The 72,089-nt window shown below is 47.0% G+C and overlaps 2 pseudogenes; both read right to left on the reverse strand.

Moving 5' to 3' along the window:
- Positions 1-4,814: 4,814 nt before the first annotated feature.
- On the reverse strand, positions 4,815-18,221 carry LOC144805793 (uncharacterized; annotated as a pseudogene).
- A 16,547-nt stretch (positions 18,222-34,768) lies between these two features.
- LOC144805794 (uncharacterized) lies at positions 34,769-35,802 on the reverse strand (annotated as a pseudogene).
- Positions 35,803-72,089: the final 36,287 nt, after the last annotated feature.

The following is a 72,089-nucleotide window of genomic DNA, read 5'->3' on the forward strand; positions in this document are numbered from 1 at the left end:
GTCTGAAGGATGTTCCCGAAGGTGCTCAACCACCCCGTTGATATAAAGGGAAAAAAGGGTGGGAGCTAGGACACATCCCTGGCGGACCCCTCTCTCAACCGGGATACTGCTAGTTTTTTCCCCTCCTGAACCCCACCTTATCTGAGCAAAACTGTTTTCATGAAGCCTGACAAGTAATGAAAGTATATAATGTGGCAACCCCATGTCGGCCAAAACTCTCCACAGGGTCTCCCTTGGTACAAGGTCAAAGGCAGTCTTTAAATCGATAAACGCGAGATAAAGACTGCCCTTGCCTATAACCACGACCTTCCAATACACCATCATCAGCCTAAAAGCTTGTTCAATTGTGCCAGTACCCACTCTAAAACCTGCCTGGTAGTCCGAAAGGATCTTGTTTTCGTCTATCCAGTCCAGTATTCTGACCAGTAGAACCTTGCCGACTACTTTTTGACTAATGTCTAGCAGACTAATAGGTCTATAGTTGGACGGGTCTTCTCTGGCACCTTTTTTAAAAATAGGGACCACCTCCGCCCCTTTCCAAGATGAGGGGATCGGAGCACCCCTGCAGATGGCAACAAGTAAGCAGTGAATGAATTTCCCCCACTTCGGGATGTCTGATCTCAACAGGTCACCAGGAATGCCGTCCGGGCCGGCAGCTTTTTGAGGCATGATGGTACTTATAGCATACTCCACTTCTTTTAATGTGAAGTCAACTTCTTCGGGGCACCTGGCAAAAAGTGGGGGTACATATGCAGTCAGATCCTACCTTCCTACACATACCAACCTGCAACCTTTTTTCAAACTCCTTACAGCTGCTGAAGTTCTCTACCCAATCCTTCACCTGACGATCCATTCCGGGCCACCACAATATTTCTTTCACTCTCCTTCCCAATAAAGTTTGACCTAGATGCCCCTCATGGTCTAAACCAATCACTCTATTTCTTAAAGATTCAGGTGGTATAAACCTTTCACCCCTCAAGACAACAAAATCACCCTGCGTGGATAGCTCATCCTGCCACTGAAAAAGTAGTCTTGGACCTGCCGACACCATGCTTTCCCTTGAAACACCTTCCCTGACCATTCTCATAACATCAGCGAGGGTATTATCTTTGTGCATTGCTTCCACCCAATCCTCTCTGGGGATGGCCTTGCCCAAATCCTCAGTGACATTGTCAAGGCTAGCCACCACCTCTTCAGTAATTAAGTCAAAAGAAGGTGCTTTGGTGTCTGGTAGCCGAGGTAGGCAATCAGCGACATTGTTAGGCCATCCAGGTACATGTTCCACCTCACACATGAAATTCTGTGTCTTAACAGCCAAGCGTACTAGTCTACCAGAACAGTTTTTTGTGCCATCAGGATCCAAACGTTTTAGAAGAGGTTTATGGTCTGTTCGTAAAGTAAAAACAATACCCGATAAAAATGTTTAGTGGCTGAAGCAGACGCCAATGCCTCACATTCAATAACTGAGTAATTCTTCTCAGTCTCAGTCAATAAACGTGAAGCAAAGGCTACAGTTTTCTCTTGCCCAGCATGTTCCTGTGCTAAAACTGCACCAAGGCCCACAGCGCAGGTAAATTGACATATTGCCTCCAGCATGGGTAAAATATTTAATTAATAAACAACCCCTGCAGCATAGCACTTTTAGGCATCTGGGCAACTGTTCCTTGGATAGGATAAACATTTCATGTAGCCCGCCCCTGTAAAGAATTCATTAAAGAATCATTTGAGTACGGTTCATGTAGAGCCATCACTATTCACCTGCTGGCGTTCAGGGGATGCAGCGCCAAACAGGAGCCTAAACACTTCTTTCAAGGTAGAACCTTCAATTAGCTGGAGTGAAACGTTTCATTAGTCAGGTTAAACCATACATAAGGCTAAGAGTAGAACATTTCCCTACGCAGGGATAAAACATTTCCTTATATCACTGTAGGCATTCAGGAACCCCTACCCTAGGCAAGAGGAAGACATTTCCCTGGAGGTGTACTGTAAGCATTTCCTCATCACTGCAGCACCTTGCAATCATTTTAACAAGACTTCAAAGTCATTGCCTAAGGCAGTAAGGAACAGTGCCTGCAGTAACATGACCACTTCTTAACATTAGAAACCAGCATAGCCTTAAACATATAAAACTTGGCTCATGCATATGAAACTTTTCCTTGGCAGAAGCAAAACATTTCTTTAGGTAAGATAAACAGGCCAATGCAAATCAGGCCGGCATCAACATTTCATTAGGCCAGAATAAAACACTCCACTGGGCATCAGGCAGGAAGAATAACATTCCCTTAACCAGGAGTCCACAGGGCATTAAGCTGACTCATTCAGCAAAGGCAGGCATTCCATTCTGTAAGTAACCCCTTTAGTAAGCAAATCATATCATTAGGCATAGATAAGGCATTGACCCTGCAGGGTATTTCCCTGGTGGAACTCATCTTTGGTTAAGAGGCAAACTGGCCAAAACAATCTCACAGTCAGGGATTACTTCCTCCGCAGACCAGTCACTCAAGGAGGAATTCAGGGCTCTTACCCAGTCCCTAGGGGCTACTGCAAATAATTAGGGCCAAAGGGGCCCAGTTACCAGTTTTCCACAGAGAGGGCGATCTCAGGGCCAGCAGGGCCCAACTTCAACTTTCCCCCGGGGAGGGGCGAACTCGGGGCCTTCTCCGGCCTTCCGCCCACCTCCCCGGAGTTTACCTCATTCTCTTCGGCCTCTCGGGGCCCTTGCGTAGGCTCAGGGCGATGCGGGAGGGCTTGTGCCTCTTCCGGAGCCCTCCGGCGCGTCTGGCAGGTGGGGGGGGGGGGTGCTCTGACCCTCTCAGAGCCCTCCCTGATGTCGCAGGAACGGTGATGAAGGCGGGGAGGGGCTCGGGACTCCTCTGAGCCCACCCTGCGTGCTGAGGCAGCCCCCTCCGTAGGGCCGGTAATAGCAGGGGCTGACACGGGGCCTCCGGTGTAGCAGTGGAGGCCCTGCTCTAGCGAGGGACGGTCCACGGGCCTCCTGAAGGCTCCAGGGGCCGGGGACAAATCAGCAGGCTTCTTTGTGGGGGCGCGCCGCGGCCGCCAATGGTAGTCACGTGAGGCACCATTCTCTCAGAAGCACCTATGTTCGCGCTGGGCAGTCGGTCTGATGGAATTGCTCGCTCCCGGACCCGCTACTCTCTGCAAGCAGATCTGGCACTGCCACCTACCCAAGTCCTGATGAAGATCCTGAATTAAAAGGGGATTGAAACGCCGTCGACCGCCCAGCGTGAACATAGGCGCTTCTGAGAGAATGGTTCCTGAAATAACACCTGTATAATTGTATCAAAGTCATCAATTCAAATAAGATCGGAACGACATTTTGTCTTCAAGTCACTGTATATATTATTCACCTTTCACCTTACGCCGCCGCGGCTGATTATTGTCACTTGTTGCTACCGTGCCTTCACTCACCTGCACTGAGCACCAAGTACAATTTGGGTTCCTCCAATTTGATTTCAAGTTTGTACCTCGCAGTGCTGTAATAAATGCAGAATTATCCTACCCTTTTTCCTTTTTGTATTCCTTCTTATATGTCTATAATAAATATGATGCCACAAACACATATGAAAAAACTGAATTGAGTCTCCTTCTCTCCCCTTGATCATGTTTTATACATATCTTGACCAATTGTCTTTTTAAATTACACCAGTTGGGATACCATATGTTTCTTTCTTAACTGTAACATCTAGGCTGGACTACGCTAATGGACTCTATCTTGGTTTGCCTAAGTATGTGACTCAGCGATTACAGATAGTGCAGAATGCGGTGGCAAGGCTGATTAAACATATTCCTTTTAGACATCATATCTCCCCGCATCTGCGCAGTCTTCACTGATTGCCGGTGGCATCCACGATTGATTTTAAAGCCCTGACATTGTCCTATCGGGCTCTGCAGGGCAAGTGCCCAAACTATCTTAAATCTAGATTGCCCAGCTATAGGCAGGTAGGGTCTCTATGTTCAAATACCCTGAACTTGATCTCTGTCCCCCGTTTCACTAAGGCTCGCCTCGGAGGTAGAACTTTTTCAGCGACAACTGCTAAATTGTGGAACGACCTTCCACTTTTTATTCGTAATGCAATTTCTGAGCCCCTTTTCGGGAAGCAGCTAAAGACACGGCTTTTTAATCAGTAATCGGCTTTTAAGCGGCCCTGTTACTACTCAGTTTATCGTGATGCTTACAAAGCGCCGGGACACCTCCTTGTGAGGTAGCTGTTCGCGCTATATAAACTTTAGTATTATTATTATTATGAAGCTGTTCTAATGCAGTGCACAAGGGACTGTTTTATAGCAAAAAGCAGACCCAACAATCACACTTTATGTCAAATTTAATTTTTTGTACTCTGCATGCACTGTGTACAAAAAGCAATCATTTTGTCACAGCTAGACATTTTGTTTCAATAATGGGAAAAATAAAATACATTTCAAAGCATAGCCAAGGAGACATTCCTTGTGTTGTTTCCATTTAAAGAACCAACCTTTGATGTCTAGCAACCGAGATACAACATATCTGGCTTCTCTCCTGCGGGTGGGTCTCTGCTAAATACAAATTCAGTGCAATTGAAGACTTTTGAAATTCCCAGTATTTCTGGCTAATAAAATGCATCCCAGACATATTAGCTTTGGCAGTGCGTGTTTATATAGCATTTTATACTGCAGTTTTTCTCTGTGTAGAACTATTAATACAAGTAATATTAGTGCACCATTTATACATCAGATGGATGCAGGGCTAAGGCTATCCTGCCAGATTACGACACTGATCTGCAGCTCACATACGGATCTTGGTAATTTGACATAGTTCATTTCCTGTGTGTCACCTGGTGTATATGCAATGACGCTGGCCTACTAAAACTCTTGTCACACTCTGTACAATTATATGGTTTTTCACCAGTATGCCTCCATCGGTGTAACTGCAATGATTCTTTCAATCTGAAAGCCTTCCCACATTCTGAACATGTTTGCGGTTTCTCCCCTGTGTGAATGTGTTGGTGTTTCCCTCCCCGCTCCCGCCTCCCAGCTGCTCCGCCCACCCGCGCACTTCGCCATATATGGCGACCGTGCGAACGCGCAGCGGTCTCGCGCAGCGGGCGCGCCGATTGTGCGCCGAAGGCGCGCCAAAGGTAAGCCCGTCTGCGCCCGTCCGCGCCTGGACCGCGCCCAGTGCCAGGACCCCTGGCCCTCGACGACCCCGACCGACCCGCCTGACCTACACCGCCGCCAACCTCAGCGCACTCAACGCCGGTCGACCCCCAGGATGCTACCAAGCCTCACCACGACGCACCCACGGACCCTTCAGCTGCCACGCCTGCAAGTTCACATGCATCCGGACCTGCCTCGCACCAGCACCCGCCAAGACGAACACCAGCAGCACCCACCTCAAGTGCATCCTGCTCAACACCCGCTCCGTCCACAGACACGCCATCGAACTCTGGAACCTCCTAGACGCCACAGCCCCCGACGTTGCCTTCATCACGGAGACCTGGATGAACGCCTCCTCAGCGCCCGACATCGCCATCGCCATCCCAGACGGCTACAAGATCACCCGGAAGGACCGCAACGCCAACCAGGTGGGAGGAGGCATCGCCATCATCCAGAAGAACACCATCCGCATCTCGACCAGCACCGACAACACCCCACCCTCCGCCGAACACCTGCATTTCCAGATCCACACCGACCCGAAGACCACCCTCAGGGGCACCCTGATCTACAGACCTCCGGGACCACGCACCCATTTCAGCGAGGACATCGCCGACTTCGTCAGCCCGCACGCCCTCCCCTCCGCTGACTACATCCTCCTGGGGGACTTTAACTTCCACCTGGAGAACAACAACGACTGCAACACCAGCACCCTGCTCGACAACCTCGCCAACCTTGGACTCAAGCAGCTGGTGTCCACCCCCACCCACCTCGCCGGACACACACTCGACGCCATCTTCTCATCCAGCAAAGACATCGCTTTCAGCCACGCCACGGAACTCCACTGGACGGACCACAGATGCATCCACTTCACCTTCACAAGAACGACGATCCACCACCACCAGCAACAGGCTGCCCGGAGAAGCTGGAACAAGATCACAGCCGACCAGCTCGCCGCTTCCCTGAGCCAGCACCCTCCGGCCAGATCAGCGGACCCCAGCCAGGCCGCCGACAACCTCTCGAAGTGGATCAGCAACTGCGCGGACGAACTCGCCCCTCTGAGGATCCCGCCCAGCAGACCCGGCAGCAAGAAGGCCCCATGGTTCACCGACGAACTCAAGAGCTCCAAGAAGAACTGCCGTGCCCTCGAGAAAGCCTGGAGAAAGGAACCCACGCCGAACAACAGGACCACCCTCAAGCTCGCCACCCGGAAACACAACCAACTGATCCGCACAGCCAAGAAAACGGCTTTCAAGAACCGACTGGACAACAACGCACACAACTGCAAGGAACTCTTCAACATCGTGAAAGAGCTCTCCAACCCCAACGCCGGAAAAAACGACAGCACCCCTTCGCAAGACCTCTGCAACTCCCTCGCCTCCTACTTCCACAACAAGATCGCGGACATACACAACAGCTTCAGCACTCAACCGACGCACGCCACGACCGCAGCAACGCCACCCACCTCCACCCTCCGCGCCTGGACCCCGGTCAACACCGAAGACACCGTCCACATGATGAACTCCGTCCACTCCAGATCTCCGACCGACCCCTGCCCTCACCACGTCTTCAACAAAGCCGACGCTGTCATCGCACCCCACCTGCGGGACATCATCAACTCCTCATTCAACACCGCCACCTTCCCCGAGAGCTGGAAGCACGCCGAACTCAGCGCTCTACTCAAGAAACCTACAGCAGACCCCACCGAACTCAAGAATTACCGCCCCATCTCTCTACTCCCGTTCCCAGCCAAAGTCATAGAGAAGACCGTCAACAAACAGCTGGCCGCCTTCCTCGAGACGAATGGATCCCTCGACCCATCGCAGTCCGGATTCCGTGCCAACCACAGCACCGAGACCGCCCTCATCGCCGCCACCGACGACATCCGAGCTCTGATGGACAACGGAGAAACAGCGGCCCTCATCCTCCTAGACCTCTCCGCGGCCTTCGACACGGTCTGCCACCGCACCCTTGTGCAGCGCCTCAGCAACGTCGGAATCCAGGAGAAGGCACTGGAATGGATCGTCTCCTTCCTCGACAGAAGAACACAGAGAGTCCGCCTACCACCGTACAAGTCAGAGGCCACCGAAGTCATCTGCGGCGTCCCTCAAGGATCCTCGCTGAGCCCTACTCTCTTCAACGTCTACATGAGCCCCCTCGCGGCCATCGCACGCCAACACAACCTCAACATAATCTCCTACGCCGACGACACCCAGCTGATCCTCTCCCTGACCAACGACCCCGCCACCGCCAGAGCCAACCTGCACGAAGGGATGAAAGAGGTAGCCGAGTGGATGACGACGAGCCGCCTGAAGCTGAACTCAGATAAGACGGAGGTCCTCATCCTGCGCTCCTCGCCCTCCGCCTGGGACGACTCCTGGTGGCCCCCCGCCCTGGGCACCGCACCCAAACCGACGAACCACGCACGCAACCTGGGCTTCATCCTGGACTCCTCCCTCTCCATGACCAGGCAAGTCAACGCCGTCTCCTCGTCGTGCTTCAACATCTTGCGCATGCTTCGGAAGATCTTCTGGTGGATCCCCACGGAGACCAGGAAGACCGTCACCCAGGCCCTCGTCACCAGCCGACTGGACTACGGCAACGCACTCTACGCCGGAACCACCGCCAAGATCCAGAAGAGACTCCAGCGCATCCAGAATGCCTCAGCCAGACTCATCCTCGACGTCCCACGACACAGCCACATCTCCGGACACCTAAGAGACCTGCACTGGCTCCCGGTCAACAAGAGAATCACCTTCCGCCTCCTTACCCACGCTCACAAAGCTCTCCACGATCAAGGCCCGAGCTACCTCAACAACCGCATCAACTTCTACGCTCCCAAACGCCACCTCCGATCTGCCAGCCGCGCCCTCGCCGCCGTCCCACGCATCCGTAGAGCCACTACGGGAGGAAGGTCCTTCTCCTACCTGGCTGCCAAGACCTGGAACTCCCTCCCGGCCGACCTACGCCTGACCCAAGACCACCTCTCCTTCAGAAAGAAGCTCAAGACCTGGCTGTTCCGAGCAGTAGCGGCACCCCCCCCCCCCAAGCGCCTTGAGACCCTACGGGTAAGTAGTGCGCTCTATAAATGTCTTTGATTGATTGATTGATTGTTTCTAAAAAGAGTCTTTTAATCTGAATGTTTTCCCACATTCAGAACATTTGTACAGTTTCTCGCTTTTGTGCATTTGTTGGTGTTTCTGGAAAGAGTTCTTTAACTTGAAAGACTTCCCACAGTCTCAACATGCAAACAGTTTTACACCTTTGTGAATTTTCAAGTGTTGCTGGAATGATCTTTGAAATCTGAACATGTTTCCACACTCAATACATATATATGCAGTTTCACCAGTGTGTCTCCACTGGTGATGCTGCAATTATACTTTCACTCTGACCTTATTTAACGGATTATATGGATTTGCCACATCATTTGTCTGGCAGAAAGGCTGTCTCGATGGTCCATTACCCTTTCCATTAGTTTTAGAGCTTTGAGTTTTAGACCTACATCTACCACGGCCTGCTTGCTCCCAACTGATGTCTTAGTTTGCTTCAGTGCTCCATTTTTAGATTGATCTTCCCCAAAAGCAGATCCAGGGACCCCTAGGTTGTCTACAGGAGCTAATTGTCGACTTATACTGAAGTGGTTCCCCCTCCTAATATTGAAACTTTCAGGACCATATGTTCCACCCAGGGCGGGGCAATCCGGGTGTGATGCTCTGTCTTTTCATACCCCATCCAAAAGACATGCAACAGATTTCATTACATTTCCCACATTGTCCTTGAGCTTGTCAAGACTATGCAATATAGGTGAAAGGTTATTAGATAATAATTTTTCAAACCGAACAGATAAAGAGTCTAGGTCTTGCAGAGATGGAGCTAAGATAGCTGCTGAAGCAGATTGAGATTCTTGCACCATGGCTAGTACTTGATGAGTACTATTATTCCCCTGTGGGGGTTCCTGCAGCTTTTTCTTTGACCTAGTCTTTGCACCCGCTAAGGGCTCCAAGTGTTTCGACAAAGAGACTTGATGTGGCGGGAAAAGAGTTCACAGTGGGTAGTGGTGGTTCAGCTGGTATTTGTGTGCTTTCAGAGTTAACGGGATCAGTGTCCACAAACACCCCACTGTGTACTAAATCTTGATTCATAGTGAGGGAGCTACCCCCAAGGGATAGCCGTCTTTTGACTGCCAGAATTTCCTTGTCTATAGCTGTAGCAGCCTTTATCAGGAAGGAATCAAGTGTGGAGTTTTAGAGGGCCTTGGGTGCCCCCTCCCCATTCCACTGTTGCTTCCCTTTAGCCATTTTACAGGGTTCAGTTATTTGACAATTAAAGAGTCACAGTCACAAGTAGGAAATAAAACTTACTATACAGAGGAGACTCAGTTAATCTTCTTAGGATCAGATCACATTACCAGGAGGATCGCACATAGACCATAAGACTGAGAGGGTAGGCCTAGCCCAGCCTCTTCCTGGCTCTGATGGGCGCAGATGGGCCCACCCTTGGAACGGGCTCGCCCGCCCCGCCAGCCCGAGCACTCTTTATGCACCTCTTGGCACGGTCAGGGATCCTTGGCGACAGTTCCAGCTGCAAGGCAGGCTGGGGCTTGAAGTCCCCTGGGCAGCGAGGCTTTTAGTGGCGCGTCGCAGGAGCCCCGAGCACACTCTATGCTCCACTGGGCGCATTCAGGGGGCATTGGCGGAGGTTCCAACCGCAAGGTAGGCTGGGGCTTGAAGTCCCATGGGCAGCCAAGCTTTCTGTGGCGCGATGATGAGCCTGCTTTTTTTTTTAAATCTCTCACTTTCTTGAGGTAAAATGTCGGCATGTATGTGATGCACCTATTGGGGAGGCCGCTGAGGTGTCTGAGAGAAGTGACGGAGAGGCCGCTGAACCCAAGGAATCTGAGATACCTCAAGGAGAGAAGGTCGTTTACCCGTGCCTCTGTGGCACTCTTGAGTAATGAGAGGAGCAAGCATCACCGGAGCGGGGAAGCACTCACTGTCTGTCCAACTAGTTTCCCTTCGCTGCTGGAGATTCCCAAGGATTCACATCTCCCCCTTCGACATATACCTCAGACCACTAAAGGTGCTGATCACCTCTTTCAAACTCAACTTCTACAACTAGGTGAATGACAGAGGGATTACACTAAAGGTGAAACCCATCCAACTTATAGTCATGTGCCATTGGCCAAGGCCTTGCAGCCAGAGCTGTGGATGCGAAGAATTTACCTCAAAACAAAATATCAAAAACGGAGATAGTAGCTTGCATAAACAGCCTCCTGGCCACTGCCCAAACAGCCTTACCCACTATCTGGTCAAAAGAGCCCAATTCCTAACCCGACACTCCAAGTAAGGTTTTTAGGTGCGACACTGAATATCAGCCTCCTGCTGGCACTTCGATTGAACCAGGTTACAAAGACATCAATTTACAGGATGAGATGTCCATGTTGAATAGTCTCGTATTTAAAATTCCATCAAAAGTGCCAACCACCACCAGCCTGGGGCTCTCCCTATTAGATGACATGAAAGATATAAAGCTTGGAGCAGCTGACCCAGTAATTACGAAGATACAGAACCCAGAACGCAGCTGCAAAACTATTCCAGGTCTTACTTCTCTTCCACCCTCTAAGCTCTATCATGGTTACCAAAGGCCTAAAGCTTCACCTTCCAGTGAAGGCTACAGCTTTTCCTGCTGTTCAAGGCTCAGGGCCGACCTCCTTTAACAAAAACTCTGTTTAACAATCCACCTACAGCACGTCACTCCAGGCGAGCTTTACTTGTTTGTGCAACAAATCTCAAACCAGTGATTGAACTCACTTTCTGCAGGAAATAAGAGTCGGTACACAGCTCTTAACTCATGCTATGGCTGCTTTGTTCATCAATCCACCTCCTATGAAGCTGCTCTAATGCAGTGCACAAGGGACTGTTTTATAGCAAAAAGCAGACCCAACAATCACACTTTATGTCAAATTCAGTTGTTTGTACTCTGCATGCACTGTGTACAAAAAGCAATAATTTTTTCACAGCTAGACATTTTGTTTCAATAATGGGGAAAATAAAATACATTTCAAAGCATAGCAAAGGAGACATTCCTTGTGTTGTTTCCATTTAAAGAACCAACCTTTCATGTCTAGCAACCGAGATACAACACATCTGGCTTTTCTCCTGCAGGTGGGTCTTTGCTAAATACTAATTCAGTGCAATCGAAGAATTTTGAAATTTCCAGTATTTCTGGCTTATAAAATGCATCCCAGACATATTAGCTTTGGCAATGATTGTTTATATATAGCATTTTATTCTGCAGTTTTTCTCTGTGTAGAACTATTAATGCAAGTAATATTAGTGCACAATTTATACATCAGATGGATGCAGGGCTAAGGCTATCCTGCCAGAGTACGCCACTGTGATCTGCAGCTCACATACGGATCTTGGTAATTTGACATAGTTCATTTCCTGTGTGTCACCTGGTGTATATGCAATAACGCTGGCCTACTAAAACTCTTGTCACACTCTGTACAATTATATGGTTTTTCACCAGTATGCCTCCATCGGTGTAACTGCAATGATTCTTTCAATCTGAAAGGCTTCCCACATTCTGAACAGGTGTGTGGTTTCTCCCCTGTGTGAATGTGTTGGTGTTTCTGAAAAGAGCCTTCTAATCTGAATGTTTTCCCACATTCTGAACATTTATACAGTTTTTCGCTTGTGTGCATTTGTTGGTGTTTCCGGAAAGAGTCCTTTAACCTGAAAGACTTCCCACAGTCTCAACATGCAAACAATTTTACACCTTTGTGAATTTTCAATTGTTGCTGGAATGATCTTTGAAATCTGAACTTGTTTCCACACTCAATACATATATATGCAGTTTCACCAGTGTGCCTCCACTGGTGATGCTGCAATGATACTTTCACTCTGACCTTATTTAACGGATTATATGGATAAGCCTCATCATTTGTTTGGCAGAAAGGCTGTCTCGATGATCCATTACCCTTTCCATTAGTTTTAGAGCTCTGAGTTTTAGACCTACATCTACCACGGCCTGCTTGCTCCCAACTGATGTCTTAGTTTGCTTCAGTGCTCCATTTTTAGATTGATCTTCCCCAAAAGCAGATCCAGGGACCCCTAGGTTGTCTACAGGAGCTAATTGTCGGCTTTTATTTTTGTGGTTCCCCCTCCTATTATTGAAACTTTCAGAACCATATGTTCCACCCAGGGCGGGGCAATCCGGGTGTGATGCTCTGTCTTTTCCTACCCCATCCAAAAGACATGCAACAGATTTCATTACATTTCCCACATTGTCCTTGAGCTTGTCAAGACTATGCAATATAGGTGAAAGGTTATTAGATAATAATTTTTCAAACCGAACAGATAAAGAGTCTAGGTCTTGCAGAGATGGAGCTAAGATAGCTGCTGAAGCAGATTGAGGTTATTGCACGATGGCTAGTACTGGATGAGTACTATTAGTCTCCTGTGGGGGTTCCTGCAGCTTTTTCTTTGACCTAGTCTTTGCACCGCTAAGGGCTCCAAGTGTTTCAACAAAGAGACTTGATGTGGCGGGAAAAGAGTTCACAGTGGGTAGTGGTGGTTCAGCTGGTATTTGTGTGCTTTCAGAGTTAACGGGATCAGTGTCCACAAACACCCCACTGTGTACTAAATCTTGATTCAGAGTAGTGAGGGAGCTACCCCCAAGGGATAGCCGTCTTTTGACTGCCAGAATTTCCTTGTCTATAGCTGTAGCAGCCTTTATCAGGAAGGAATCAAGTGTGGAGTTTTAGAGGGCCTTGGGTGCCCCCTCCCAATTCCACTGTTGCTTCCCTTTAGCCATTTTACAGGGTTCAGTTATTTGACAATTAAAGAGTCACAGTCACAAGTAGGAAATAAAACTTACTATACAGAGGAGACTCAGTTAATCTTCTTAGGATCAGATCACATTACCAGGAGGATCGCACATAGACCATAAGACTGAGAGGGTAGGCCTAGCCCAGCCTCTTCCTGGCTCTGATGAGCGCAGATGGGCCCACCCTTGGAACGGGCTCGCCCGCCCCGCCAGCCCGAGCACTCTTTATGCACCTCTTGGCACGGTCAGGGATCCTTGGCGACAGTTCCAGCTGCAAGGCAGGCTGGGGCTTGAAGTCCCCTGGGCAGCGAGGCTTTTAGTGGCGCATCGCAGGAGCCCCGAGCACACTCTATGCTCCACTGGGCGCATTCAGGGGGCATTGGCGGAGGTTCCAACCGCAAGGTAGGCTGGGGCTTGAAGTCCCATGGGCAGCGAAGCTTTCTGTGGCGCGATGATGAGCCTGCTTTTTTTTTTAAATCTCTCACTTTCTTGAGGTAAAATGTCGGCATGTATGTGATGCACCTATTGGGGAGGCCGCTGAGGTGTCTGAGAGAAGTGACGGAGAGGCCGCTGAACCCAAGGAATCTGAGATACCTCAAGGAGAGAAGGCCGTTTACCCGTGCCTCTGTGGCACTCTTGAGTAATGAGAGGAGCAAGCATCACCGGAGCGGGGAAGCACTCACTGTCTGTCCAACTAGTTTCCCTTCGCTGCTGGAGATTCCCAAGGATTCACCATCTCCCCCTTCGACATATACCTCAGACCACTAAAGGAGCTGATCACCTCTTTCAAACTCAACTTCTACAACTAGGTGAATGACAGAGGGATTACACTAAAGGTGAAACCCATCCAACTTATAGTCATGTGCCATTGGCCAAGGCCTTGCAGCCAGAGCTGTGGATGCGAAGAAATTACCTCAAACCAAAACATCAAGAACTGAGATACTAGCTTGCATTAACACCCTCCTGGACACTGCCCAAACAGCCTTACCCTCTATCTGGTCAAATGAGCCACATTCCGAACCCGACACTCCAAGTAAGGATTTTAGGTGCAACACTGAGTATCAGCCTCCTGCTGGCACTTCGATTGAACCAGGTTACAAAGGGATCAATTTACAGGATGGGATGTCTATGTTGAATAGTCTAGTATTTAAAATTCCATCAAAAGTGCCAATCACCATTAGCCCAGGGCTCTCCCTACTAGATGACATGAAAGATATAAAGCTTGAAGCAGCTGACCCAGTAATTACGAAGATACAGAACCCAGAACACAGCTGCAAAACTATTCCAGGTCATACTTCTCTTCCGCCCTCTAAGCTCTATCATGGTTACCAGAGGCCTAAAGCTTCCCCCTCTGGCGAAGGCTACAGCTTTTCTTGCTGTTCTTGCTGTTTCTTGCTAAAGGCCCACCTCCTTTAACAAAAACTCCATATTACAATCCACCTACAGCACGTCATTCCAGGCGAGCTTTACTTGTTTGTGCAACAAATCTCAAACCAGAGGACACGTCCGGCAGCCCAAACGGCTCAGTGATTGAACTCACTTTCTGCAGGAAATAAGAGCAGGTACACAGCTCTCAACTCATGCTATGGCTGCTTGGTTCATCAATCCACCTCCTACCAGTCAAGCAAAGAAGTTTTTAAGGTAGTTCAGTCTTTTTTTAAACCAAGAGCAATTGAGTCGGAAGTGACTTCGACTCCAGCTCTGTGTGAAGAGATCTCAAACTTTTTTAATAATAAAATAAAAAAGGCGTATGATACATTCTCTGTCTCTGTCATGACAGAGAAGTCAGATTTCTCTTTGAGCACTGCATGGGCTCAGTCGCTTCCCTGCTTTCGACCAATCGTGCAGCAGGAGGCACTAGCCGAAATAGATAAATGTAAATCAGGAGCACCCGATGACCCATGCCCTCCCAAACTGTGGAAAATGATTTCTCCTTTTGTGTTAGACACTCTCACTCATATCTGGAACACCTCTCTGGAGACCGGAATATTCCCTGACTGTTGGAGACATGCTACAGTGCTTCCGCTGAAAAAGAAACCAAATGGAGCCACAGATGATCTTAGCAACCTCAGGTCAATTTCTTTCTTACCCGCGCCGGGGAAAATACTAGAGAAGCTAGTACAACGCCAACTGAATTGCTTTATTGAAAGCAATGCGATATTGCATGAAACACAGTCAGGCTTTCGGCCTGGCTTCAGCACCGAGACCGCCCTTATAGAGGTGGCGGAATCAATTAGGTGGGCACTAGATTCAGGGGCATCAGCAATGCTGGTGCTCCTGGATTTATCTGCGCCTTTCAACACGGTCGATCATGTTAGATTGCTTCAAAGACTTTAAAATGTTAGTCTGGGCGAGAATGTGTGTGCCTGCGTGCAGTCCTATCTGAGCGCCTGATCGCAGAAAGTCTCCCTACGCCCGTTTTCATCCAAACCTATACCTCTTTGATGTGGGGTTCCCCAGGCCTCTGCTTTAAGCCCCCTGCTTTTTAATGTGTATTTAGACCCTCTTTTTACTTTAATAGCCAACTGGGGTATCAAAGCAATTTCATACGTGAAATGGGGCCCGCCCCTCCTAGCACAAGTGCCAAAAACCTGGGGGTGAGATGGGATGCTGACCTCTCCTTCTCTGCTCATATCCAACAGGTAGCGGCGGGTTGCTTTACAAAACTTAGAAACCTTGGAAAGTTCTTGGATCTTTTGCCGCAAGATTGTCGTAAATTAGTAGTCCATGCCACTGTAACATCTAGGCTGGACTACGCTAATGGACTCCATCTAGGTTTGCCTAAGTATGTGACTCAGTGATTACAGATAATGCAGAATGCGGCGGCAAGGCCGATTAAACATATTCCTTTTAGACATATCTCCCCGCATCTGCGCAATCTTCATTGATTGCCTGTGGCATCCAGGATTGATTTTAAAGCACTGACATAGGCCTATCGGGCTCTGCAGGGAAAGTGCCCAAACTATCTTAAATCTAGATTCCCCAGCTATATGCAAGTACGGTCTCTACGTTCGAATGCCCTGAACTTGATCTCTGTCCCCCGTTTCGCTAAGGCTCGCCTCGTAGGTAGAGCTTTTTTGGCGAGAACTGCTAAATTGTGGAACGCCCTTCCACTTTTTATTCGCAATGCAATTTCTGAGCCCCTTTTCAGGAAACAGCTAAAGACATGGCTTTTTAATCAGTAATCAGCGTTTAAGCTGCCCTGCTACTACTCAGTTTATCGTGATGCTTACAAAGTGCCGGGACACCTCCTTGTGAGGTAGCTGTTCGCGCTATATAAACTTTAATATTATTATTATTATTATTATTATGATGAAGCTGCTCTAATGCAGTGCACAAGGGACTGTTTTATAGCAAAAAGCAGACCCAACAATCACACTTTATGTCAAATTTAATTTTTTGGTACTCTGCATGCACTGTGTACAAAAAGCAATCATTTTGTCACAGCTAGACATTTTGTTTCAATAATGGGAAAAATAAAATACATTTCAAAGCATAGCCAAGGAGACTTTCCTTGTGTTGTTTCCATTTAAAGAACCAACCTTTGATGTCTAGCAACCGAGATACAACATATCTGGCTTCTCTCCTGCGGGTGGGTCTCTGCTAAATACAAATTCAGTGCAATTGAAGTCTTTTGAAATTCCCAGTATTTCTGGCTAATAAAATGCATCCCAGACATATTAGCTTTGGCAATGCGTGTTTATATAGCATTTTATACTGCAGTTGTTCTCTGTGTAGAACTAATAATACAAGTAATATTAGTGCACCATTTATACATCAGATGGATGCAGGGCTAAGGCTATCCTGCCAGAGTACTACACTGATCTGCAGCTCACATACGGATCTTGGTAATTTGACATAGTTCATTTCCTGTGTGTCACCTGGTGTATATGCAATGACGCTGGCCTACTAAAACTCTTGTCACACTCTGTACAATTATATGGTTTTTCACCAGTATGCCTCCATCGGTGTAACTGCAATTATTCTTTCAATCTGAAAGCCTTCCCACATTCTGAACATGTTTGCGGTTTCTCCCCTGTGTGAATGTGTTGGTGTTTCTAAAAAGAGTCTTTTAATCTGAATGTTTTCCCACATTCAGAACATTTGTACAGTTTCTCGCTTGTGTGCATTTGTTGGTGTTTCTGGAAAGAGTTCTTTAACTTGAAAGACTTCCCACAGTCTCAACATGCAAACAGTTTTACACCTTTGTGAATTTTCAAGTGTTGCTGGAATGATCTTTGAAATCTGAACATGTTTCCACACTCAATACATATATATGCAGTTTCACCAGTGTGTCTCCACTGGTGATGCTGCAATTATACTTTCACTCTGACCTTATTTAACGGATTATATGGATATGCCACATCATTTGTCTGGCAGAAAGGCTGTCTCGATGGTCCATTACCCTTTCCATTAGTTTTAGAGCTCTGAGTTTTAGACCTACATCTACCACGGCCTGCTTGCTCCCAACTGATGTCTTAGTTTGCTTCAGTGCTCCATTTTTAGATTGATCTTCCCCAAAAGCAGATCCAGGGACCCCTAGGTTGTCTACAGGAGCTAATTGTCGACTTTTACTGAAGTGGTTCCCCCTCCTATTATTGAAACTTTCAGGACCATATGTTCCACCCGGGGCGGGGCAATCCGGGTGTGATGCTCTGTCTTTTCATACCCCATCCAAAAGACATGCAACAGATTTCATTACATTTCCCACATTGTCCTTGAGCTTGTCAAGACTATGCAATATAGGTGAAAGGTTATTAGATAATAATTTTTCAAACCGAACAGATAAAGAGTCTAGGTCTTGCAGAGATGGAGCTAAGATAGCTGCTGAAGCAGATTGAGGTTATTGCACGATGGCTAGTACTGGATGAGTACTATTAGTCTCCTGTGGGGGTTCCTGCAGCTTTTTCTTTGACCTAGTCTTTGCACCCGCTAAGGGCTCCAAGTGTTTCGACAAAGAGACTTGATGTGGCGGGAAAAGAGTTCACAGTGGGTAGTGGTGGTTCAGCTGGTATTTGTGTGCTTTCAGAGTTAACGGGATCAGTGTCCACAAACACCCCACTGTGTACTAAATCTTGATTCATAGTGAGGGAGCTACCCCCAAGGGATAGCTGGCTTTTGACTGCCAGAATTTCCTTGTCTATAGCTGTAGCAGCCTTTATCAGGAAGGAATCAAGTGTGGAGTTTTGGAGGGCTTTGGGTGTCCCCTCCCTATTCCCCTCTTGCTTCCCTTTAGCCATTTTACAGGGTTCATTTATTTAGCAATTAAAGAGTCACAGCCATATCTATTATATATTGTTTATGCGTGGAGGGGGGATTGAATTATATCGACTGAATGGAGAAATTACGAATAGGCTCCTGGAATATATGTGGTTTAAATAATAAGAAAAAGAGGGGGGTTGCTGCACAAATTATACAGACTATGAAACTAGATATTTTATGTATTCAAGAATCACATATTATGTGGAATGATAGACAATTGTATGAAGACTTGGGGATGAAATTGTTAGTCTGCACTTCACAAGGTACAACGACAAAAGGGGTGGCAATCCTAATTAAAAAAGGTTTGGGGACGTTGATCCGTAATAAGGCAGATCAAAATGGGAGATGGGCAATAGTGGAATTAAAAATTGATAGTAAAATTTGGACCATTTGCTGGATCTATGCCCCAAATACAGATGATCCAAATATACTGAACTCCTTAAACTTAGAATTAGCCAATTGGGCTCCATCATTAATATTGTGTGGAGATTTCAATCTTCATATAGATCTTAATAGAAATCTAGGTAATATCATAGATTATCAAGGGGTAAAAAAAAAATCATTCAAATCTCTTCATTCTCTGATAACGGATCATGGCTTATTTGATGTTGCCCATGAAAAAAATCTGACAATACTCCGGTTTACTTTTTTCTCTTTTCCCATAAAAAGTTTGTACGCCTTGATTACTTTTTCATTAAGAAGACACTACTGTGTGATACTAAATTTGATTCATATCCACGAATAATATCGGATCATAATCCAATCGTAATTGAAATAAAAACCAGCCTATCAATCCTCAATGTAAGTTCCTGGACATTCGACCGAAAATTATTAGCTGACTCTGAATATGTAGACAGGATGGCAAAGTGGATAAAAGAATATTTAGAAATTAATAGAGGAACAGCCTCGGTTCAGAATACATGGGACGCTTTTAAAGCGGGGATTAGAGGCGAGTTGTCATGATGATAAGCCGCGACCCCCTTAGGAGTAGCAAGTCCGCAACATGCACTTTAAAAAAAAGGAATTTATACTCCAATTAGGAAACCCACCCCTGTCCCGTGCATCCTGCACTCCGTGATAAGGTGTTTATATAATGATCTTTGTAACGCATGATTGTGTGTACTTAATTCTGTTTTAACACTGACTTCCTTTTTGTGACTCTTGGCGGTGGAAGCAGGGGTTAATCCGTTTTGGCAAATGTTAACTCGAGACCATAAGTAATGTTTGTTTCTGCCACGTTCTAGCTGACAGGCGGAAACACGCGTTAGATGCTTTCAGATAAACGCGTGTGTTCCGCTCCTGTCAGAAACCAAAAGACGCGTTTGTTTGACATTTCTCTCTGCACGCTAAGAGGGAAATACAGCGTCTGAAGGCACGCATGCGTCTCTACGTTTGGGTGTGGTTCCTCTATAAAAACCACACCCAGGCTTCTGGAAGACGCTTAGCCTTCCAGCCTGGCAAGAAGAAACATCGCGCGTCCTCAGAAGAGCTCCGGTATTCTTCCTGGGCATCCTGTTTGGAGAACATCGTTTGGAACACTGACTCTGGACAATGCTACAAGGAGATTTCAAAAGCTAAGTGCACCCTCGATTCTTCTTTGGCGCCCATCGCTAGCTACCTTTTTTTTTAAAAAGAACTATTTTTGGAACTATTCTCTCTGAACACAAGAGGAGAATTCATGCAACTAAAAAGACATTGTTTTATCATGGTCAATGCGAACTTGGTTTGAGAAGCATTTCATGTGAATAGTGAATTCCGTTTAGGTGTTAAGAACCTTTCTGGTTTATGTATATTTCTTGTTTGCAATATATACCTTTGTTTGTTGTGTATATCTTTTAAGATTCTTTAAACAGGGAATCAACCCATCAGAAAATGTGGAAGTGGTGAAAGACTTCACAGTTAGTAAAGAAGTAAGTTGGAGTGTGATAGAAGAGAAAGCTAAAGAACTTGGTTTAGGATTTCATGTTGTAGAATAGGTATAATTTTGCCTTTGTATCTTTGTAGTGAAACTACTTCACCCAGCACTAAACTTCAAGAACTGAATATTCTTCATCAACACATCTCTGCTAAGCTGTATTGACACATTACACCACTTCCAGGACGCGAAGCCATTCTTGGTAGATCGCAGGTAGGATATTTAACAGAAAAGCATCTCAGTTGTACAGTATAGGGTTTAATTAGAGACAGAGTTAATCTTTTGGAGAATAAGACACTAAGGAGAGCTTGTTGCTTTGCAGGTCGACTACAAGAACTCGCATTAGCGTCAGATCCGGCCACTCTCCCTTTTAGCTATCCAGCATCTTGGCGTGTAGATCTACGAATCACCAGAGGTAGGATAGGTTTCAGGGAGTTTGGCTCATAGCGTCTCTGCAAAACCCGTCAAGCACCTTACAGGTAAGATTGCACAGCCTTGAAGGTAAGAGTGACTTGAATCACCTGACAGAAGGCTAAGCCCACGGAACAAGTTTTGCCCAGACGCTATGGACCAAACAGATGAAGTGTCTCTTCAAGATATAGCAGCTATGTTAGCTCAAATTAGATACGAAAATGCGGAATTACGTAGAGATGTTTCTGAGTTACAAAGTAATATACAAACTTCTAGACCAACGTGGACTTCTCCAATTAAGCCAGCTACCTTCCAACCTCCACTGCAAACCCTGTACAGTGGTGGCGCATCCAGTTCCCCTTCTGCAACCACCCAAATTCAGGTGGTTACCCCCGTTTCTGTGCCCTTGGCGCCGCCCGAGAGGTTCTATGGGGACTGCAACAAGTTCGCCATATTTTTAAACCAATGCCATCTGCATTTTGCAGCTAAACCCATTGCGTTTCCTGATGATTCGGCGAAGGTGGCTTTTATCCTTTCGTATTTAGGTGGTGAGGCAGCTCTCTGGTCTGTACCTTATGTGGAAAGAGATGATGCAGTTTTATACGATCTGAAGCGATTTAAAAATACCATGAAGAAACTCTTTGCCAAGCATGTCTTTGTACAGTCGGCAGATTACGAGTTATTAAATTTAAAGCAGGGGTCCTCAGATCTTTTACATTACATCTCCACCTTCAACAGGTTGGTGATAGAAGCGGAATGGCCAGAAGACAAAAGAGTGTCTTTGTTCTATAGGGGTTTAAAAGACGATTTGAAAGACATGGTTACTCAAATCCTTGATCCTCCCACTGACTGCGATGAATTTATAGATCTGGTAGTCAAATTAAACCATCGCATAATAGAAAGAAAGGGAGAAAAAGGGAAGACAGATGTTAAATTCTTTTTACCTAAAGACAAGACAAGTCCTAAGCATGATGTCACACCTAGACAAGAGTTTTCCGAACCAATGCAAATAGGGACAGTTAGAGGTCCTCTGTCCAAAGACGAAAGGGAGAAAAGGAGGAAGTTGAATCAGTGTATGTATTGTGGGAAATCAGGACACTTCGTCAAAGAGTGTCCAACTCGTCCCACAAGACCAAAAACTAAATCAGTAGATGTCAATGCTATTTCACAGGCGGAAAACTTGTGAGCTCGGTAGACCAGGAGGTCAGTTTATCGGGTAAACAGCTTAGTTTGGCCTCAAATGCTCCAACCATCTCTCATAGTCATCTTAGTATGAGAGTTCTTCTCCAATCCCAGTTAGATAACACTCGTTCTTGGTCTGTGGATGTTTTGATAGATTCAGGAGCCACAGGCAATTTTATTGACACCCAATTGTTTGAAAAGTTAGGTCTGCAAAGAATCGAGAAAAAATCCCCAGAAATAGTCAGGGCCGTGGATGGAAAGGAACTGACCTCAGGCCCAATACAATATCACACTGAGATCTTAACTATGTTATGTGCCACCAAACACAGTGAAGATATAACCTTTGATGTTATTGATGCCCCTCAGTTTGGCCTGATCCTGGGTATCCCTTGGTTAGTCCTTCACAACCCTTATATAGATTGGGTTAACAGAACCATTCTCTTTAAATCCGAGTATTGTCATGAAAAATGCTCTTACGGAGAAGGAAAATGAACATCTCAGGTCATACTTGGATGAATACCTTGCCAATGGTTTTATCCGACATTCTAAGTCCCCAGTCTCCTCTCCTTTATTTTTTATACCAAAGAAGGGAGGAGAATTGCGTACTTGCATCGACTATCGCGCAATTAACAACATGACAGTCAAGAATAGGTACCCATTGCCATTAATCCCGACTTTGCTTGATCAGGTAAAGGATGCAGCAATCTATACGAAACTAGATTTACGAGGAGCATATCATCTAGTAAGAGTCCGAGAGGGTGATGAATGGAAAACAGCTTTCCGCACCAAGTTTGGACTATATGAGTATCAAGTCATGCCCTTCGGACTCTGCAACGCTCCAGCAGCATTTCAATTCTTCATAAATGAGGTTTTAAGGGAATTTCTTGATGTTTGTTGTATTGTCTATATTGACGATATCCTCATCTACTCCAAAAACACTTCTGAGCATGTGAAGCAGGTACGAGCCATTTTGAAACAGCTTTTGCAGAATTCTCTATTTGTGAAATTAGAGAAAAGTTTATTCCATGTTACCACCGTGGATTTTTTGGGGTATATCCTCACCCCTTCAGGCATAGAGATGGATCAAAAGAAGGTGCAAGCCATAATTGATTGGCCCATTCCCAACAGTGTTAAACAAATTCAGAGCTTTCTGGGATTCGCAAATTTCTATAGGCGATTCATTAAGGATTTTTCACAAATAATCACCCCGATCACTAAATTATTGAGAAAAAACGTGAAATTTGAATGGGATGCTGAAGCTGAAAAGGCTTTTCAGAAATTGAAAACTCAATTTACTACTGCTCCAATTTTAAGACACCCTGATCCTTCCCAACCATTTATCGTTGAGGCCGATGCATCTCAATTCGCGATTGGAGGCATACTCTCCCAAAGAAGTACCAATACTGGCCAAATGCATCCGGTTGCCTTTTTCTCCAGAAAACTCAATCCTACAGAACAGAATTATGCCATCGCAGATAGAGAATTGCTAGCCATTAAAGCTGTCTTCAAAGAATGGCGACACTACTTGCTAGGGGCCAGACATCCGGTGACCATTTACACAGATCACAGAAACCTCCAATCACTTAAATCTGTAAAGGCTTTGTCGGCTCGACAGCTAAGGTGGACTTTGTTTTTTAATGATTTTGACTTTATCATCACCTATCGGCCTGGAAAAGAAAACAATAAAGCGGATGCTTTATCAAGGATCGGAGGTAGTGATGATATGAACATAAGACAAGAACCTGTACTTCCGATAATCCCTGCTGAACGTTTTCTTGTTGGTTTAGTAGATTCAGATGTTGTATTAGATCTTAAAGAGGCATTCCAATCACAATCAAAGGAGACTTGGAGTAAAGCCTATCCTTTGTTACAATGGAAAGAAAATGTTTTGTACATGAATAATCAAGTTTTTGTACCCATTGAATCTCTTCAAAAAAAGGTTTTACAGTTATATCATGATACTTCTCTGTCCATACATCCTGGAGTTACTAAAATGTATCAGTTGATCAAGAGAAAGTTTTGGTGGCCTTCATTGTATAAAGACATACAACAATACGTGGATACTTGCACTGTTTGTAGTCAGAACAAACCTGTACATCATGCTCCTAGTGGGCTCTTATTGCCATTGACTTTACCACCTCAGCCTTGGCATACAGTGTCGCTAGATTTCATTGTTGAGTTACCCCGCTCCAAGTCAGGTTATACTACAATACTTACTGTAGTGGATCATTTCACTCGTTATGCTCATTTCATACCTCTTACTAAGCTTCCTACAGCTTCAGAATTGACTCAAATTTTCATGAAAGAAGTAGTGAAATTACATGGTATACCATCAGTTTTAATTTCAGACAGAGGTCCGCAGTTTATTTCTCATTTCTGGCGTAATGTGGGGAAGGCTTTGAACATGGAGATTCGCACCTCTACGAGTTACCATCCTCAAACTGATGGGTTAACGGAGCGCACGAATCAAACTGTTGAACAACTTTTACGTTGCCTGTTGGTCACTCACGATCAGGACTGGTCAGATGTTCTTTGGGCTGCAGAATTCGCATATAATAATGCTGACCATTCTTCTACAGGTATGTCCCCTTTTTTCTGCACTTTTGGTTATCATCCTAAGGAAATACTAGGATCAGATTTGTGTTCAACCTTAGTTCCAGCAGTTTCAGATTATGTAAAGGATCTAGTTGGTATTCAGCAAGAGGCTCAACTACATTTAGCACAAGCCAAAGAGACCCAAAAAAGGTATGCTGACAAACATCGTTCTGAATCCCCACAGTATTCGGTAGGAGACAAGGTCTGGTTGGCAACTAAGAATCTTAAATTGAAATGTCACAAGACTTTTCGCCCCAGATTCATAGGTCCTTTCCCTATCGAAAAATTGGTTAATCCCGTTTGTGTGAAACTAACATTACCAGCTAGGTTTCGCATTCATCCTGTATTTCACATGTCCTTGATCAAACCCTGTAGTCTCGGAACCAGAAGTCTTAAAAATCCTCCAGCTATAGATATTGACGGTACTCCAGAATTTGAGGTCAAAGCTGTTCTAGACTCGAAAAGGGTAAAAGGAAAATTACATTATCTAGTTGACTGGAAAGGTTACGGTCCTGAGGAAAGAACTTGGGAACCGTTGGTGAACCTACAAAATGCTCCAAAGATTCTGAAAGTCTTTCATGCTAAGTACCCTAACAAGCCCAAGCCAGTTCCTACTGTATTAGGAGGGATTCTACGAGGGGGGTACTGTCATGATGATAAGCCGCGACCCCCTTAGGAGTAGCAAGTCCGCAACATGCACTTTAAAAAAAAGGAATTTATACTCCAATTAGGAAACCCACCCCTGTCCCGTGCATCCTGCACTCCGTGATAAGGTGTTTATATAATGATCTTTGTAACGCATGATTGTGTGTACTTAATTCTGTTTTAACACTGACTTCCTTTTTGTGACTCTTGGCGGTGGAAGCAGGGGTTAATCCGTTTTGGCAAATGTTAACTCGAGACCATAAGTAATGTTTGTTTCTGCCACGTTCTAGCTGACAGGCGGAAACACGCGTTAGATGCTTTCAGATAAACGCGTGTGTTCCGCTCCTGTCAGAAACCAAAAGACGCGTTTGTTTGACATTTCTCTCTGCACGCTAAGAGGGAAATACAGCGTCTGAAGGCACGCATGCGTCTCTACGTTTGGGTGTGGTTCCTCTATAAAAACCACACCCAGGCTTCTGGAAGACGCTTAGCCTTCCAGCCTGGCAAGAAGAAACATCGCGCGTCCTCAGAAGAGCTCCGGTATTCTTCCTGGGCATCCTGTTTGGAGAACATCGTTTGGAACACTGACTCTGGACAATGCTACAAGGAGATTTCAAAAGCTAAGTGCACCCTCGATTCTTCTTTGGCGCCCATCGCTAGCTACCTTTTTTTTAAAAAAGAACTATTTTTGGAACTATTCTCTCTGAACACAAGAGGAGAATTCATGCAACTAAAAAGACATTGTTTTATCATGGTCAATGCGAACTTGGTTTGAGAAGCATTTCATGTGAATAGTGAATTCCGTTTAGGTGTTAAGAACCTTTCTGGTTTATGTATATTTCTTGTTTGCAATATATACCTTTGTTTGTTGTGTATATCTTTTAAGATTCTTTAAACAGGGAATCAACCCATCAGAAAATGTGGAAGTGGTGAAAGACTTCACAGTTAGTAAAGAAGTAAGTTGGAGTGTGATAGAAGAGAAAGCTAAAGAACTTGGTTTAGGATTTCATGTTGTAGAATAGGTATAATTTTGCCTTTGTATCTTTGTAGTGAAACTACTTCACCCAGCACTAAACTTCAAGAACTGAATATTCTTCATCAACACATCTCTGCTAAGCTGTATTGACACATTACACCACTTCCAGGACGCGAAGCCATTCTTGGTAGATCGCAGGTAGGATATTTAACAGAAAAGCATCTCAGTTGTACAGTATAGGGTTTAATTAGAGACAGAGTTAATCTTTTGGAGAATAAGACACTAAGGAGAGCTTGTTGCTTTGCAGGTCGACTACAAGAACTCGCATTAGCGTCAGATCCGGCCACTCTCCCTTTTAGCTATCCAGCATCTTGGCGTGTAGATCTACGAATCACCAGAGGTAGGATAGGTTTCAGGGAGTTTGGCTCATAGCGTCTCTGCAAAACCCGTCAAGCACCTTACAGGTAAGATTGCACAGCCTTGAAGGTAAGAGTGACTTGAATCACCTGACACGAGTCACTATCGTATGTTATTATAAAACAAAAAATTATACGAGAAAAGGTAGATCAAGGCTACAAAAATATCTTACTCTGGGGAAAAAATTAGTAACTGCTATTAGTCAAAATCAATCAATATCAGATATTGAAACAAACCTGGCAATTCATAAAGCTGCTCTATATGAATCATTTGCTTCTAATCTGGCGGAAAAATTAGCAATAGATCTCAATTGTATGAGATGGCTGAAAACGCAGGGAAACTTCTGGCTAAGAGAATTAGACAAAAAGAAGTATTTAATACAATAGATTCAATTCAAGACGCAACAGGACAGATACATAATAACCCGGATTTAATACTTGAAGCTTTTTGCCAATTCTATCAAAAATTATATCAATATAAAGATGATACTTATTCATCACAACAATGTATGAATTTTGCTAGAGCCAATGCTTTACCATCTCTCTCTAATGATCAAAGAATAGATTTAGAAAGGGAAATCACCTGGGAAGAAATTGAAAAGGCACTAACATCGCTAGCAATAGGAAAAGCAACGGTACCCGATGGTATACCATTGGAATTTTATACGCTTTTTAGGAATCTCATAAAACAAGACATACTTCTTACTTTTCATGAAGCACAGAGAGGCTCTCCACCGGACTCCTGGGCCCAATCATTAATAATGACCTTTCTTAAGAAAGATAAGGATCCATTAAACCCAGCGTCATACAGACCAATTTCATTAATAAACACTGATAGCAAAGTATACTCAAAAATATTAGCTACACGATTGTCAAAAATAATCGCAACAATCATATCTCGCTGGCAACATGGGTTTATCCCAAGCAGAGACACTGCAGATCATGTAAGGAGAGTTATTGCTATCATGGACTGGGCTGAGGGAACTAAAACCTCAATAGGGATCACCCTATTGGATGCCGAAAAGGCATTCGATAGGGTGGCATGGCCCTATCTTTGGGATCTATTAAGTGTAAAGGGCTTCGGTCCAAAGATTATAACCGCCTTTAGAGCCTTGTATAAAAACCCAACTTCAACTGTAAAAATTGGGACTGCGAAATCAACTTTATTTCCTATCCAGCGTGGAACACGACAAGGGTGCCCATCCTCCCCTCTTCTTTTTGGTATTTATATCGATATCCTCCTTAACCAAGTAAATCATGATGAGCACATAGTTCCGGTGGAAGTGGGCGGTATCAAATATAGAGCCCTTGCCTACGCAGATGATCTGGTAGTACTCTCCAGGGACATTGAGAGAGCTTTCCCTAGAATCGAAGAATTAACAGCAAATTTTGGCTCTTTTTCAGGATACAAATTAAACTTATCTAAAACACAAATAATTTACGTGGGCCAAAATGTCCCCGCTTCTTAATAATATTGTTTCCGAAGCAACTTATTTAGGGATTAAAATACCACTCCTATCTCGAAGATTCCTAATCTTAACTTTGCTCCGATCCTGAGAAAAGCCAACTCAACTCTGGAAAGAATAGATCATCTGCGTTTATCTTTACATGGCAGGAACAATGTGCTAAAAATGCTTATTCTTCCAAAATGTATATATTTATTCAGAACAGTTCCTTTTGAATTCCCGCTTGAATATTTCAAGCAACTTGAAAGAATGACAGGAAGATTCTTATGGGGATATAAAGGCATCAGGAGAGCTTATAAAAAATGATCTTACCAAGGGATAGAGGTGGATGGGCAGCTCCGTATTTTCTATTTTATTATTTGGCCACAGTGTATCCATTTATATCTCCTTTAATTGTGGGTAATAAAACCCCCATATCATATGCACATTCCCCATCGATATATGAATTAGTTCTAGGTATGGAAGCTAATAACCAATTTTTAAGAATAATAGAACCAAGCTGCTATAAAAAAACGAAATTCAAGATTATATTGGCAGCCTATAAAGTATGGAGAATTATAAGAAAACTGGCGGGATTCCAAAAATGACGAGATATACTCCCTTAAATTCTCCACAGTGTTATCCTCCCATTTTTAGAGATGCGGTAATGAAAAGATGGAATAATAGTGGTATATACTACCAGAGTCATCTATACTCGCCCAGCTCCATCACTATATCTACCTTCTCTGAACTACAACAGAAATTTAGAATCCCTATTCATGATTACTTTAAATATCTACAGATCTTTAGCTTTTTAAAATCTTTTTCCCTTAATGATCGTCAAGGGTTAAAAACGATTCCGATGATAGAGAATCTCTACGTTAAAAGAAAAATAGTTTTTTTTATAACCTTTTTATAATATTCCTTCCAGACGATCTCTCAGCGACCCAACATAGATGGGAGGAGAAATTTGGTGTAAATGACCTAATGATGAAAGAATCAATTAAGACAGCCAATGCTATCCTAATTACAGGGCGATCACGAATTCAACATTATATGGTTATGTTCGATCTCTATCACACACCAGCTAAAATCATGAAATGGGGGGCTACTGTTGGTATAACTTGCAACCGATGTACACAGATTGGAGCAGATGCACTACATATGTTTTTTTCTTGTTTCAAATTACGAAGTATTATCTCAGAGATTCAACTTTTTATTGAAAAAATTACAGGGAGAACAATAACTTTATGACCAGAACTGATTTTATTTGGACTATCAATAGAGACTGTAGAAAGAGAGCACCAACACTTGATTTTTATTATGGTGGCCGAATTCCGGGCATGTATTACTCAGGAATGGATTAATCCGGAATCACCATTGTTTTCTACGTGGAGAGCTCGTTTATTAGCAAAATTTAATTTTGAATCTGCTATATATGCAACAAAAGGAAGAAAGAAGAAACAACTAGGGATGAAAATCTGGGCTCCGATACAACAATGGATTCATGAGGAAACAACCTAAATATTCTCTCGCTTTATGTTTGTTTTGTTGTGCTCATCTTTTTCTTTTTTAATTTGGATCCTGGCATTATGTATTTTATCCATGTAAAATGTAAACAATTTAAGATGGTTTTGTTTGCAACATAAAATCAATTAAAAATTGTTTTTTAAAAAAAAGAGTCACAGCCACAAGTAGGAAAGAAAACTTACTATACAGAAGAGACTCAGTTAATCTTCTTAGGATCAGATCACATTACCAGGAGGCTTGCACATAGACCATAAGACTGAGAGGGTAGGCCTAGCCCAGCCTCTTCCTGGCTCTGATGGGCGCATCCTTGGACCGGGCTCGCCCGCCCCGCCAGTCCGAGCACTCTTTATGCACCTCTGGGCACAGTCAGGGATATTTGGTGACAGTTCCAGCCACAAGGCAGGCTTGGGCTTGAAGTCCCCTGGGCAGCGAGACTTTCTGTGGCACGATGTCTGGCATACAAAAAACACATTTTCAGGGAAAAGGTGTCCTTTTTCTGCAGCTAACTAGATCTGGCGAAAAACAGACCAAGAGAACTCTTCAGCATTGTCAAAATCCAAACTAACGGCACCCCCTCTCAAGATATCGAAGCCTCAAATGAGCGTTGTGAAGAAATTGCCACCTTCTTCACCAATAAAGTCTCGAAAATTGATCAATCCTTCATTCAAACCGCAAACACTCTTTCCCTCATTACCTGCCCCGCTTCTACTTCTGTGTCTATTGAAGCCGACAAAAGTCACACTTGGGGTGCCTCAAGGCTCAATCCTATCCCCGTCCCTCTTCAATCTCTTCATGGAGCCCCTCACAATCATCTTGAAAAAAGCTGGAGTGAGTTACAACCTTTATGCTGACGACACCCAAATCTATTTCAAAATAAAGACCCCCGAAGACATCCAACACCTCAATACCGCTCTAACGGAGATTCAAACTTGGTTCTACGTCAATCACTTAAAGCTCAACCCAGATAAAACGGAACTGATCCTATTCTCTCAAAAAATTAACCATCGTCCTATCCAAGAGTGGCATAAGAATCTGGTTGCCCTAAACTGCCCGCTCGTTCTATCCGACTCAGTCAAGTCTCTAGGCATCACCCTTGACAAGAACCTATCAATGGAGGCCCACATCAAAAACTCTGCACTAAGTGCTCCTTTCTCGCTAAAACACCTCAAGAAATTGAAACCTTTTCTTCCCCATGATGACCTCAAGACAGTAGTTCAATCCCTGGTTCTCTCTAAAATCGACTATGGGAACGCCATCCTTACATCTTTCAAAAGAGACCTCAAACTCCATCTCCTTAACAAATACTTTCCTGAACAACGTCAACTAACCTAGACCTCAATACACCGAGTTGACTCCCATTCTAGGATTGTTGGTGAACGGACTATGCTAATCTCCTTGTTTTTCTTTTTTTCTTCCCCTCCCCCTCCATTGCACAGTTACTTATTGCTCATACTGTATTCTTTATCCGTAGTTTGCGTACTTACTGTCAGCCTTCTATGTAATGTAAGGCTCTTCGGCTTTGCACAATATGTATGTGAAGCGCTCTGATACCTATGGGTCTAGCTAACGCTATACAAAACTTTAAAAATAAAAAATAAATAAAATAGATGACAGGCTTCCATGTCGGAGGAGCCCCGAGCACACTCTATGCACATCTGGGCGCGTTCAGGGGGCGTTGGCGGCGGTTCCAACCGCAAGGTAGGCTGGGGCTTGAAGTCCAATGGGCAGCAAGGCTTTCTGTGGCACGATGATGAGCCTGCTTTGTTTTTCAAAATCTCTCACTTTCTTGAGGTAAAATGTCGGCATGTATGTAATGCACCTATTGGGGAGGCCGCTGAGGTGTCTGAGAGAAGTGACGGAGAGGCCGCTGAACCCAAGGAATCTGAGATACCTCAAGGAGAGAAGGCCGTTTACCCGTGCCTCTGTGGCACTCTTGAGTAATGAGAGGAGCAAGCATCACCGGAGCGGGGAAGCACTCACTGTCTGTCCAACTAGTTTCCCTTCGCTGCTGGAGATTCCCAAGGATTCACCATCTCCCTCTTCTACATATACCTCCGACCACTAAAGGAGCTGATCACCTCTTTCAAACTCAACTTCTACAACTAGGTGAATGACAGAGGGATTACACTAAAGGTGAAACCCATCCAACTTATAGTCATGTGCCATTGGCCAAGGCCTTGCAGCCAGAGCTGTGGATGCGAAGAAATTACCTCAAACCAAAACATCAAGAACTGAGATACTAGCTTGCATTAACACCCTCCTGGACACTGCCCAAACAGCCTTACCCACTATCTGGTCAAATGAGCCACATTCCTAACCCGACACTCCAAGTAAGGATTTTAGGTGGAACACTGAGTATCAGCCTCCTGCTGGCACTTCGATTGAACCAGGTTACAAAGGGATCAATTTACAGGATGGGATGTCTATGTTGAATAGTCTAGTATTTAAAATTCCATCAAAAGTGCCAATCACCATTAGCCCAGGGCTCTCCCTACTAGATGACATGAAAGATATAAAGCTTGAAGCAGCTGACCCAGTAATTACGAAGATACAGAACCCAGAACACAGCTGCAAAACTATTCCAGGTCATACTTCTCTTCCGCCCTCTAAGCTCTATCATGGTTACCAGAGGCCTAAAGCTTCCCCCTCTGGCGAAGGCTACAGCTTTTCTTGCTGTTCTTGCTGTTTCTTGCTAAAGGCCTACCTCCTTTAACAAAAACTCCATATTACAATCCACCTACAGCACGTCATTCCAGGCGAGCTTTACTTGTTTGTGCAACAAATCTCAAACCAGAGGACACGTCCGGCAGCCCAAACGGCTCAGTGATTGAACTCACTTTCTGCAGGAAATAAGAGCAGGTACACAGCTCTCAACTCATGCTATGGCTGCTTGGTTCATCAATCCACCTCCTACCAGTCAAGCAAAGAAGTTTTTAAGGTAGTTCAGTCTTTTTTTAAACCAAGAGCAATTGAGTCGGAAGTGACTTCGACTCCAGCTCTGTGTGAAGAGATCTCAAACTTTTTTAATAATAAAATAAAAAAGGTGTATGATACATTCTCTGTCTCTGTCATGACAGAGAAGTCAGATTTCTCTTTGAGCACTGCATGGGCTCAGTCGCTTCCCTGCTTTCGACCAATCGTGCAGCAGGAGGCACTAGCCGAAATAGATAAATGTAAATCAGGAGCACCCGATGACCCATGCCCTCCCAAACTGTGGAAAATGATTTCTCCTTTTGTGTTAGACACTCTCACTCATATCTGGAACACCTCTCTGGAGACCGGAATATTCCCTGACTGTTGGAGACATGCTACAGTGCTTCCGCTGAAAAAGAAACCAAATGGAGCCACAGATGATCTTAGCAACCTCAGGTCAATTTCTTTCTTACCCGCGCCGGGGAAAATACTAGAGAAGCTAGTACAACGCCAACTGAATTGCTTTATTGAAAGCAATGCGATATTGCATGAAACACAGTCAGGCTTTCGGCCTGGCTTCAGCACCGAGACCGCCCTTATAGAGGTGGCAGAATCAATTAGGTGGGCACTAGATTCAGGGGCATCAGCAATGCTGGTGCTCCTGGATTTATCTGCGCCTTTCAACACGGTCGATCATGTTAGATTGCTTCAAAGACTTTAAAATGTTAGTCTGGGCGAGAATGTGTGTGCCTGCATGCAGTCCTATCTGAGCGCCTAATCGCAGAAAGTCGCCCTACGCCCGTTTTCATCCAAACCTATACCTCTTTGATGTGGGGTTCCCCAGGCCTCTGCTTTAAGCCCCCTGCTTTTTAATGTGTATTTAGACCCTCTTTTTACTTTAATAGCCAACTGGGGTATCAAAGCAATTTCATACGTGAAATGGGGCCCGCCCCTCCTAGCACAAGTGCCAAAAACCTGGGGGTGAGATGGGATGCTGACCTCTCCTTCTCTGCTCATATCCAACAGGTAGCGGCGGGTTGCTTTACAAAACTTAGAAACCTTGGAAAGTTCTTGGATCTTTTGCCGCAAGATTGTCGTAAATTAGTAGTCCATGCCACTGTAACATCTAGGCTGGACTACGCTAATGGACTCTATCTTGGTTTGCCTAAGTATGTGACTCGGTGATTACAGATAATGCAGAATGCGGCGGCAAGGCCGATTAAACATATTCCTTTTAGACATATCTCCCCGCATCTGCGCAATCTTCACTGATTGCCTGTGGCATCCAGGATTGATTTTAAAGCACTGACATAGGCTTATCGGGCTCTGCAGGGAAAGTGCCCAAACTATCTTAAATCTAGATTCCCCAGCTTTATGCAAGTACGCTCTCTACGTTCGAATGCCCTGAACTTGATCTCTGTCCCCCGTTTCGCTAAGGCTCGCCTCGTAGGTAGAGCTTTTTCGGCGAGAACTGCTAAATTGTGGAACGCCCTTCCACTTTTTATTCGCAATGCAATTTCTAAGCCCCTTTTCAGGAAACAGCTAAAGACATGGCTTTTTAATCAGTAATCAGCGTTTAAGCCGCCCTGCTACTACTCAGTTTATCGTGTTGCTTACAAAGTGCCGGGACACCTCCTTGTGAGGTAGCTGTTCGCGCTATATAAACTTTAGTATTATTATTATTATTATTATTATTATTATGATGAAGCTGCTCTAATGCAGTGCACAAGGGACTGTTTTATAGCAAAAAGCAGACCCAACAAACACACTTTATGTCAAATTCAGGTTTTTTTACTCTGCATGCACTGTGTACAAAAAGCAATCATTTTTTCACAGCTAGACTTTTTGTTTCAATAATGGGAAGAATAAAATACATTTCAAAGCATAGCAAAGGAGACTTTCCTTGTGTTGTTTCCATTTAAAGAACCAACCTTTGATGCCTAGCAACCAAGTTACAACACATCCGGCTTTTCTACTGCAGGTGGGTCTTTGCTAAATACAAATTCAGTGCAATTGAAGACTTTTGAAATTCCCAGTATTTCTGGCTTATAAAATGCATCCCAGACATATTAGCTTTGGCAATGCTTGTTTATATACCATTTTATTCTGCAGTTTTCTCTGTGTAGAACTATTAATGCAAGTAATATTAGTGCACAATTTATACATCAGATGGATGCAGGGCTAAGGCTATCCTGCCAGAGTACGCCACTGTGATCTGCAGCTCACATACGGATCTTGGTAATTTGACATAGTTCATTTCCTGTTTGTCACCTGGTGTATATGCAATGACGCTGGCCTACTAAAACTCTTGTCACACTCAGTACAATTATATGGGTTTTCACCAATATGCCTCCATCAGTGTAACTGTAATGATTCTTTCAATCTGAAAGGCTTCCCACATTCTGAACAGGTGTATGCTTTCTCCCATGTGTGAATGTGTTGGTGTTTCTGAAAAGAGCATTTTAATCTGAATGCCATCCCACATTCTGAACATTTGTACAGTTTCTCGCTTGTGTGCATTTGTTGGTGTTTCCGGAAAGAGTCCTTTAACCTGAAAGACTTCCCACAGTCTCAACATGCAAACAATTTTACACCTTTGTGAATTTTCAAGTGTTGCTGGAATGATCTTTGAAATCTGAACATGTTTCCACACTCAATACATGTATATGCAGTTTCACCAGTGTGTCTCCACTGGTAATGCTGCAATGATACTTTCAATCTGAAAGCTTTCCCACATTCTGAACATACATAAGGTTTTTCACCTGTGTGTATTTGTTGGTGTTGCATAAAACATGCTTTCAATCTAAAAGCTTTCCCACAATCGGAACAGGAGTATGGTTTTTCACATGTGTGAATTTGTTTATGTTGCTGAAAAGAAGTCTTTAATCTGAAAGCCTTCCCACACTCACTGCAGTGAAATGGCTTTTCACCTGTGTGTATTAATTGGTGATTATACAGTGATGACAGGTCACTCAAACCTTTCCCACACTCTGTACATTTCTATGGTTTTTCACCAGTATGTTTCCACTGATGTCGCTGCAATGTTGCTTTTAATTGGAAAGCCTTCCCACACTCTGTACAAGCAAATGGGGTCTCACCGGTGTGTATACTCTGGTGCGTGTACAAAGATGATAGTTCCCTAATACCTTTCCAGCACACGGTGCACTCGAATGGTCTCTCACCAGTGTGTGTCCGCTGGTGACGACCCAATGATGTTAAGGAGTTGAAACTCTTTCCACATTCACTGCATTTGTAGAGCTTCTCACCAGTGAGTCTTCGTTCATGTTGAGTTAGTACTGAATGGCGAGTGAAGCACCTTCCACCCTCCTTACATGAATATGGCTTATCTCCAGTGTGTATTCGTTAATGTGCATCAAATGACCATCGTGCCCTAAAACTCTTCCCACACTCAGAACATGTATATGGTTTTTCTCCAGTGTGAATTCGAAAGTGCTGAATTAACCTGAAAGTCTTTCCACATTCTGAGCACAGCTTTGCTTTTTCACCCACGTGTTTTTTAGAAACAATCATTTTTATTATTCGGAAATCAGAATCATAGTACAGAGCTTCCTACCTATATCCTAAGGTCGGCAGAGCAAAAATGAATACCAAAGTATTGCTATAAGACATACAACGTGTAGGATTAACACAGTAACGACCAACGAGTAGGACTGTCATACTGATTTCCTATTTATGGACATCTGTAAGAACAAAACAGCAAATCAAAGTACAAGACAATCTAACTAAACATCCCCCCCACCTCCCAATCCCTCCCCCATCCACCTCTGCACCAGTTCCATCAATAGATAAAGACCTTCCTCCCGAGGCACCACTCCATCATTTATATTGTTATCTGCATGATCCACCTAAGAATGAAAGGGGGCCCAACAGCTCCAGGGGGACAAGCTTGAGGATCTGTAAATATTTCAGGCATGTCACTTCTCTCATGTCTTGAGTGAGGAGATGCAGGAAAGGTGACCAGAGTTTCGCAAAATATTTACCCTTCCCATCCACACTTAGTGGCATACTCTCCATAGCTAGGAGATGCCACAGGTGATGCACCCACGTATTTTTGTGTGTGTCGGGTTAATATTATTTTTTGACTAAATATCATTCCGAATTCATCACATGAATATGATTTCTTACCTTTGTGTATTTGCTGATGCCTGTACAGTAACGATGGGAAACTAAAACTTTTCTCACACTCCGAACATGTATGTGGTTTATCATCTGTGTGTTTTTGCTGGTGCCTATACATTAATGATGGGTACCTGAAACATTTCCCACATTCAGTGCATGGATAAGGTTTCTCATCAGTGTGTTTTTGCTGATAGGTCACTAGAACCCGTTCCATACTTGAGTGTATAGTTTCTCAATAGAGTGTGCCCATTGACTCATTTCAATTCGATCTGAAAAAATTAAACATTTCTGTACACTTTTAGTTCATTCTTGATTTGTGTTGTTTGCCGATAGATTCTGCTGGCTGCCAACCGGTTATTTCTTTGTTTTGTTTTACGATGCTTTCTGCTCAGTGCAATTGCTGCCAAAGTCATTTGAGAGCACCTCAGATGGTACCAGTGGAGTCTGAATGTCCGTTTCATTAATTGATGTCCATGCCCTGTAGAATAGAGATAACACAAATTACTTCAGGATGATATGCTGAATACATTCTTTTTTCAGAGCAGTGGTAACCATGTAGGTTTGGAACGGACAAGTCCCAGACAGATTCTCAGGATAACCACTGATTTGACATTTAAGTTTCATTTAGATTAAGTGGATGCAAATGCATCTGATGTGGACATCCTGAAAAGATGTATTCTGGGTCTACTTTGGCTCCCTCTGATTTAGAGATATAGATGCACGCGCACACAAATTCAAGGCACTCCACAGCTCAGGCCCCAACTACCTGAACGGCCTGCACACACACACATACACACACACCCGCGCACACACACACACACACACACACTCAAGGTACTCTATAGCTCAGGCCCCACTTACCTGAACAGTTGCATCTTCTTCCACCAACCATCCTGACACTTCAGCTCTGCAGGACTCCTACTTGCAACCATACCCACACACAGAAAGAACCAGATCAGGAGGATGAGTATTCTCTTATATTGCTGCTTAATGCTTGGAACAACCTCCCTCTCCACGTCATAGCCTCCTCCTCTCTTCTTGAATTCCACAAGAAGCTAAATAACTGGCTTTTTAATTACCCAACGTACCATAGGTAGGGCTAGGCACACACACCTATTCAGTGCCAGGATCCCTCGCAGGTGACAGTGCACTTTACGGATCGGATACAGTTACCATAACATGTGACCGGAAACAGCACTACTTTTAAAATCTGCTCATTCTTTAAAGTCCATTTTAGGAGATTATTAGACTAAACTCTGAAAGATCCACGGTGCCAGAAACAACATATTGTGTACAATTTTGAGTGACAAAACTGTGAATTTTAACACATACAAATAAGCATGTGATATTGAGCAGTGGGTCAAGCACATAAAATATAAACTCCGATGTCCACTCAAGAAAATCTTATCTAATATACAAACCCCAACCTGGTTAACACTGTTGACATTCCCAGTTCAGGTTCAAGGTCACAGGTAGATTGCTTGAAAACATATTTTGGATGTTTTAGAGTTCACATTTATCAACAGGCGGGATAGAAGAGAAAAAGATGTTCTCACTAAGCGGTTTAATGACAACTTAAGACTCTGCTCGTGGAACATCCTTGGTCTGAAGGAGAAGATCAGTGACACGAAACACAGAGTTATCTCCACACATTCTCAAGGGAAGAGGTGTGGCGCCGCAGCCAGGGCGACTGACTCCGGAATCTGGGGATCACGGTTCGATCCCCGGCACTGGCGGCAGATTAGCCCAGCACCATGTGATTCTGGGCAATAGCTTGCTTAATCTTCCCGACGGCCCCCAGCGCCTAGAGACCATAACGGGTGATTGTGCGCTTTACAAATGTGGATATTATTATTATTATTATTATTATTATCAATCGTAGGGCTCCAGGAAACATGGGCAGTAGAACCAATCTCAATTCCGGTATTTATTAGTGCCAGGATTTACTCACGCCTCGATCCCTGCCACCTAAAAACCAAAATTTATCAGACGGAAAGGTGGCTTAGGAGTATATTTATCAACAGCTCATAAAGTGAGGAGCAAGATCACAACAACAGAACACAACAGACTCCAGATACTGCATCTAACTCTTGTAACTAAGGGAAGGAACAGGGCCTCAGGCTGATAAGCGTATACATGCCACCAGCACAGAAAGATCACAGGGAGCTATAGAAAAGCCGATAGAACACATCATCAGACTAGAAGGACGTCATCCAGGCACCCCACTAACAGTGACATGAGACTTCAAAATGAAGCTGCCAGGACACTCCATCAGTAGCGAAGACACTGAGGCTCACAAGTGGAGTATTCCTAAACAAACCCAAATCAGCACAACGAGAGAGGATCGGATGGGTGTAACCCTGGTCAGGATTTGGGGCTGTGTGTTCTTAATGGTCGCACCAACAGAGACACTCCCTCAGTCCTCTTGTTTCACTCTCAATCGGGAAGCTCACTAATAGACTACACCTTGGTATCTCTTCCCCTACTACACTCAGTTCTCTAATTTAAAATGCGCTCAAGGCCCAAAAGTGATAATCTACCCCAGGAGCTGGAATTTGCCGTAAGTCCCACGGAGAATAAGTGCACAGCACAAGTAGTAGGGTCCATTTTTTTCAATCAATTTAAAAATAATTCAATGGGCCTCTGAACCAATAGGGAGCCTGGTACAGGAGGCAGTGTGCCATCTGAACAATTTTCAACAACCGCACGGCACAGCCAAAGATAACTGGAGGCATTTGCAGACGCTTACACAAACCAGTTCTCCACAAAGGAAAATCCAGCAAAGGAGCAGTGCGGACACATCATATTGAATGCTCAAAAACTATACAAGACGTGCACAAACAACTGAAATGGAAAGTTCATAGAGCCCGTGTTAGAAAGGCGACCCCGGGGGAGGCAGAAGATGTCTGACTGACCACCCCTAGGTCCACCTCTCCGTCAAGAAGTAGCTGAGCGTTACCGAGAGGCCTCCTGGGTGAGGGTCCTCTCCTAGGATCGTACAGCAGAGTAACCACAACACTACAAATGGACACCACACCAGAGGTTAAGTTCGTAAGCTTTATCAGGAAATAAAGGTTGCTGGTTCTCAGCGATATGTACAAGCAGATCGAGGGATCTGTAGAGTCTCGTAAAAGGGTCAGGGTAGCGGGACAGTCTCGATAGGGGTGCCAGAAGGGATACCTTGCACACAGCTCTCAATCCTCAAGCCGGGGGTTCCGAGAGGTCGAGTCGCGGCAGCACTAGCAGGACTCGACAGGTGGTCGGTGTCGGAGGGGAGGCCGCGGCAGTGCCAGTAGGCTCTCGAGATGGTTCGGCAAAGGTGGGCCGCGGCAGCGCCAGCAGGCTCCCAAGATGGTCCAGCAAAGGTGGGCCGCGGCAGCGCCAGCAGGCTCCTAAGATGGTTCAGCAAAGGTGGGCCGCGGCAGCGCCAGCATGCTCTCAAGATAGCTTCGGGTTACAGGAAAGATGAGTTCGTCTGGTGTCAGCCGCGACAGCGTCAGCAGGGCTTCCAGTCCAGGATACAACTGGCGTCCTACTCCGGGGCTGGCCCAGATATAGGACTGGGGTCCTTTGATGTCCGGACCCTCGCGCCTGGGGGCCAGAGGGGCCGGGATGACGGTGTCCAGACACCCAGCAGGGGGGTGGAGCCAGCGCCCAGGGAGGCCGGAGGGCGATCGATACCAGGCGTCCGGGGACGGCTGGAGGGCCATCGAAACTCCCCTTCCTCCGGGATCTGTCGAGTGGCCACTCGACCACCTGGGTGGATCTTGGTGCCTCGATGTCTGGGCTTCGCTGGGGCCTGGGCCGGGGCCGAGGCCACGTGGTCGTGACGTGGTGGGCCCAAGATGGAGTCGGGCGAGGCCTCATGCTCAGGACGTGATGGGCCCAAGATGGAGCCAGGCCGGTAGTGGGGGTCCGGGAGGGTAACCGGACCGGTGGCGTTGGGGCGTGCAGGGTCGGGCGAAAGGGGCTGCCCGAGTCTCGGTGGAGGCCCGATGTCGTCCTGGGCCCGCCATGCGGGAGGGGTAGGACCACGCCATGAGGCCGGGTCCAACAGCCCGAGAGCCGTCCGATGCTTCCCACTCAACGAACCAAATGCGCCAGATTGAAGGCAGCCAAACGGGACTTCAGGAAAGAAATATGGGCCATCAAGAGGCAAAATAAAGAGACCTTCTGGCAAAGCTCATCTGGGACTTTAAGCACAACAACTCGAGTAAGTTCTAGCACACAGAGAACGCTTTGAAAAACCCACTCAAGGGAAGCTAGGTTCAGACATCCTGGAAGTCTCCTGGGCCACTTTCCTGCACGCCCACTTCAATCCACAAGCGGCTCCAGATATATCATTACAACTCGGCGTATGATCACCCAGGACCGGACCTCAGAGTGGACGTGCGGTGGGTCCGGACACCTGCGGGATTTTCACAATCACACCTGATGAGGTGCAGCAGCAGATAACCAAGTGGCGGAATACTGGGGCCCATGGTCCAAACAGCATTCCCCAGGCAATATATAAAACAGACCGACAAAATAGGCCGAAGCTATGGTGGCACTTTTCAATCCCTCGCGAACCCTCAGAGGATCCACAATTTCACCCATCTTTAAAGGAGGAAATAAACTTGAACCAGGAACCATAGGCTGATAGCCCTGATTGATAACGAGGCAAAATACTACGCCGGGTCCCCCATGAAAACCTGAGCGACCGGGCCAATTTAAATCCCATCATCCCATCCTACCAAACTGGTTCACCAGGAAAGCAGGCACCACAATAAACATGATGCCCACCCTGTCTCTAATATTCAACTCCTCCACAATCTCAAAGCTCCCCCTTTATCTATGCTACATTCATTACAAGCCGCCTTCGACAGGGTGGACCGTAACAAGCTCTGGGAAAAACTGAAGAACTGGAAAATCCCCCCACACCTCCTGAAAACAATAGAAATCCTATACTCTAACACCTGTGTCAGTATCAAATTGGGGAGTGGAGGCAACCTTTCAAGGGCCATTACAACAACAAGCAGTTTAAAACAGGGGTACATGCTGGAACCAATGCTAATCAATGCATTTCTTGCAGACTTCCCGCCCAACCCTCTCCTCCATCAACTGGCATGTCCCTAAGCTAGGGTTGAGACAGCTGTCCTTTTGTCTGTACACTGATGATCTGGTGTTACTAAGCAAAACCCGGGCTGGGATGCAGGGCCTTCTGGGAGTGACCAAGTCCTACGCCGAAGCGTATAGGCTGAAAATAAACAGTAATAAAACAAAATTATGATCTGTGCTGCAATGTGGTACTGACCCTGGCCTACGGCAGTGAGGTACTTCAAGGTAGAGACTTACTGGTTTTGAAGAAAACAGTAGTCCGTATATATAGGCACATCTCTGGGTCCCCCAAAACCCCTCAACAGCACAGATGTGGCTTGAGTTCGGGCTAATAAAGCAGCTCCAAGCCAGATGCGCAGCCTTTGCCATCTTTTGCCAGAAGCTCAAAAACTCAGAGGAAAACTCCATCAACCATTACATCTGGGAGGCGATCACAAGAAACCACACTCAGCGGCTCGTGAACATCTCAACAAAACTATCAACTTGCTAGGACTGGCTGAACTTTGGTCAGCTGTAGTAAGCCACGGTCAATTAAAAAAACAGTAGCAAAATCCAAAAACATATCAGCCTCTGTTCGAATTGGGGGTCAGTAGTTGGCACAGGTAGGTACTTGTGAAAAATAGGGACCCTCTCCTCTAGTCAGGTTAAGGGGGTTCACTTGTAAAATAACCCATGCTCACCCCCTTGGTAGCTTGGCATGAGCAGACAGGCTTATCTCAGAAGCAGTGTGTAAAGCATTTGTGAACAAATACAGTAACCCAGTGACAACATTACAAATGGACACCACACAAGGTTTTATATCAAAAATAAGTATTCTTTTATATAGAGTTACAACAAGACCAATAAACGACAAAAAAAATCTACAATTCTATACAAGATCCAGAGTTCTAGTTAAAAAGGCTGAAATCAAGGTTCTGGGCGAGTCGGTAGCCCTGTCCGTCTACAGCGTTGCTGAAATAACACTGAGTCTAACAAATCCAGCGGACTGCGTCGATACGGGCCCACTCAAAGGTCGACAGACTCGGACACAGTACCTTTGACTTGATGCGGCCGGCATGGTGTTCGTCGCGGTGCACAAAGGAAACGTTGCAGGTCGCGTTGTCCCTCGATGCGGTGTAGGCAACGGCCCATTGACGGAGTCGGTGGGTCCGAGGCGAGACGTTGTGCGCTGCGGTGCTTGCAGCTTGCGGTGTGGTGGCAGAGCCGGAGTTCGGGAGCTGGTGTCGATCAGTCCAGACAGCGGTGCGAGTCGGGCGGTACGTCGCGAAGCATGCGAGGCAGTGCCCAACTCAGGTGCGTTCACGGGACTCAAAGTCAGCAGTGACCGCGTCGGTCAGACCAGTACGAGTCGGTGTAGCGAGGCGTTGCACGTCGCGGTGTCCACCAGTCGCAGTGCAGGCAATGGCTTGGTGACGGTGTCGAGACGGAGTCGGTGAGCTCAGACCTTGCGTTGTTCGAGGCGGACGTTGTTCGATGTGGTGCCTACAGGACACCCGGCGGGTCATGAGAGTCGTTCTCTGTAGCCACTGAAACAGCGTTTCCAGCAACAATCCACAAAGGCTGGTGAAGTCTACTGGTCCTGAGACTTCGGTCAGGGGGCAACCTCTCTTCCAAGCCCTTGGAGATCCTTCACAAGTTGAAAGCAAAGTACACAAAGTCCTTTCTCCTTCCTGTGGCAGTCAGGCAACCACTGCAGGCCAATCCCCCAAGCAGCACTTAAGCTTGGGAATAGTCTCTCCTCAGTTTCTTCATGGTTCCTCTCCTCAGCAAATGTTTCTTCTTGTAGTCCAAAGATGATCTAATTTCTTGGGATCAGGGTCCCAGTATTTATACCCCAAAATCCATTGTTCTCTGAGGGGAGAGGGGCCTGTGCCCAGTCAAAACCAGTTCTGAAGCACTCTGTTTACTAGACTTCTCCTTTCCTTTCAGAGTGCAGGGCAGAAATATCAGATGCCGCACAGGAGGTGGAGCCAGCATTGTGGAAGGTAAGTACAGCCCTGGAGCACTTTGTTGACAGGATTCCTCCTCTTCTTTCAGTGTAAAGGGCAGACACATCAGACGCACCGCAGGGGGTAGAGCCAGCACTGTGGGGGGCAGGCATTTCCTATTCAGGTCCCAGGTGCAACTCCTCCCTCCCATCTAGATGCAGATCTCTCTATTCACCACTGGGCGGACCCACCCTGTCTCCTGGAATCCCCCAGCCCTGTCACTCAAACTCCAGACAAGGAATACACAACCTAGCAGAGGCAGGCTTTAAGGTTAGGCAAGAAAATACCTACTTTCTAAAAGTGGTATTTGCAAACACAGAATGTTAAAACCAACTTCACTAAAAGATGTATTTTATCATTCTGAGTCCAGGCATAGTAAACTCGAATTTTTACCATGTTCTCTGAGTCCGTTAGGATTATAAAATGTAATAATCTAACTGCCCATTCTGGCTTATGGAGAACAGGTTGCCTTGCAATAGTGAAAACGAAAATGGCTGTAATTCACTACTAGGGCATGCCACACACAACAGGGCTTGTCCTACCTCATACTTACAATGCACCCTGCCCTTGGGCCTACCATAGGGGTGACGAATATGAAGAAAAGGGAAGGTTTAGGGACTGGCAAGTGGGTATCTTCTGTACTGAGTTGCACCAAATTTCTTTTTATGTATAACCATATCAGACTGTATACCATGTAGCATATGTATTGTTCGCTTTTATAATTGAATTCTTTTAATCGAATAAAGTTTTTGAAACTGAAACTGAAGTGGGTGCACTTGCCCAGTCAGCTTGACAGTACCAGACTGCACGCAGGCTCTGCAATGGCAGACCTTAGACACATTTTACAGGGCTGTTTCTGTGGGTGGCACAACCAGTGCTGCAAGCCCACTAGCAGCATTTGGATGTATACGCCCTGGGGACTCCTGGTGCTCTGTGCTAGGGTCTGACAAGCAAACCAAATAGTCAATTATGGAATCACCAATTAATACATTCATATACAATAGGGAGAGCATATGCACTTTAGCACTGAACAGCAGTGGTAAAGTGCCCAGAGTCATTAAACATCCAACAACAGGTCAGAAGAAATAGAGGAGGAAGGAAAGAGTTCAGGGATGACCCTGCAAAAAGTGCCAAGTCCAACAGCCTCGCTAGAAGACAGGGCATCACTAGCAAACCGCTCTCACGCTTTGGTCACACTAAACAGCTCTAAGACCTTGGGACCCCAGCAGTACCCAGGCGAAGCTTTAAACCCTAGGATGAAAAGCTCATTTCTGTCTTGCCACTTGGGCAATTTACTGTCGCAATCGCACAACGGACCCTGGTTGAGACCAGAAGGTGACGCGACCTTTCGGCTATGTGGCGTCACAATTGAAAACATGGTCCACACCATCTGCCTATGCGAGATCACCCTAGACATGCGGCGCAAATTACTGCACCCGCAATAGAACCTGCAAGGGGTGCGCACCTGCAGAGAAGCCATTCTGTCTGCTTTAATTCCTCAGATCAGAGATCAATTTCTCAAACTGTTAAGTACATCTAGGGCATAGAGAGGACCCTCAGAAAGGCAGCAGGCACAGAAACATCTCCGGACACAAACCAACCCACCGCCCCAGCAACTCGACCCTCAGCCTTCCTCCACACGAAAACACTCTCTCCTAATTGGGGTTAGTACTAGCAAAGATCCCAAATCTATATTGCTCCACCCGCACTTGCATTTTTGGCTCCCGATCCTTTAATTTATGTTTCATTATGCACTAAATTTTGATTCATCTCTTGCACATTGCTCAGGTTTTTACTGAAGCACCGTCGTTTTACTATGACCCCTGATTTTGTAACAAGAAGGCACCTTGCACTGTGGCGTGAAGGGTCACCATAGACCTTGACACTATCTCATGCCACGTTCTAATATTTGACCATTTTAAGGCAACTGTCCAAGATTTTGATTGGTTGGGGCAACTCTCAAGTCTAGACAGCGAAAGTTGAATTCCCCACAGGTGAATTGAGTCAGCAGGAATGTGTGTGTGTGAGAGTGTGTGTGTGTGTGTGTTGCATGCCTGCCAGGCTCCTACCAACTTCCTTTCATGGATGGAGAGGGGTACAATCTCATTGTGCTGCTCCATTCATAGTCGCTGCAGGTCATAAAGAGTACCTAGGGAACAGCACGGGGTCTTTCAGAAGGCGGACTACATGCAGCAGCCTAGAACCTAACTACAGAGGGAGAAGGTGTGATGGGGCCAGCAGGTCCAGGAAGGAAGGCTGGGCCCACCTGCCTGGGCACGCTAATGACATGTGATCAAAGGTCTGGAGAAAAAGCAGTAAAGAATAGAGAGAGCAGCAGAGAAGGCAGTAAGCAATCGTTGCAGTCAACAGAATGCTGCAGGAAGGGACGGTTAAGGCGATGGGAAGAGAGGAGCCGGAGGGACAAGCAAGACAGGGAGGAGTTTCAAGATCAGGTATGAGGTCCCTCAAGAGAAGGTGAGAGGATGCGAACAGCAGCAGAAAGGTGGGATAGGGATAGGGGCAAAAGGTTGGCATGAATGCCGGAGAAATGGAGCAAGATATGAACCAGGATCCAAATATTTTGCAAAATCGAGGGAAAAGATGGGATCAAAAGAGGAAAGAAGAGGACGGTGGGGAAAAGCCAGGGTCACTGGAGGGAAGAGGAGGATTGAAGGGAAAAGATGGGATCAAAAGAGGAGAGAAGAGGAAGGAGAGGAAGAGCCAGGGTCACTGGAGGGAAGAGGAGGATTCAAGGGGCCCAAAGATGGTGGAACGTTGGGCTGGGAGAGCCTGCGGAAAGGCAGGGTTCAGCAGCATTTGCTGTGCGATGCAAAAGCAGGTAGATGATTGGGAACTAAGGAGAAGGTGATTGAGGGGAATTGAGGAGGATGAGGTAGAAGATGATGGACAAAAGGGACATAAAATAGATAAGGTCCTCTGAGGGATATTAATGGAAGAGCTGTGAGAGTTTGGAGAAGGGAAGCATGGAGAGGCCAAGCTGGGAAAACAACAGGAGAATGGGATCAGGGGCAAAGGAAGGGGGCTCAAGAAAAAAGGGGTGGGGGAGGTCAGAGGGAGGACCGGCAGCGATGGACAAGGGACAGCAGCTGATGAACGTAAATTAGTGACCATGAAGGAGGCTTTGCTGGTGTTTTGTATCATCCAGGGAGATACAGAGAGAGTTTAGGCCAGCAAAAGAGATGCAACAATGGTGGACAAAAATTGTGTGGTAAGGGAACAAGGTATGGTCATGTTTGTGATCCCTTCTAATTTTGGGGGCACACCGATTTAGACTTCCTGAGCCTCAAGAGAAAGTATCTGTAACACCCTGTAGGACCTGGGGTCTCCAATTCCACACGGGGTAGCTTGGAGCGAGCAGGTAGGCACCCGAAAGCTTAGGTGTAAAGTGACCATACAGCACACACATCCACTGAGCCAGTAAACACACGCAATGACTGACACCACACCAGTTAGGTTGATTTAAATCAATAAGCTTTATCTAGAATCAAAATCACAGCTGGCAAATCATTCAGTGAAGTTTCAATATTCAAGGTATCAATATCTTATTAGTACATTTCATCAGGGGAGCAAAGAGAGCAATTCAATAATCAATATTGCATGTCTCAATAACCATTGCATTAAAGGAGCAATTCAAATGTAAATGTAAATGTTTTTGTACTTGTATAGCGCACAGCTACCCGCAGTGGGTTTCCCGGCGCTTGTACGAATACCGCAAGGTAACCCTTCCTGGGTTTCCCTGTGAGGTGTCCACTCCTGGGCACCCCCATGGTGCAGACCAGGCATCCCTCGCGTTGTGGGGGCCGTTGTGGAGACTAAGCAAGCTATTGCCCAGAGTTGCAGCGCGGGACCCATGATCAGAATAGGCACTGAGGCGAGAATATCCAGTGAGGGGAATTAATGAGCCCGAGACCCTCCGAGGTGGGAATCGAACCCTGGTCCCTGGCCAGAGCTCTGCATCGAGGTCTGCCTGCTCTAACCATTGAGCCACACTTCTCCACAGAGTAACTCTTCAAGAGTTACTTGTGGGCATTTCCTCAACCTTGCATTATGCAGGAGCCAACATTTCATTAGGGTGAAACCAAACATTTTATTAGGCAAAACCACACATTTCCTGATGCAGGACTGGACATTGCATTATCTCCGTCAAGCAAGCATGAACATTTCATGAGACCGGGGTGAAACCTTTCTATGTAAAAGAACTGGGCAACATTTCTGTAAACAGGCCTCACTGGCAAGTATCCTGAGCGAGGTCGCCAAATCAGCTGGACACATCCATGATGTCCACTCTGCTCCTGCAGTCTGGAAATAACTGTCCCCTAGTCAGGGGTTAACTCTAGCAACTATCAGGCCCTGAGGGTCTAACTAAGGTCCGTGCCTGGTTCAGAGGACTCTTCCCCACATTGGAGGCCAACAGGGCCCCAACAACAGTCTCCTCCAGGGGAGGGGCGAGCTCAGGACCTCCTCGAGTCCTTCGCCCTCCCCCAGGCTTTACCTGACCTCTTCTGCTCCAGCGGGAGCCCTTGCGGTGTGTTCCTCGTTGGGGGGGTGGCTCTCGTTCTGTTCAGAGCCCTCTGGTGGTGTTGGCTGCAGTTCCCGGGCATTCCGTAGCTTCCACGGCCCGGGAACCAATCAGATAGCTGGTAATGAGGGGCCTGGCCACAGCAACCAATAGCGAGGCTGCCTCGAGGGGGCACATCAGCCTAGCCAATGGCTGCACGGCGTTTTGTGGGGCGGAGTCCGTGACGACGCCCCCGTCACATGACAGTGGTGATGGCGGCTTCGGACCTAGCTCGGCCCACTTTACACTCCGGCGGCCCTCTCCTGGCACCATGGGCCGCCGCAACGATGTGCACCCGCGGGGGCCTCCCTAGGCAAGCGCCGGGCCGCGGCAGGGGCAATGAGGCCTATGCTGCCTCGCAATGACACGTGAGCCGCCCCAGCGATCCTCGGGCCGCTGCAGGTAAGGAGACAGCTCGTGACTTGGCGCCCGGGCGGCGGCAGTGACATGGCCCCAGAGGACCTCCCAACAGCGCAGGGCAGCACCGGTAGCCTCGGGCTGCAACAGAAGGGCGATAGCGCTCAATGGGCACAGCGCTAGGATGCGCAACAGCAGTTCTTGGGGGCCCCAGCTCTAGGAAGGGAGAGCGCTTGAAAGGCAGCTCAGTTCAGTTCAGTTTTAGTCAGTCCAGGACCACGCAGCTGTGGGGGGGGGACAAGCACAGTCCAGGCAGGACAGCAAGGGGGATCCCAGGCAGGACAGCACTGGAGGCCCAGGTTGAGGCAAGGAGTGCAGCAGTGACACAGCCCAGTACCTGGTTGATCCCCAGTAGTCCTTGTGAGCACAGGTAGGTAGTTCCTCTCAGCTCTATATGGTTCCTGCGCCCTTGGTAGGCAGTTTCTTGAAGGAGGGGTTTGAGTTGGAGGCTGGAGGCAGAATAGTCTCAACAGGTCACTGCAGGTGGTCCCTGGGTTACCCTCCCATTGGGCCAGATCAGTGGGCTAGATCAGTGTTCCTCACTCAGCTTGGAAGGCAGCATCTAAGCCCTGTCACTCCCAGTGGTATAGGTCCCTGTCTAGGCCCTACCGCCTAAGTCTCCTGCGTAGGTTCCCCCAGGTTAGCGTTGCCCCAACTAACTAAAAAGTTTCCCTCCTTTCCTTATATATGCCCAGGTCAGGTGACCACACTCTAAGGTGGCAAAATCAGACCCCTCCCCTGTTCTGGAAGGTTCCAGGAGCTTCCCTAAACTAGCTATGGGGGAAAAAGGCGGGCTGGTGTTGCAACAATGTTTAAGGGTCCCAGCCAGCTCCTGGCAACTAGGGTGCTATTAAAAAGACCACTCTGCAGTAGCAGGGTGTTATATTCTCAGTTAATCTGTTTACATTATTTGTATAAAGTTAATGTATCACTTTAAGGCATGAGACCTGTTATGTTTCTGTATTGGCTTATGATTCTAAACAGAGCTTTGCTAACGTAGCATTCTGTTCTGGAGAGCAGTTGTATCTTGCTGTTATCCTGACAGGATCTATGCTGTGTTGTTACCTCAATAAATCTTCTTAATACTATTTTTGGACTGGATTACTACAATTTTTGGCGACGAGGACCTATTTACTCCTGCCATTCTCAGCACAGGAGCGGAGTATTTTGAACCCATTGGAATTTATGGCGATTTTTTCACTTTCTTGGATTCATCTAAACAGTCATTTTTGATTGAAGGTACTGTTTCTTCATGTTATTTGTATGGTGATTACTACCATCTTCTCTACCGTTTTTCTACAATTTTATGAGTGCCTGCAACATCGTTTTTCATCTTCTCTACGTTTGGATCATTCGTTTTTTACTTTCCTGCACTGTGTTGTGCTCTATTTCATGTGCTCTTGGAAGTCTCTATCTTCAAGTATTTTTTTGTTATTACCTGTGATGTTGTGGTATCGTTTTGGCTCCAGCGTGTAACTTTACCGAGTTCTGCATCATTTAAACATCCTGCACTCCACGCGCTGCCATTTAGAAATCAGCGAGCCCTGCATCATTTGAAACGCGCTGTTTACATTTCACGCGCTGCTCCCTAGTAACCAGCTGATGACGATAGAATCTGACGACGCTGCAAGCCGACGATGCTCTTCTCTTCACGTCTAGCTGAGCACACGTCAGACGTCGTTCCTCACACTTCTGGTTTCGGTTACCTAGCAACGCTCTGGGCAACACAGAGACATTTCTTTCTTTACGCTTTGTGGATTTCATTGCCCAGCAACTGTCTGACTCACTCGTAAGCTTTTTCTTTTCAGCAAGCTTACCCACCAAAGGATTGGTCGTGCACTGCTTCACTTTGCAAGTTTAAAAACATTTTAACACGATCTTTTAGTTGGTTTATGACATTTAATGAGTTCATGAAATTATTTATAGTACAATTCATGTTATTCTGATTCTATTCCTAATGTTGGAAAGTTTTCACATTTACAGCATACTACATTTATTTATGTGGTGATTATTTATCACTTGGTTATCTATTTATTTATTTATTTATTTATTTATTTATTTATTTATTTATTTTCAGTTTTCTTTAACCTATTTAATCCTCTTTCAAGTGTTTATAACCTTGGATATTTATTTTAAAAAATGCAATTTGATCCTCCAGCTAAATTTTTACAAACCAAAGGTGATTCTTCCATGCCATGGTCTAGATGGAAAGAAGAATTCTTTAATTATATGAAGGCGATTGATGGGGAGCAAATGGGTGCTGAAAGAAAAAAGAGTATTTTACTCCATTGTCTGGGTTCGGAAGGTCAGGAAATTTTCAGAACTTTACCACAGAGTGTTCCACGTCCTGGCGATGGTGATGCTTTGAATGTTTATGTTGATGCTTTAGCTAGATTGGAAAAGAGATTTAAACCTACTGCGAGCATTGCTTTAAACAGATTTAAATTTTACACCAGATCTCAAAAAAAGGATGAATCCTTTGATGATTTTCTTACTTCTTTAAGATCTTTGAGTCTACATTGTATCTTTGGCATGATGTGTGACGAAATGATTCGAGACCAAATTATCGTCTATGTTAAAAATAAGAAAATCCAAGAAAAACTCTGGTGTATAGGTGATCCAAATTTGGAAGAAACAATCGCTGTAGCTAAATCCACTGAAATGTCGGAGAAATGGATGGAGGTTGTTGAAAAAAATTCTAATACTAACAAATCTACACCTGAGGAAGAAGTTTGTGTTGTAAAACCTAAGCTTGACTACAAGAATTCTTATTTTTCTCAAGGGAGAAACAAAGGCAACTTTAGCAAATTTAATAACTTCAACTATAAAAGACAGGATAACTACAACAAAGTCTTTTCCTGTTTTAGGTTTGGCAGTAAGTCACATATTGCTTCATTTCAAGGTTGCCCAGCTGTTAACAAAGAATGTAAGATCTGTGGAAGAATGGGACATTTTAGCAATGTTTGTAGAGATAGGCGTAGCTCTCAAACACGTGTTCCTCCAAACAATCTAGATTCTACTAAAGTTTCGAGCAGTTGTGATGGTTCAAACGTTTGTCCTATGCAGGAGTCCGACAAAGGAGTTGTAGTTTCTCTAATACAAAAAAGTTGTGTTGTCATAGGAAGTATGGGATCTCCAAAATGTCCTTTTTATGTCCTTAATAAGGAAATTGAGCTCATGGTGGACTCGGGTTCACCGTGGACAATTATCACTAGAAAATATTTTAATGAGAAATTATTGGATGTATGTAATATTGCAAACATGCTACCATCAGACATTTTAGCTGAAAGTTTTAATGGATCTATTATTGATGTTGAGGGATTTTTTAAGGTACCCATAATCTTTAGAAGTAGATCTGCCATGATTAAGTTATACATTGCTGTCAAAGGTGTCAATGTACTTTGTTGGCGTGATCAATTTGAGCTAGGGATTATGTTAAATCCACGCTCCAAAGATCCAGTTTCCCTATGCAGTGAGTCAGATATGGTAAGTACCACAAGTCAGAATTGGGTGGCACATGAGGATAAAAAGAAGGACATGGAGTGTTGGAGCCTTAAGTACAACAAGGTTTTCTGTGATCAATTGGGAAAACTTAAAAATTTTGCGCATAAAATTGTTTTGAAAGACAATGCACTGCCGGTGAAACAAAAATTAAGAGGTGTTCCTCTCAATATTAGAGATGAATTGAAAGAAATGTTGAATGATCTACTCAAAGAAAATATTATAGAAACCATTGAATCTTCGGAATGGGTGTCCCCCATTGTCCTTGTGCAAAAACCTGATTAGAAATTACGCGTGTGTATTGATTTGAGAGCGTTAAATGCCAATATCATTATTGATTGTCACCCTCTTCCCAATATTAATGAGCTTGTTTCCTTATTTGATGGTGCACAAATATTTTCCACCCTTGATCTTAGTTCAGCGTACCATCAAATTGAGCTAACTGAGGAGTCCAAGAAATACACCGCCTTTATTACACCCATGGGGCTTTTCCAGTATAAAAGAATGCCATTCAGATTGGCATCAGCTGCCTCTGTTTTTCAGAGGGTGATGTTCCAAATTTTTAGAGATTTAGATCTTTTTGTCAAATGCTTCCAGGATGATATTTTGTTTTTTTCCAAAAATGAACAAGAACATGAATCACATTTAGATCAAGTATGTAAAAGACTGGAAAATAGTGGACTCACCTTGAAGGCACATAAATGTAAGCTTTTTTGTAAGTCAGTTGAATATTTGGGACATACATTGTCAGGTGAAGGTTTAGTTCCTAAACAATATAATGTAGATGCTATTCTTAAAGCTCCAGCTCCAGCTAACAGGGATCAATTATTGTCCTTTTCAGGAATGTGCGAATATTACAGTAAATTCGTAGAAAATTTCGCAACTAAAATGGAACCATTAAGGAAATTATTAAGACAGAAAACTATGTTTGCATGGAAGGATGAACAAAACAAAGCTTTTGTAGATATTAAAAATGACATTGTAAATGCCCCGACTTTGAAACCTTTTCGAATGGGACACAAGTGTATCATAACTACTGATGCCAGCCTATATGGTATTGGTTCTGTTTTGTCCCAGCCTGATTGTAATGGGGAATGGAATGTGTCATTTTCATCTAGGACACTAAACGAAACTGAGCGGAGATATGCGGTTATTGAGAGAGAGCTGCTCGCATGTGTGTGGGCAGTGGAACATTTTAGGATTTATGTTTGGGGCAGCAATTTTGTTCTTAGAACAGATCATAAACAATTAATACACATATTATCAGTTGGTGGGGACTGGAACTCCACAGCAAGAATTGCACGCTTAGCATCCAAATAGCAAGAGTACAGTTTCTCTGTGGAGTATATTCCTGGAAAAAAAATGTGACTGCAGACTTTTTGTCACGTTTTCCATGCGAATATGTTAAGGGAAAAGTAAACTTAGTTAAAGATGTTGAATTTGTTTTGCAAATTTCTGATGTGATTCCAGTCCAATATCAAGATATCACTGAATTAATGTGGAAAGAGTTTCAGGATGCAGATGAATTATTTGTTCCTCTCAAGGAGTGTGTGCTTAATGGTTGGCCTAGCAAAAATAGCATTAAGTCAGAGTTGTTACCATTTTTCCAGGTTGCTGATGAATTATTCTGTGAAGGTGATTTCTTATTTAAATCGGGCAAATGTATTCCACCCATGGGTGTAAGAGAGTTGATTTTAAAATTGGCGTATAAAACGCATCGGGGAATTTCTGCCAAAGTTAATGTATCACTTTAAGGCATGAGACCTGTTATGTTTCTGTATTGGCTTATGATTCTAAACAGAGCTTTGCTAACGTAGCATTCTGTTCTGGGGAGCAGTTGCTTCTTGCTGTTATCCTGACAGGATCTATGCGGTGCTGTTACCTCAATAAATCTTCTTAATACTATTTTGGACTGGATTACTACACAGGGGCCTGTGACAGCCATGTTGTAAGAAGAGAGCACCTGCACCTTAGCATTGATTAGCAATGGGAAGGCGCTCGGAGACCTAAGGCCAACGAAAAAGAGGGTGGGAAAAAATGAGGCAAGGGCGAAAAAACAGGCAAAGACCACCCTAGGGCTGACAGCTCTAACACACCCCATTGAATGAGCAACATGGTGTCTGCTTGACCGCCGCACTAGCTGCTCCCTCAGACTCTAGCCCTAACGGCTGAAAGATGGTGAAATAACTGACCCGTCAGTGAGGGGGTGATATGGTGGAACAGACATATCTTTCTGGTTTTGGAGTGGCCTCTCGCTCCAAGGGCCACAAGTTGCTGTGGCAGCGGCATTGCATCTGGTTGGATCCGTGGTCCGTGCTTTGTGCAGGAGGCTCCGGCAGCATCTTCTACAAAAAATGCCTCTGAAACCCAGCAACGCAGGGAAGGACGCTCCTGCTACAGGACGGGCTTCAGTCCAGCCCCGTCGTGGTGTGCTGGCAAGCAAGCAGAGGACGCTGCTGCTCCAGTGAAGGAAGGGACTCGAGAACGAAACTGAAAAGAGGCAACCGGCATGGAAAGCCAGCACAACCTGGGTGGGTCTAAGCAGCCCACAATAGTGGAGGTCTTATTGTCAGCTGCCGTGGTACCGAGGCCGCACTCTAGAGACTCGAAAGCAGACAGCACTCCCACTGCTCTCTGAAAAGCTTGATTGGCGGGTGGGGTGCAAATCAGCGTTCTCTCTGCGGCAGAGTACAATGAAACAATGTTGCAGCCTGGAGAAGGTAAGCCAGCTGGAGCTTGTACAGATATGCTTATGCAGAGCAATCAGGTGGGAGAAGGGTACAAGAGAAGGCCTCTGGGCTTGAGATCACTGGAAGAAGGGAGAACTCAGTCTTTCAAAACTGTAGCTGTAAACCTTGTACTTTGTGCTCTACCTATATTCCCTGGGACCTGTCTGCTGGAAGCCAATATCAAGAAGGAACTGGGGTCCCCAGAGCTTGGGGAAACATTTTTCTGTTTAACGGATGAGTCTGAGTTGTTGGTGTCAAGTGTCCGTTTAACTGGAGGAGTCTGGAACTCTGGGCCTCAGTGGGCAGTCCGGGGGGTAGTCATGGTAAACCTTCTACCCAGAAATGGAGAAAGAAAACCAGGACAAACAGAACCGGTCTAGCCACTGATACTAGCACTGCCCGTAAGTTGAAGTGGGATTACTTTGCCACTAGGCAGGTCTACAATGAAGATGGAGGACAAAGGGCACACTCCATGCCGGGGTCGGCAATATCTCAGGCTCTGCAGATATCCCCTGTTGGACAGGCCGCATGGTCGGGCTGTCCCCCCTCCCCGCAATGGGACCTGGACCCTGGCTCTCCCTGCATCCCCAGCCAGAGTCCCCGACGACCACCCGAAGTACACTGCAATCCCTCCACCACAAGACACCAGCTCCGGACCCCGCTGGCCCGGGTCACCATCCACACCACGGCCCCGGCCCAGCCGCCATCTTGGGGCACTGCAGCACGAGGCCGCGTGGCCTCAACTCGACCCTAACCCTGGGCCCGGCCGGCCCCGACATCGAGGCACCAACCTCCCCCCAGGAGGCAGAGTGACCACTTGGCGAGTCAATGGGAGAAGGAATCGTCAACGGCTCTCCTCCGCCAGGTGTCGATCACCCCCGGCCGCCCTGGGCGCTGGCTCCACCCCCCTGCTGGGTGTCTGGACTCCCTCATCCCGGACCTCCTGGCCCCCAGGCGCGAGGGTCCGGACATCAAAGGGGACCAGACCTATAACTGGGGCAGGGCCAGACCAGGAAGGCAGTTGTATCCTGGAGTCGAGAGACCCGAGAAGAACTCATCCGTGACTGGCCTGCTGGCGCTGCCGCGGCCCTCTGCCTCGTGAAACCATCGTCTTGGCCTGCTGGCGCTGCCGCGGCCCTCTGCCTCGTGAAACCATCGTCTTGGCCTGCTGGCGCTGCCGCGGCCCTCTGCCTCGTGAAACCATCGTCTTGGCCTGCTGGCGCTGCCGCGGCCCCTCTGCCTCGTGAAACCATCGTCTTGGCCTGCTGGCGCTGCCGCGGCCCTCTGCCTCGTGAAACCATCGTCTTGGCCTGCTGGCGCTGCCGCGGCCCTCTGCCTCGTGAAACCATCATCTTGGCCTGCTGGCGCTGCCGCGGCCCAACTCGCAGACTCTCCAGCTCGAGGATTGTGAGCTCGCCTTTTACCACCACCTGTACCGACCCGGTACCAAGACTGTCCCGCTACCCCCTTTTCCCTACAGAGACTAGAAGTGAGAGGACCCCCGGGTCCGAGATATCCTGTATCGCTGATATCCTTGCCTTACGAACCTTATATAAAGTATTGAACTCGACCTGGTGTGGTGCCTATTTGTGGGGAGGGAGGTAACTTATCTGTACGATCGCCGGAGACGGTCCCCCTCGGGGATCTCTCCCTCAGTATCCGGCCGACCCTCAGGGTCCCCGTCTAACATTGGTGGCCAGCGACGGGATCCGAACCTACGCATAATCGTACAGAAAGTCACTCGACCCACGGCACACGACCACCATGACAACAGAGAGCGGAACAACGGAGAAATTCCAGATGGAAAAATTGGAAGACTACAACCACCGAGAACTGAAGCAATATTGCATAGAACTTGGTCTCCCAACCACAGGTCTGAGCACGAAGAAAGACTTCAAACGAGCCCTAGAAGCTTGGGCGGAAACGGGTACGGCCGTACCCCGAACACGAACAACCGAGACGAGCCCCGCACCAACTGAAGAAAGAAGAGCGGGTCTCTCCCTGGAAGAGATCCGAGAAAGAGAAAAAAGCAGACTCCACGAGTTAGAACTAGCCCGACTTCGCTTGGATGGGGAACTCAAGCTGGCGGAACAAAAAAATAACTCTGGAACACTTACGGCTCCGAGAGGAGCGAGAAGAGAAGCAAAGACAGAGAGAGCTAGAGGAAAAGAAACTAGCGTACGAACATGAGCGCAATCTCAAAGAACTGGAGATCCAGAAACAGAATAAAGACCTCGGGCTCCCCGAACGACCGATCCTGTCTGCCTCTACCGAGCCCAAGGTTCACATCCCCAAAGATGTCATCCGGGAATACCACAAGAACGATGATATACAGCAGTGGTTTAAAGCCTATGAGGTGGCAATGACCTCCCACCGGATTCCCCGAAGCGACTGGGGAGCCGGATTATGGGGGAGGTTTGTCAACGAAGGGCGGGACGCCCTGCTGCAACTCCCGGACCATCTGATGACATCCTACGACCACATGAAGGCCGCCCTCCTCACTCGATACGGGCTCACTGAGATGTACCGCCAACGGTTCCGCGACTGCAAACGGATTCCGGGTACAACCTGGGTGGAGTACGTGAACTTCTTTAGCCGAGCCTTCGAGGGGTGGATCAAGGGCAACAAAGTGACCACCTACGAACAACTCTTTGACCTTATCGTATGGGAGCACCTGTCGAACAACTGCTTCGTGGAGCTCCGGCAACACCTCTTGGACAGTAAGCTAACCGAACCTCGACAACTCGCCGCCGAAGCCGACCGGTGGGAAAGCACCCGAGTTGGCCGGAACGGACCCAGCGAATCATCCAGACCGTACCCAGTGCCCCATCGCCCCCGAGGAGGAGGAGGAGGCCAGGGTCGGGGGAGAGACCCCGGCCCCTCGTCACCCCCCAGCAGCCCCTCGACCCCGGTCGGCCGAGGAAGCCCTGCCATCCGGGCCGGTTTCCGGGCCAACGTTATGTGCCACAGATGCCAGCGACCCGGCCACTACGCCAGTGATCCCAACTGCCCAAAGAATCCGAACACTACCTCCCGCCAGGTCGCAGCGGCCGCCCTAGGGGAAGAACTAATCCCGGAAGACCAAGAAGAGTACGAGACCGACCCCTCTGAATGGGCACCCGCCGCCATGGCACTGGTCTGCTTAGGGGAGAGAGAGATGATTCCGCGGGCCCCCCTTCCCGCCAACACGCAGAAGTACAGTCAATGGGTCAACATTAATGGCCGCCGGGCGGAAGCCCTCCGAGACACCGGGGCCAGTGTAACGGCGGTCCGACGCCACCTCGTCACTCCAGACCAAATCCTGCCGAACATTCTTTGCCCTGTCCGCTCAGCAGACAATTCCGAAAGCCTATGCCACATGGCCTGCGTCCCCTTCGAGTGGGGAGGAGTAACGGGGATGTTAAAGGTAACTGTCCGCGATGATGCCCCCGTGGATTGCCTCCTAGGAAACGACCTCGAAAGCTCTCCCTGGGCAGCTGTCGAACGGAGGGAACACCTGGGGATGCTCGGCCTCCCCGAATGGGTCTGCGTCACGACCCGGTCCATGACCGCCCGCGCGGTCCCCAGTCTAGAAGAGCCCGAGTGGCCGGAACCTCCTCCCGCGCTCATCCCAGAGGAGGCCGCCCCAGAAGCCAGTCCCTCGACCCAAACAGAAGAAGGATCCGACCAGCTTCGGGACGTCCCTGACCTGGCACAATGGCGGCAGGAGGGAGGCCCAACTCAGGAACAATTCCGGCCGAACAGAAAACATGTCCCTCTCTCGAAGGACTCCGGCAGCAAGCCCTGGCCCAGAGCACCGGGGATACCTCGGGGGCCCACTGGATCTACTGGGACCAAGACCTGCTCTACAGCGAGCAGAAAGTTGCAGAACTAGGAGCCAGTCGGGTGCTGGTGGTGCCCCTTCGCTTCCGAGACTTCCTCCTGAACTTAGCCCACGATGTCCCCCTTGCCGGACACCTGGGACAGGATAAAACCTACGACCGCCTGGTGACCCATTTTTTCTGGCCCCAAATGCGAAAGGATGTCACCAACCACTGCAAGGCCTGCCCCACCTGCCAGGCCAGCGGAAAAAGTGGCCGAAAAATCAAAGCACCTTTACAACCCTTTCCTGTCGTCACCACCCCGTTTGAACGAGTGGGAATAGACATTGTGGGGCCCCTCGACCCTCGAACAGCCCAAGGACACCGGTTCATCCTGGTCCTAGTAGACCACGCCACCCGCTATCCCGAGGCCATCCCTCTTCGGACTGTGACGGCCCCCGTGGTGGGCCGAGCTCTGATGGGGATCTTCTCCCGGGTGGGGTTCCCCCGGGAGGTCGTCAGTGACAGGGGCACAAACTTTATCTCCAGATATATGAAGTCTCTCTGGCAACAATGCGGGGTCACCTACAAATTCACGACCCCCTATCACCCGCAAGGAAACGGACTGGTCGAGAGGTTCAACCGCACCCTCAAGGGAATGATTATGGGCCTAGAAGAACCCCTTCGACGCCAGTGGGACGTGCTACTTCCATGCCTCCTGTTTGCCTATCGGGAGGTCCCGCAGAAATCCCTCGGCTTCAGCCCATTTGAACTCCTGTACGGGCACCCCGTCCGGGGCCCCCTCAGCCTAGTCAAGGAAGGTTGGGAGCAGCCTCCCCAGAAAACTCCCCCGGACATCTACAGGTATCTCCTGGCTCTCCGCAACCAGACCCGGCGGTTCCGAGACACCGCCAAAGCCAATCTCGAGGCCAGTCAGGAGGACATGAAGAGGTGGTACGATCAGCACGCGTCCTCCATTGAGTTCGAACCGGGACAACAGGTCTGGGTGATGTCCCCGGTTGAACCCTGTGCACTCCAAGACAGATGGTCCGGGCCCTTCAAGGTGATCGAACGCAAGGGGCCCGTCACCTATTTGATCGACATGGAGACTGCCCGGAACCCCCTACGGGTCCTCCATGCCAACAGGCTCAAACCCCATTTTGTGCGATCCGAACTCAGCCTCCTGATGGCTACCGATAATGGGACAGAAGAAGACTCCGAACCCCTTCCGGACTTACTGAGGGCCCTCGAGCAGGATGGCTCAGTGGAAGGGGTCCAGCTCTCCGAGGCCCTGTCCCCGGAGCAACGCCAAGACTGCCGAACGATCCTGAGGCGATTCGCCTCCCTGTTCTCCCTCACCCCCGGAGTCACCCCCTGGTGCCTTCACGATGTGGACACCGGGGACAGCCCTCCTATTCGACACCGGGCGTACCGCGTACCCGACCGGGTGCGCGCCTGCATCCAGACCGAGGTGTCCAAAATGCTGACCCTGGGAGTGATCGAACCCTCAGACAGCCCCTGGGCGAGCCCAGTCGTCCTGGTTCCCAAGGCGGCCGCCCCGGGCGTTGCCCCTGAGCTCCGGTTCTGCGTGGACTATCGGGGGCTGAATGCAGTTACCAGGACCGACGCTCATCCCATCCCCCGGGCAGACGAGCTAATTGACCGGATGGGGGCCGCCCGCTACCTGAGCATCTTCGACCTAACAGCGGGCTACTGGCAGATCGCCCTCACCCCTAGGGCCCAAGAACGTTCCGCCTTCTCGACCCCGGACGGGCACTACCACTTTAAAGTAATGCCCTTCGGCATGAAAAACGCCCCGGCAACGTTCCAACGGCTGGTAAACCAGGTACTGGCGGGCCTGGAAGACTTCAGCGCCGCCTACCTGGACGACATTGCTGTGTACAGCCCCCAGTGGACCGACCACCTCCACCACCTGCGGGAGGTTCTACACGCCCTCCAGCAAGCCGGGCTCACCATCAAGGCCAGCAAGTGCCAGGTTGGCCAAGGGTCCGTGACCTACCTGGGACACCAAGTGGGAAGCGGGCTGGTGGCCCCTCTCCAACTCAAGATTGCTGCCATCCAGGCCTGGCAACCCCCGACGACCCAAACGGAGGTCCGGGCCTTCCTGGGGCTCACCGGATACTACCGGCGGTTCGTGAAGGACTATGGCAGCATCGTGGGGCCCCTCACAGAGCTCACCTCCAAGAAGGGCCCCAAAACCGTCAACTGGACCCCGGACTGCCACTCGGCCTTCGAGAAACTAAAGGCCGCCATGTGCACGGCCCCCGTGCTCCAGGCTCCCGACTACAGCCGGGAATTCATTGTGCAGACGGACGCCTCCGATCATGGTGTGGGGGCCGTTCTCTCCCAACTCAACGCCGAAGGGGTCGACCAACCAGTGGCCTTCATCAGCAGACGCCTACTGCCCTGAGAACAGCGCTGGAGCACCATTGAGAGGGAGGCCTTCGCCGTAGTCTGGGCACTCAAGAAGCTCCGGCCATACCTCTTCGGCACCCACTTCCGGGTGCAAACAGACCACCGACCCCTGCAATGGCTGATGCAAATGCGGGGGGAGAACCCGAAGCTGTTGCGCTGGTCCATCTCCCTGCAGGGGATGGACTTCACGGTGGAACATCGTCCAGGCCAGGACCACGCCAACGCCAACGGCCTGTCACGCTTTTTCCGCCTCAGCGAGGAGAGTCCCCAGGAAGATGGCTGACTCTCCCCGCCTTCAGCTGGGGGGGACGCATGTTGGACAGGCCGCATGGTCGGGCTGTCCCCCCTCCCCGCAATGGGACCTGGACCCTGGCTCTCCCTGCATCCCCAGCCAGAGTCCCCGACGACCACCCGAAGTACACTGCAATCCCTCCACCACAAGACACCAGCTCCGGACCCCGCTGGCCCGGGTCACCAACCACACCACGGCCCCGGCCCAGCCGCCATCTTGGGGCACTGCAGCACGAGGCCGCGTGGCCTCAACTCGACCCTAACCCTGGGCCCGGCCGGCCCCGACATCGAGGCACCAACCTCCCCCCAGGAGGCAGAGTGACCACTTGGCGAGTCAATGGGAGAAGGAATCGTCAACGGCTCTCCTCCGCCAGGTGTCGATCACCCCCGGCCGCCCTGGGCGCTGGCTCCACCCCCCTGCTGGGTGTCTGGACTCCCTCATCCCGGACCTCCTGGCCCCCAGGCGCGAGGGTCCGGACATCAAAGGGGACCAGACCTATAACTGGGGCAGGGCCAGACCAGGAAGGCAGTTGTATCCTGGAGTCGAGAGACCCGAGAAGAACTCATCCGTGACTGGCCTGCTGGCGCTGCCGCGGCCCTCTGCCTCGTGAAACCATCGTCTTGGCCTGCTGGCGCTGCCGCGGCCCTCTGCCTCGTGAAACCATCGTCTTGGCCTGCTGGCGCTGCCGCGGCCCTCTGCCTCGTGAAACCATCGTCTTGGCCTGCTGGCGCTGCCGCGGCCCCTCTGCCTCGTGAAACCATCGTCTTGGCCTGCTGGCGCTGCCGCGGCCCTCTGCCTCGTGAAACCATCGTCTTGGCCTGCTGGCGCTGCCGCGGCCCTCTGCCTCGTGAAACCATCATCTTGGCCTGCTGGCGCTGCCGCGGCCCAACTCGCAGACTCTCCAGCTCGAGGATTGTGAGCTCGCCTTTTACCACCACCTGTACCGACCCGGTACCAAGACTGTCCCGCTACCCCCTTTTCCCTACAGAGACTAGAAGTGAGAGGACCCCCGGGTCCGAGATATCCTGTATCGCTGATATCCTTGCCTTACGAACCTTATATAAAGTATTGAACTCGACCTGGTGTGGTGCCTATTTGTGGGGAGGGAGGTAACTTATCTGTACGATCGCCGGAGACGGTCCCCCTCGGGGATCTCTCCCTCAGTATCCGGCCGACCCTCAGGGTCCCCGTCTAACATCCCCTTTACCATGTTCATTTATTCTACCCTAAAACAAACACAAAGGGAAGCATGGCTGGAGAATCATAGGGCCCATCAGGACACGAAGAACCTGCTGGTGTCAATTCAGAAAATTAGTAAGGCTTGCTCGCAAATTAAGGAAAGAGTAACCCTCGTGGATGGGCTGGAGCGGTAGAGGCAGAAATGGAAAAACTACAAAACCACAAGAGGCACAGGAATCACCAATGATGCATGTGATGTGGAAGCTCAAGGAATTTGAGAATCAACAGCGCCCAAACAACTCCTCGACTCTGAACTCCTTCACCAAATCTTTCTATTCTTTACTTTCTCTCTTATGTCTTTAACATGTGGGCAGGAGCCCGGGGGCACCTCGGGGAGGAGTGGCGGTGGGTTGCCTCACTAGGGTCATGTTTGACCTACTTGCTCGATTGTGGTGGAGTGGTTGGGGATGGGGGCTGTGGGGTGGGTTGGGGGCTGGGTTGGGGGGGTGGGATACATAAGTAGACAGGGAAATTTACATACAGTAAGTAGTACAATTTAAACAGGATTTCCGATTTAAACAGCTTGATTAGATGGGCCCAAGCAGCGTCAACCCGCCCGCAACAACGATGTGACTGTGCACCATTAGTGGAGAAACTCAGCACTCTCTCAGGTATAATGGAAAAGCTTGTGGCAGACTTAAAAGAATTAGCAAATGTAAAATCCATCCCTGGACAGGGCAGTGATGCCGAGTTAGGAGATTTAGGCGAAGAACCTCAATCAAAAACAGCCACCCACTCAAGGCCAAGAGAGGCTTAAGGGACCACCAACTCTCAACTCCATGATTCACCTGGGCAAGCATGTAAAATGAGCAATCAGCAATCATCTCCGGATGTCACTAGAGAAAACATTATCCTCCATCCTATAATTGAACAAGAGCTGGGAGATCCTGCGGGAAAGGTGAAGAAACAAAGTAAAACGGAAAGGTCGTAACAAAACAAGAAGGGGTAAACAAGATCTACGCCTCTACCCGATGTTCAACACCCTAAGACACCCTGCAGCCACAGAGGGTTATGATTCAAATAACTCCTCTGAGCCAACAATCACATTGGAAGATCAACCTATCACGCTGGGAAGTGAAAAAAGGAAGAGTGGTCCTTCCCCCTTGATAATAGGAAAGAACTTACCAACGGTTCCTCCTGGAAAAGGTGTGTTTAGTGGGACTAATGAGCAAAACACAAACATCCACATGGTTCCCCTAAACACTCAAATCACGCAGAACGTAAAGGTCCAGCGCCAAACCTCTAGCCACACGACAAACCAACTCAGTGGTATTACGATCGCAAAACAGGCCCTTACTTTAAATTGTGCCAACAATCAACAGGGCGTAATACACGGGAGCGACAAAGACGCCGAAGGTCAGGGAAAAAACAAAAGGTTCGATATTGTCCAGAATGAGGCCCAACCCAAGGGCCCTCTGATCAAACTCGTTCACACGCATTGCGTGCAAACATCAGAGGCAACTTCAAGGCCGCATAGACTATCACTGAGTGGCGACGCCCTCACTACCTTCTTTTACCCGGAATATAAGTCTAAAGGCAGCCACGACGTCCTAAATCGGGAGAACATCATAAAGTTGATACATGCAATAGAACTGTCAAACGTAATAAAAACAAAGGACATAATATCGATAGAATTCATCGAACCGGGTCAAGGCCAAACAAATGAAATCACAAAGGTCACCTGGGGTACAGCAGAGGCAATGAACAACATCCTAGAGCAAACAGACACTTTCAAGCAATGGGGCACACAGATACAACCTGATAGGGAAGTGGGTTACCCATACGTTTTGCAGGCTAGTCAAGGTACTGACCATAGATGAGCGGAGAGGGACGCAGTTTACTCAGTCCTCAGGGGCACTTGCAACAAAACCCCCATCCCTGACCACAAACAAAGGAAATCAAGAGACGATGGGATCACGCCAACCGGGGACCGGGAAGAGGCCGACACATGGTTATGGTTGGCAGGCACTCTGACACAACTCGACTCCTGCAATGACAGCCCAATAGGGAAAACGGCCAAGAAATGCCCCCTTTAAAGATCTGTTCATGGAATATCAATGGCTTAACAAATAAACTGGAGGATAACACCACAATCTCCTACCTTCTGGAATTTGACATACTACTATTATAAGAGACATGGCTCTTCGAACCGCAGCCAATAGAAGGCTACAAAACCCATCACATTTCAGCACAAAAACTGAATCGTTCAGGAAGAGGGAGCGGCGGCCTAGCAATCTATATATCAATAAAAAACGCTGTCGCTTCCTGGGACCTTCTAGATTCATCGCACTGTCTCCAGTGTGTGGGAATTTCTTACACTTCTAGTAAAGGCCAACACTGGACCATGACCCTAATGAATGCTTATGTCCGCCCGAACTCAGACTCACGACAATCCTTTATAGAAGAAGCCATAGAGACTGTACAAAGTGTCAAAATTGGACCTCCCAACTCAGAAATACTTCTTTCTGGTGATTTTAATATGTGGTTAATGATAGACCTACAAAAAAACGAGATCACCAAATCGTATGACAGCATCTGGGCGATTCCACCGCAGGACCGGCCAGGATGGCATAAGGATGATTCGAAGGGACGTTCCCTACAAGGCAATCTTGAAAACTTGGGCCTCAGAGCCCTAAACGGGCGCTTTCCATTAGATAAGCCTCCTCGCTTCTCCTATCTATCGAAGAATGGTGCCTCACTAATCGACTACACCTTCGTTAGCCTTCCACTCCTTCAACAAATAACAAGTTATCGTCTTGGGAGCAGAATAGAAAGTGACCACTGTCCTCAAGAAATATCGCTGAGGACCAGTTGCACTCAAGATGAAGTAGAAAGGGCATTGACATCAGAGAGCTTCACAATCAACTTAAAACGAATCAAATGCTCCCTTAGCAATTTTCAACAAGTTGCAATAGAGGCCAAACAAATTATGGAGCACTATAGTAGGAGTACGGATGACACAGTCACCAACTGGTCAACTATCGCAACTGAACTTATCAACAAATATGCGAAACCGGTAAAGCACGCAAGCCAGACTGGGCAAAAGCACACGACCCACTCAAACCCAGACATAAAAATTGCAACGAGAACTATGAATCAGTCATGGCGGGCGTTAAAAACCGACCCAATGGACCCTATCAAAAAAATAAAACTGAGAGAGGCCCGCAGTCAACTTAAGAAAGCAAAGAGGGAGCTACGTAGAAACCAATGAAACTTGTTCTGGGCTAGACTCCAGCATGATATCAAATCAAACAATTCTGCTAGGTTTTGACGATCAATCAACAACCTGTCTGGTCGCGTTTCCAAAGTTGCCTCTTCATGCATACTAGAGTCAGAGTGGGTTGACTTTCTCCATCTTCACTACAGCGACCGGAAATCAAAAACTCCACATCAGAACTTCCCTCTTGTAGAAATTACTGTACACAAAGTAGCTGACCAGGCATCGGATCTGAACATCCTAAAGCCCCTAACAAAGGAACGCCTCAATAACGATCAAAAAACTAGAAAATCAAATGATAGCTCTACGACCTAAAGTAGTAATGATCTACCAACGATCCAGAAGGCAGAAATTGAAAAATTGATAAAAAAGGGTTGGAAACACGGCGCTCCAGGTCCAGGGGGAATCCCTCAAGTTCTGTTTAGGGAAGATGTCACCTTCTGGGCTGAGAAGTTATGCACCCTATTCAATTCAATCCTGCAGAACATTATTATTCCGCCCTCATGCCGGGGATCGATACTCGCACCAATATTCAAAGGCAGGGACAAAAAATCCCCTGGGAACTACCGCCTCATTGCCCTCATCAACAACGAAGCGAAATATTTTGCAGGAGCGTTGCTTAACTCATTAAGGGCATGGGCGGAAGACAAGTCCGTCATTCCTCCCAACCAAACAGGCTTTACAACTAACACCGGCACTTCGGTCAATCTCATAACCCTTTCCTGCCTGATTGACCAAGCGAAGTTCAGCTCGTGTTCACTCTACATGGGATTTATTGATTTCCAAGCGGCCTTTGACAACGTGAATAGAGCGGAGCTCTGGCAGAATCTGTCCAGTCTAAACATTCCAGCTGATCTCCTAAGAGCCATACAACTTTTACATCAGGACACATGGGTCAGCATTAAGATCTGGGATGGTTCAAGACTATCACGCCCAATTCCAACAGAAAAAGGTTTAAAACAGGGCTGTGTCCTGGCCCCGACACTTTTTAACTTATTTCTATCAGACCTCCCCGAGGCTCTAAACAAGGTCAATTCTCATGCTCCTAAAGTAACCGGTCTATTGATGTCAAATTTGCTTTATGCCGATGACGTGGTCCTTCTTAGCAAAACAAAGATCGGCATGCAAAGGCTCCTGGACGCTACGTTGGAATACTAAAAAAAGAACGATCTTCTGATCAATAACAAGAAAAACAAAATCTTGGCGGTCCGTCCAGGGAAAGCTAAGAAACTGTCTTGGACCCTGAATAAGGAAAGCATTATTGAATCGAAATTGCTACAAATACCTTGGGGTTACTTTTATTTACAATGACAAATACGAAACCCACTTAGAAGAACAAAAAAGGAAGGGAGCTGCACTTGCTTTTGCAGTTGGATCAATCCATAAGGAACTACAAGGCCCAACTTTTGCACCAACAATACAGGTCGCTCAGGCAAAAATCATTCCCACACTAACCTATGGTAGTGCAGTCCTCAAAGGCTTGGACAGTGGCCAATTGGACAAAATCATCACAAAGATCTACAGAACAGTATTCAAGCTACCACCCCAAACATCACCTGCACAAATCAGGTTAGAACTGGGAATCTGCCACCAAACACACGCCAGAGCCATGTCATTCCTCGCGTGTTGCCATAAATTGAGATCATCAATGGAAGTCAGCCTAGCCCATCACCTGTGGACTTGTCTCAACATGAATTTATGGCGGGCAAAGCATGATTACTGGGAAAAAGGCCTAACAACTTTATGTCTAAATGACCTTTGGAGTATGCACATAAGTCAAAATGAATTTTAACGGCTAGTGAAAATAAGCACAAAAAAGCTATCAATAGTCGAAGACAAGGCTCGCCTAGAAAAAAGAAGTCATGGGTGGCTAACCTTGCAATCTTACGCCTTGTTGACCCCACAGAAGTATCTAACTGTATCTTTCACTGCACGAACAAAACTAAGTTTTTTAAAATTGAGACTGGGAGTGATCAACCTGTTGGCCCATCTATCAAAATGGAAGAGAGTCAACGGATGAGAATTATGTCGACTTTGTGGGAACCGCAAAGAAGACATAATACACATAATTTGTCTTTGTCAAAAACTGCTGAATGAAAGACGGTTGCTCCTTAAGCATCTCTAGAACATTAACATGATTAGATCATGTAGAGTAGTAGTTTTGGCCTGCTTTGACCCCAGGAACACCAAACTAAACTGTGCCCTGGTAAGGTATATGGATCATGCAGGAAAAAAACTCTGTGAGGGGCCCACAGTCTGTGGTCCACCATCGGCATAACATTCGGCAAGCTCTATCTCTCATCTGTATCCAAATTGGACTCAATCTACTCCCTTTTCAAATGTATTTTTCTGTAACCCCATACTTGCAATGTTTTTTTTTTTAATCAAGCAATAAAGTTTTATTATTATTATTACAAAGTAGATGTGGTAAGGCAGGATAAAGTATACCAGGTGGAATAATGGTTTCTTTTCTACACACTAAGAATGAGTAATCTGTGGACTGCAACAATTAACATATGTGGTTTAAATAACCCGATCAAGAAACGTGGGGTGGCCACAGATATACAATATCTCCAAGCAGACATTATTTGCTTGCAGGAGATGTGCATCGAGTGGTTGAAAAAAAAAGGTTCTGGACTCATTGGGATATGAGGTGATATGCTGCGCTTCACAGGGGCACGCACACAGGGGTGACAATTTTGGCTTGGCAGGTGGGGGTACTTTCCGTCACGTTCGGGAACATAAGTAAAGCCGTTGGGCTATTACGGGGTGCCGGCTCCCCAGAGGGGGTTTTACGCTTTGTTCAGTATACGGGTCAGTCCTTGATGACCCAACAGTATTTGAGTGGCTAAACTTTAAGCTGGTCTTAAGGCCACTTCCGCTTAAGTGTGGGGATTTCAATATTAATCAGAACATGGAACTGTTGGACATGGAGGCTAAACTGTACAAAGGTCTTAAACCCATGGTTCTTAGATCTTTATTGGACATAAGGATAGCCCATGCTACATATTTTTCAGCTCCACATCAAGTGCATGCGAGGTTGGATTACTTTCTTATCGCCCAAGAACTGCTACAGGGTAGTTACATTGAGAAATATCCAATGGCCTGTCGCCTCATAATCCGCTGGTTCTGGAAGTTCCTTCAACAGATAGTCCGGTCAACTACGGTCCGCGTCTTTTAAACAGGCTCTTTGTTGGATGAGGAATATCTTAGGAGAATGCAGGAGTGGAGTCCTGTCTTTATGTTTGAAAATCTAGGCAGCGCTCCCGCTGGGATAATTTGGGACTCTTTCAAGGCAGGGGTTCAGGGGGTATAGCTGAGGCCATAAAAAAAGGGAAGCTATGCCTGGGGGATTTGTACAAAAGGCTGTCACTTGCAGAGACTACGTTGGTAGATGCGGTGGCATGGGGCACATATATTCAGATGGCACACATGAAGGTGGTCACTGGAGAAGCAGCAATAGTGAGTATTTCGACACAGTAAGCTGCAGATACATAAATTCTACCAATACATTGAGAGGATGGGCTATTTTCTGGCAGCTCAGACTAGGCAGCAAACAGTTCAGTCTCAATCAACGGAAATTCGGGCCCCCCTGGTGGGATTGGTGTCTGACCGAGTTGGAATAAGGGCTGCCTTTCAGAGATTCTAGCAGCGGTTATACTCTAATGATGTGGGAATGGGGCTTGAGGATATGACAAAGTATTTAAACTTGGTCGCAATGGGAATATTATACCCGGAGGGTTTTATAAGATCTTATCCTCCATCCTCAGAAAGTACTTGTAGGAACTTTTTCTGCAAGAAGGGGAGGAACCACCCGGGTTCTGGGCCTTAGCTATCATCATAGTATTCCCTAAAAAAGGGAAGTCCCCATTAGAATTAGGCTCTTATCTGACGATTACTCTAATGAATAGCAATTCTAACATTTTGGCGACAAGGCTCTCTGGAATAATTAGTCAAATCGTCTCTCCTTGGCAGCATGGCTTCATTCCAGGATGAGGAACAACAGACTACATTAGGTGGGTATTTACACTTTCTGACGCAATCACATTTAGGGGAGACCCCATGGCTTTAATACTCTTGGATGCAGACAAAGCATTCAATAGGGTCTCCCGGCCCTATCTCTAGACCTTGATTGAAAAGACTGGCCTTGGTCCTAAAGGCACTCTATCAGCAGTCCAGATCAAGTATCCCACTGATGGGAGGGCAGTCGGAACTGATAATGATACAACAGGGTCCAAGACAGGGATGTCCTGGTCCCCCTCTGCTATTTGCCCTGTATATCGATCCTTTCATAAGGAGGATAGAAAATAACAAATGAATACTCCCTGGCAGAGCTCAAGATTGGAAAACAAAAATCTTGGCTTACGCTGATGACTTAGTGCCAGTTACTCCTGCTCCGGGGATGGCACTAAGAGAAATAGAGGATGGCAAATGTTCAGGTTTCCTGTTAAACCAGGACAAAACTCAAATTATAAAGAATGGAGAGGTGGAGTTGGAGGATAGGCTGGTGGCGGAAAAGGCTATCGACTTGGGGATAAATACAGTACCCAAAAGTAGACAAAATTGTGGAGACAAATCTGGATCCAATAATTTGGAAAATTTGAGTGGATTTTGGAAGAATAAATAACCTACGTTTGTCTTTGATAGGAAGAACTAATGTGCTGCAGATGGTTTGTCTCTAGATTTTTGTGCTAGGTCGAGAAGGGGGCTCAAATATTTGACTCTCCGAGATAGCGTGTGGGCTAGGGGTATCTCATATTACACTTTACTACTGGGCCACTGCCTTCCAACAGATGGCTTCTTTGTTTGGGATAAAAGGGGAGGTCAATGGAACTGTCCTACTCCGTATGAGCTCCTGGTTGGGGATGAGGTATGGGGGGGGTCACGGGCCGCAACTTGCGTATGGCTACTATAAAATAGTGAGATTCGAGACACTCTGCTGATCTTTTCAAATTTGGGCAGTGGTCTGGTAGAAAGTAGGTTATTGGACGGCTTCATTTTTATACCCCGTTACACAAGAACCCTATTCTTCCGGAAATATTCTGGGACTCTCACATGAATCGATGGGAAGTGGGTAGCCCAAACAAGCTAAGGGGTTTTATTTCAGGAGGGGAGAAACAATCACGTTCGAGACCCTACGGCTCGCTTTTAATCTAGGGCATATGAATTCTTTAAACATCTTCAGATTCAGAATTTCTTGCGAAAAAAAGTAGGAGGTCCCGAAGGGTTTATCAGGACTGAGCTGGTCGAAAGGGCCCTGATAATGAAAAACCCTATTGGATGTTTTATCAGCTGTTGAACCTGTTAATGCCAGACGGTGTAGACAAGAAGGAAAAGTGGTGGCAGGAGAAGGTCCAGGCAGGAAAAGATGTCCTCTCGGAGTCTCGGAACCTCGCCCAGTCAATTTTAATCTCAATAAATTTGCAAGTTCAGCACTTTAAAACCAGTTATGTGATATACTACACCCCGGGGAAAATAGCGAAATATGGCAGGACTAAAAATGTGCAGTGTCCCCGATGTCACTTATACAGTGTAGATTCGGTACCCATGTTTGCAAGCTGTCCTGCCATGGGGGACTGATAGGGGACATCACTGAGTTACTGGAGGGACGACTGGGTCTAGATATAGAACTAAACCTGCAACTTGTACTACTTGGGGTTAGTGAAGCAGTCCCAAGTCATGCACAGGCATTTGTGTTAATCGCAATGACGGTTTTAAGACTGTGCCTGGCGACGGCTTGGCTAGATCTTTCCCACAATCGAGTCAACAATGGTGTTACAAAAGAGTCCAATAGTCAATACATTTTGAATTGGATTTATTCTCAGCACAGCAATGTAAGTCCATCCATAAACAGCTCCAGATGCAACTCGGCAACAGACAAGCGGGCATATTAGCAAGAACCTCGTTAAAATGATCGCCGCGGCGATAATGGGCTTGCTAATCGCTCTATGGAATTCCAATAGAAGCCCAGGTTAGATAGGAATTCTATGACGCACATTAGCAAGCCCATTATCGCCGCTTTAGCAGCTGTTTCCTGCCGCTAAAACGGCGATCATTTTAACGAGGTTCTTGCTAATATGCCCCAAGATTCCAGTATAAAACAAACCATGCAGATTCTGGAATGTGACTGGAAAGTAAAGAGTGCATGCCAGGGCTGGCAAGGAACCAGATGATGTAACAAAGGAGTAAGGATGGGAAGGAAGGAAAAAGAAGTGAAGGAAGGATGTAACACATTGCTTGCCCGCCTTATGACTATGTATCACTACGAGATGGCAGTTTATGCACGAAAAGGCAAGGGCGCTAGGCAAAAAGGGCCACGGTGTGAACTCTTTTCTCGGCTGGATCTCTGCAATGGTTGAGTGATAGGAGAGATTCTTTTTTCT

This window comes from Lissotriton helveticus (genome assembly GCF_964261635.1).
Source record: "Lissotriton helveticus chromosome 1_1 unlocalized genomic scaffold, aLisHel1.1 SUPER_1_unloc_25, whole genome shotgun sequence".
Taxonomy (NCBI): Eukaryota; Metazoa; Chordata; class Amphibia; order Caudata; family Salamandridae; genus Lissotriton; species Lissotriton helveticus.